Source organism: Mus musculus, chromosome X (assembly GCF_000001635.26).
Source record: "Mus musculus strain C57BL/6J chromosome X, GRCm38.p6 C57BL/6J".
In the NCBI taxonomy this organism is placed as follows: domain Eukaryota; kingdom Metazoa; phylum Chordata; class Mammalia; order Rodentia; family Muridae; genus Mus; species Mus musculus.
This window is the reverse complement of record NC_000086.7, coordinates 91754580-91826668: the sequence shown is the minus strand read 5'-3', so window position 1 is coordinate 91826668 and position 72089 is coordinate 91754580. Positions and strand designations below refer to the sequence as shown.

The window sequence follows — 72089 nt, the reverse complement described above, 5'->3', positions numbered from 1 at the left end:
TACGTGTAGCCATATAAAATCTTATTGTTGAGAAAGTTTGTATCTATCATAATAGTTTTGTAAATGATTTAAAAAGTAAAGTGGTGCTTTCCTGGGGATAAGGTAATATTAGTGACCCCATCTCAAGGAATGGTTTCTTTCCCATTATTCTTGCTTAAAATCTTGGTCTAGGCTACCAGGAACATGTAAAATAAGAAAAGGATTAAGAGAAAACAAAGCTGATAGATTGCCATGAGAACTACGGCTCATTATTTTTTCTCAGGCAAAGAATTCCATAACTGGTTCCAGGAGGCCTCCTCACTTTGAGGTCAATCACCTCAGTCTGTAGAACTTGTCACACATATCCCTACTGTAGGTGGTGTGGAATATTTTCCATATTCTAGATCCTATATCCAAAAGACCTAGAGAATGAGGGAACATATATGTTTTCAGTCTTTGGATGCCTATTCCAGTTTACCCCAAATAATTTAAGAAAGTCAAAGGTGAGGTTTGAGGAAACAGGCAATGGTATTCATAATTCTGCTCTTGTCTGTAGTTCTCATCAAAGTTCATATGTGTTATACCAGAGCATGTGCCTCAGCAGCTCAAGGCAACACAAGAAAGTAAACTAGTCCTTAGAGTCTTTTGCCATTCTGATTTTTTAACAGGTCCCTGGGACCTCAAGTTTCTTAAGGACTAAGTGTATCTTTTCCCACTAAGGCTGGACCAGGTAGAACTCTGCTATATATTTGTGCCCAGGGGCTTTGGACTGGCCCATGTACATTCCTGGCTGGTGATTCTGTCTCTGGTAGCTCCCTGGGGTCTGGGTTAGCCAAGACTGCTGGTCTTCCTATGGGGTGACTCTCACCTTCAGTTTCTTCTAGCCTTTCCCTAATTCAACCATAGTGGTCTCCAACTTCAGTTCAATTGTTGGGTGTAAGTATCTGCTTCTGTCTCACTCAGCAGCTGGTAGGGCCTTCCAGGGGACAGCCATGACAGACTCCCATCTGTAACCACATCATACATAGCATAGTAGAATCAGGCCTTGGTGCCATTTCCCATGAGATGGATCCCAAGCTGAGCCAGTCATTGAACTACTTTTCCTTCAGTTTCTTCTCCATTTTTGTCCCCGCAGTTCTTTGTCCCTGCGGATCTTTTAGACAAGAACAGTTCTAGGGCAGAAATTTTGACTGTGGATTAGTAACACTATCCCTCTGCTTAAGGCACTGTCTATCTCATGGATATGGAATCTTTACGTTCATTCTCCCTAATGTTTGGCATTTTGGTTAGGGCACCCCCAATGAGTCTTAGAGTCTCTACCTCCTGGGTCTCTGGTACTTTCTAGAGGGTCCCTGTCCCACCATGCTGCTTATCTCCATTTATTCTCTTGGCCCTCTGAGTTTCTCTCCTATCTGTCCCCCCATACCTGATCTTGCTCTCCCTTCCATGCCCCCCTCTGCTCTCCCACCCAGGTCTCTCCCTCCCTCTGCTTCCCAAGATGATTTCCTTCCCTCTTCTAAGTGGAACTATAGCATCCACACTTGGGCCTTTCTGCTTGTTACACTTCTCACAGACTGTAGGTTGTGTCCTAGGTATTCTGTACTTTTTGGCTAATATACTTTAATCCGTGAGTAAGTACCATACATGTCTTTTTGAGTCTGAGTTACGACACTCAGAATGATATTTTCTAGTTCCATCCAATTCCCTGCAAAATTCACGATGTCCTCCTTTTTAATAGATGGAGAGTATTCCATTGTGTAAATACAGTACATTTTCTGTATACATCCTTTGATTGAGGGGTTATTTGAAGTCCGGGCTATTATAAATAAGTCTGCTACGAACATGGTGGAGCACATATCCCTGTGGTATAATGGGACATCTTTTGGATATATGCCGAAGAGTGGTATAGCTGGGTCTTCAGGAAGATTTGTTTTCAATTTTCTGATGAACCACCAGACTGATTTCCAGAGTGCTTGTACCAGCTTGCAATCCCACCAGCAATGGAGGAGTATTTCTCTTTCTCCACATCCTCACCAGCATCTGCTGTCATTTGAGTTTTTGATCTTAGCCATTCTGATTGGTATAAGGTAGAATCCCAGGGTCTTTTTTATTTGTATTTCTCTGATGACCAAGGACTTTGAACATTTCTTTAAATGCTTCTTGGCCATTCAAGTATCTTCTGTTGTGTGTTCTCTGTTTAACTCTGTACCCCATTTTTAGTTGCATTATTTCGTGTCTTGGAGATTAACTTCTTGAGATTTTTATACATTTTGGATATTAGCCTTCTGTCAGATTTAGGGTTAGTGAAGTTTTTTTTTTTCTCCCAATCAGTAGGCTGCTGATTTGTCCTATTTGTGGTGTCTTTTGTCTTACAAATGCTGGTCAACTTCATGAGGTCCCATTTATCAATTGTTGATGAGCCTGATCCATTGGTGTTCTATTCAGGAAACCTTTCCCTGTGCCAAAGAGTTTGAGGTTTTTTCCCACTTTCTCTTCTACTGGATTTGGTGTATCTTGTTTTATGTTGATGTCTTGATCAACTTGGACTTGAGTTTTGTACAGATGATAAATATGGATTTGTTATTCGACGCGTTCTCACGACCGGCCAGGAAGAACACAACAACCAGAATCTTCTACGGCAAAGCTTTATTGCTTACATCTTTTTGGGGCCAGAGTGTAAGAAGCAAGAGAGAGCGAAGCAAGAGAGAGAGAAAACGAAACCCCTTCTATTTTAAAGAGAACAACCATTGCCTAGGGCGCATCACTCCCTGATTGGCTGCAGCCCATGGCCGAGCTGACGTTCACGGGAAAAACAGAGTACAAGTAGTCGTAAATACCCTTGGCTCATGCGCAGATTATTTGTTTACCAACTTAGAACACAGGATGTCAGCGCCATCTTGTGACGGCGAATGTGGGGGCGGCTTCCCACAGTTCCCCCTTTTTCTTTTAATAAGAGCAAATAGGCCACCCATATTAATGAGAGTGGAGATAGAGGTCAAATCCCCAGTGTGTAGGTAAAGGAGCCATGTACAGGATTAGCTCTTAGGCTTACAGGCTTTTACCCAGAGCAACCCTGACCTGCTCCCGTGTCGTTTTGCCTGGGGGAAGGGAACTAGGACACTGAACCTTCATGAAAGATGACATGTCTCCCTAGAATAGGCTCATATATGCCGCAGAGCCTTTCCATTGCAGTGCTTAGCCTTGCAACTCTCTCGGGCTGCTGAAGCACACTCACTCTATCTCGTGCAATGAGACTAGCCTCGTGAGATATAAGAGCTGAGTGGCCAGCGACCTATTGCCTAAGCATAGATATATCAGGGGAAGCTCCATGTTCTAGTCCTGCAAGCGCCTGGGCAATAACCACCTTGTCTCTCTTAGTTTGGGCCTTAAGCTTACAGACCAATCAAAGAAGCAACACTAATCCACAGCAAAGTGTATCTCCAAATAATATTAATCCCACCCAATTTTTTAAAGCAAGAAAATGCTGAGGAGATCCAATTGGGTAATCCTTTGGTCAGCGACAGGTCCAAGCGCGTGGAGTTGACCTGAAGTCTCAATTCTCGAAGGAATCTGTTCAAATTCAGCCATCCAATTCTGTAACATATACTGAAAAAGACTTTTTGACAAATTAGCTGTCCTAGTAAATTTAACATACTGAATGGAAATAACACACAATCCCGGAAACTTTTGTTCACATCCCTGCTGAGTTATTTGTCATAATACATCCAGTTGTTTCTGGACAAGATCTATGAGTTGATTAACCAGCATGAGACCTCTCTGTATCTTGACATTAGCTGAGGCCTGTTCATCTATGACTGTAGTCACTGAGGCTGACAAAGTGTTAATGGTGTCAGTCATCTGGACCTGTCCAGACAGAACCAAGGCTGTCTGAATTAAGGCCAAACCCAGTTCCCAGTTAGTGGTAAAAAAGCAAGAGAATACTTGAGCATTATACATCACCGTCATTGGGAGTGGAAATGTCGACATTATCCCCCAACGCTGCTCTCTCTTTATTATTGACGCCCTGGACATCACCAAGACGAGGGACATTAGTATTCCCTTGGTCAGTCTGGATTTTTCGGGTGAGTCTTTCTGGTACCCAAAATGGGTTGTCTTCATTCTGTGGGAAAACACAGATAGCTCCCCTGGATCTTATCAAGATAGGATCCGGGCCATACCATTTATTATCAAGGACATTTTTCCATTTAACCATCTCATTGGGCCTATCTGGCTCTGAACAATGACGTTCAGCCGCAGTATGGCCATGAGCATCAATATTTAAAAAATTGAGTGTAAAGAGTGCCAAAGACACCGACACTCTTGGTGCTCGGGGTACAGTCTCCTCAAAAGTTCCCCTCTTCTGTTTTATAAGATAGGCTTTGAGGGTGCGATGCGCACGCTCAACAATACCCTGTCCTTGAGGGTTGTACGGAAGTCCAGTCAGGTGGGTTACGTCCATCTGACGGCAGAACTGCTGAAATTTTTGGGACGTATAAGCTGGTCCATTATCAGTCTTAAGGAGTCTGGGTTTCCCCCAAGCACTCCATGCCTCAAGACAATGTTGAATCACATGTGAGGCTTTTTCTCCGGTTAACGGAGAAGCAAACATGATGCCAGAACATGTGTCAATGGACACATGGAGATATTGAAGTTTTCCAAAGGAAGAAACATGTGTAACATCCATTTGCCAGACCTGTAGAGGTCGAATACCGCGTGGGTTAATTCCCACATGAGGAACTGGCAAGAACTCACAGCAGCTTTGACATTGAGTAACAATGTCACGGGCTTCTTTTCTTGTCAAGGAGAAACGACTGCGTAATGTTTCAGCCGTCACATGAAAATTGTTATGAAAATTTCTTGCAGCCTCTACCGGGGATGATAGGGCAGCAGCCACCACTTTAGTGGCCTTATCTGCCAAATCATTTCCCAGAGCCATGGGGCCAGGTAGGCCTGAATGGGCTCTAACATGAGTAATATAAACAGGAGATCTTCTAGATAACAAAACTAATTGTATCTGCTGAAAAATATTGGCAACTCTACTGGAAGGCTTAATCACTCCAGCCACTTCTAAAAGATTTACTGCATTTACCACATAACAGGAATCTGACACAATATTAAGGGGTTCTAAAAAGGTTTTTAAAACTTCTAAGACCACTAAACATTCTACCACTTGAGGTGAATTTTCATTATATTGTTTGGATACCACTTTACCATTAGCCACATAGGCACCTATGCCAGTTTTTGATCCATCAGTATATACCACAATCCCATTTTTAAGTGGGTTTCTTACTGTTATTTGTGGAAACACAACAGATTGATTTTGGGCAAACTGTAAGATTGGATGTTTTGGATAATGGTTATCTATTTTTCCTGAAAAGGAGGTAACTAAAACTGCCCAATCATTAGATGCGGCTGCCAAGGTTTGAACCTGTGCAGCGGTATAAGGTACAATTAAAAGATATGGACTTTGCCCAAAGTGGGTGATTGCTGCTTTTAGGCCTTTAAGGGCAAGCTGTGCAATTGCATCAGGATACCAATCTATTATTTTAGCTGGGGATACGTTTGGATGGATCCACAACAATGGCCCATTCTGCCACAAAACTGCAGTTGGCAATTGTGCTGTCTTAAAGACACACAAACTGAAAGGCTGCGAATCCTCAATACGTTGTAATTGTGCATTCTGTAAGGCCTTTTCTACCTTTTGTAAGGCCTGGTTAGCAGCTAGAGTAAGAGTCCTAGGGGAGGAGATATGAGGATCTCCTTCTAAAATACTAAACAAAGGCCTTAACTCAGCGGAAGGAATCTTTAAAAAAGGTCTGAGCCAATTAATATCTCCCAACAGCTTTTGAAAATCATTTAAGGTATGGAGGTGATCTCTTCTTATCTCTACCTTTTGGGGCACAATCTTATCTGGGGACACCACAGAGCCCAAGAATTGTCCTGTATCAGAAATTTGGACCTTTTCTGTGGCTATCTGTAAACCCCACTGACTTAAAGTTTTAAGTAGAAAAGGATATGCCTTTTGTAGCATGGTAAGGTCTTTATGGCACAGGAGGATGTCATCCATGTAAAGGAGCAAAATTAAAGAGGGGAATTGTTTCCTCACTGGCAAAAGAGCTTCTTGTACATAAAGTTGACACATAGTAGGACTATTGGACATTCCCTGTGGTAAGACCTTCCATTGATACCTCTTATCAGGTTCCATGTGATTAATAGAGGGGATGGTAAAGGCAAATCTGGGCCTATCCCTTGGACACAAAGGTATAGAAAAGAAACAATCTTTAATATCTATAATGATTAAATTCCAGCCACGTGGTAAGGCGGAAAGTACAGGGAGACCCCTCTGTACTGGGCCAAATAAGTTCATTTGCTCATTAATGGCTCTGAGGTCATGGAGCAGTCTCCACTTTCCTGACTTTTTCTTAATTACAAAAATTGGAGTATTCCAAGGTGAGGTAGAGGGTTCAATATGGCCTAGTTTTAATTGTTCCTCTACCAGTTGAATCACAGCTTCTAGTTTTTCAGAGGATAGGTGCCATTGAGGAACCCACACTGGGTCCCCTGTTTTCCATGGTATGGGTCGTGCTGCCCCAATGGCCGCTAAGGAAAACCCAGACCCTGTCTGTCTTGGTTTCCATTAGGTGAGATGGGCTCTATCCTTCCCTGTTCTTGATGTCCTAACCCTTTTCCTTCTTTATAACCCATCTTTGCCATGATATTTTTTGCTTTAGCTGAATACCCTCCTGATGGGGTGTTTTCATTGGACAAAATAAGGCCCAAATGCTGCATAATATCCCTTCCCCAGAGGTTAACCGGGAGTGGGAGCACATAAGGTATGAATTTCCCTTGCTGCCCTTCAGAGGATTCCCACGTCAAGGCAACGGAGCTTATAGTGGGACATGATTGATATCCTAGGCCCTGTAATGAATGAGATGACTCTGTGGTGGGCCATGCTTTGGGCCACCAATGTGTAGAAATTATACTTTTATCTGCTCCGGTATCAAGGATGCCTTCAAACTCTTTTCCATTAATCTTAAGGCGGAGCTTAGGTCTATCATTTAAAGATACAACCAAATAGGCAGAATCATTTCCTGAGGAGCCCATTTTCTTTATCTCAGGTCCTGCAGATTTCTCCCTGGTATTATCAGGGAGGAGCAGCAGCTGAGCTATCCTATCTCCTTTACTAATAGAAAAAACGCCTTTAGGGCTTGAGCACAGGACCTGTATTTCAGGGGAATGTTGACAATCCATAATTCCAGGGTGGACTACTAAGCCCTGCAAGGTGAGTGAACCTCGGCCGAGAATAAGGCCCATGGTTCCCGGGGGCAAGGATGGTATAGGCTCCACCGGCACCGGCTGAATACTCATTTGAGGCATTAATAGGAAGTCGGAGGCGGCACGCAGGTCCACCCTTGTGGGTCTTCCTGGGTCGCCTCTCTGACTGCTTCCTGGGTCCTGACAAACCGGTTCCCATATCTTTGAGGGCCCTGGGACCGAGGGCCCGATGACCCGTTTTTTGGCACATCAGTTGATTGACTATCAGGTGGGGGAAGAATTCTGCCCTTTATATCCCTCACAGAGCGACACTGGTCAGCTCTATGATAACCCTTGCCACACTTAGAGCAAAGAGTGAGAGTCCCTCCCTGTTTATCTGGAGCTCTGCAATCTTTCTTAAAATGCCCAGGCTTTCCGCAATTAAAACATGTCCTCTGATTATTTCTGCTCATGGAGCGGTTCTGAGATTGAAGGATGGCAGCCGCTAAACCTGCATTGCTGAGAGGTCCCCCAAGCTCTCGACAGACCCTGAGCCAGTCTTGTAAGCCTTTGTTCTTTCTTGGGGCTATGGCCGCTCGGCACTCCTTTGTGGCTTGCTCGTAGATTAGCTGTTCTATGAGAGGCGCAGCTTGCTCTGACTCTCCAAAAATACGCTCTGCTGCCTCTGTCATTCTGGCCACAAAATCTGAGAAAGATTCCTGAGGTCCCTGGATTATCTTTGTTAACTGACCAGTGGTTTCACCTGCTCGAGAGAGCGCCTTCCAGGCCCTAATAGCCGTGGAAGAAATCTGGGCATAAGCTCCCCAATGGTAGTTTGTCTGATCAGCAGAATAAGCTCCCTGACCCGTTAACAAGTCAAAAGTCCAATCTCTCTGCTCTGGAGTCAAAGCAGCTGCGTTTGCTCGGGCCTGCGCCTGTGCAGCTTCGTGCCAAAGCGCTTTCCATTCCATATATTTGCCCATACTAGGGAGAGCGGCTTTTACAACCGTCTGCCAATCAGCAGGCGTTAGTGCCATACCAGCGAGCCTGTCTAACTGCGCCAAGGTAAAATTAGCATTGGTTCCGTATTTACGAACCGACTCGGCAATTTCCTTAATCTGTACGTATTCTACCGGAGCGTGGACACGCCCACCCTCGGCTCCTTCAAAGACTGGAAATGCCTGTTGTATTTTCTTTTGTTCCTCTCGGGGAATGAATGAGTCTGCGCACTGCCTCTCTGCGCACTGCCTCTCTGCGCACCTCTCTGCGCACTGCCCCTCTGCGCACCTCTCTGCGCATTGCCCCTCTGCGCATTGCTGACGCACTACGCAGGGCGGGGGCTCCGCATAGGGCGGACCTTGAAACCGACTGCCGGGAGGTTGAACAGTACGCTGACTTTCGCCAGCCGCTTTTGGCTTTTTTCTTGACCAATTAGCTGGCTGGTAATGGGCTGCTTCTTCCTCCCAGTCTGTTTCCTCAGAGGAGGATTCTTCACTTGCTTCAGAGCTACTAAGAGCTGGCTTCCTGAGCTCATCTAGTGACGAGTATCTCCTAGAGACCTCCGCTAATCGATCTTTTTTCTCCTCCCTTTTTCCTCTTTTTCTTCTAATCTCTCTCCAGGTATTCCTACCTAACCTTAACTTTTCCTCGGGTTCAAGACCCTTGGAAAGGCCTGTATACTTATTTTGTGTACCATACTTCCTCTTTGTTCCTACTCTCTCTCCCCGCTTTACTTCTGATAGATTGTCCTGAATTTCCTCTAGAATTTTCAGCCCTATCTTAATCACTTGATAGCATGTGAAAAAGAACAAAAGGGCTCCTAACACCAGAAAAAATTCAAGGCCAAACATACTCACTGGTACTCTCGTTCCCCAGCTGAAAAGTTCTGAATTCATACAGTTGAATCCTTCTTAACAGTCTGCTTTACGGGAACCTTTATCACCGTCGTTCCCCAGCTGATGAGTTCTGAATTCGGCAGTTGAATCCTTCTCAACAGTCTGTGTTACGGGAACCTTTATAAACGTGATCCGCAGTTCTGGTTCTGAAATGAAGTATCCCTCCTGCGCCAGTCCGGAGTTTTTTCTCGTCCCGGAATTCGGCACCAATTGTTATTCGACGCGTTCTCACGACCGGCCAGGAAGAACACAACAACCAGAATCTTCTACGGCAAAGCTTTATTGCTTACATCTTTTTGGGGCCAGAGTGTAAGAAGCAAGAGAGAGCGAAGCAAGAGAGAGAGAAAACGAAACCCCTTCTATTTTAAAGAGAACAACCATTGCCTAGGGCGCATCACTCCCTGATTGGCTGCAGCCCATGGCCGAGCTGACGTTCACGGGAAAAACAGAGTACAAGTAGTCGTAAATACCCTTGGCTCATGCGCAGATTATTTGTTTACCAACTTAGAACACAGGATGTCAGCGCCATCTTGTGACGGCGAATGTGGGGGCGGCTTCCCACATGGATTTATTTTCATTTTTCTACATATTAACTGACAGCACTATCTATGAAAGATGCTTTCTTTCTTTTTTTTTTCCACTGTATGTTTTTGTCTTCTTTGTCAAAGATCAAGTGTCCATAGGTGTGTGGGTTTACTTCTGGGTTTTGATTCTATTCCATCAATTGACCTGTCTGTCTCTGTACCAATAGCATTCAGTTGTTATCCCTATTGCTTTGTATTACAGCTTGAGGTCAAATATGGTGATTTCCCCCAAAGTTGTTTTATTGTTGAGAATTGTTTTGGCTGTCCTGGATTTTTTTTTTCCATGTGAAGTTGAGAATTTCTCTTTCCATGTCTGTGGAGAATTAAGTTGGAATTTTGATGGGAATTGTATTGAATCTGTAGATTTCTTTTGGTAAGATGGCCATTTTCACTATGCTAACCCTGCCAATGCATGGGATATCTTTCTGTCTTCTGGAGTATTCTTTGATTTCTTTTTTCAGGGATTTGAAGTTCTTGTAGTACAGATCTTTCACTTGCTTGGTAAGAGTTACTCCAAGATATTTTATGCTACTTGTAACTATTGTGAAGGGTGTTGTTTCCTTTACTTCTCTGTCAGCCTGTTTATCATTTGTGTAAAGGAAGGCTACTGATTTGTTTGAGTTAAGTTTATATCCTGCCACGATGTTGAAATTGTTTATTAGCTTTAGGAGTTCTCTGATTGAATTTTTGTGGTTGCTTATGCATATACTATCATATCATCTGCAAAGAGTGATACTTTGCCTTTTTGCTTTCCAATTTATATCCTCTTGATCCCCTTTTATTTTCTAATTTCTCTGATAGAATTTCAAGTACTATATTGAATAGATGGAGGAGAGTAGGCAACTAATCTTTTCCTGGATTTTATGGGGATTGCTTCTAGTTTCTCTTCATTTAATTTATGTTGGATGTTGGTTTGCTGTATATTGCTTTTATTATGTTTAGGTATTTGCCATGAACTCTTCTTCTCTCCAAGATTTTTAAAATGACGGGGCGATGTATTATTTTGCAAAAGGTTTTATTTGTTTATTTTTTGTTTGTTTTAGCATCTAAGGGTATGGGCATGTGGCATTTTTCCTTAAATTTGTTTATATAGTATAGTATGCTGATGGATTTATGTATATTGAACCATGTCTCCATCACTGAAATGAAGCTTACTTGATCATGTTGAATGATGTTTTTGATGTGTTCTTGGATTTGGTTTGCTAGAATTTTATTGAGTATAATTGCATCAATATTCTTAATAGAGAGAGCAATCTGGAGTTCTCTTATTTTGTTGGGTCCTTGTGTGGTTTAGGTATAAGAGTAACTATGAGTTCATAGAATGAATTAGGTAGCATTCATTCTGTTTCTATTTTGTGGAATAGTTTGAGGAGTACTGGTATTAGCTCTTCTTTGAAGTTCTAGTAGATTTCTGCGATAAACCTGTCTGTCTCTGGGCTTTTTTTGGTTGGGAGGTTTTTTGTTGTTGTTGTTTTTTGTTTGTTTGTTTTTGTTTTTTTTTGGGGGGGGGCTATTTCTATTTCCTTAGGAGTTATGGGATTGCTTAGTTTACCTGATTTTGCTTTAAATTTGTATGAGGTATCTGATTAGAAAATCATCCATTTCATCTATGTTTTCCAGTTTTCTAGAGTAGTAGTATTATCCTAGTAGTAGTATCCAGTTTTCAGTTTTGTAGTAGGTTCTGATTTCTTGAATTTCCTCAGTTTCTTTTTTTTTTTCTATCTCTCCCTCTTCATTTCTGATTTTGTTAATTTTGTTATCGTCTCTATGCACTTTAGTTAGTTTGGCTAGAGGATTATCTATTTTGTTGATTTTCTCAGAGAACCAGCTCTTGGTTTTCCTGATTCTTTGTATTGTTCTCTTTGTTTCTACCTTGGTGATTTTACCTCTGAGTTTGATTAATTCCTGCAGTCTACTCATCTTGCATGTGTTTATTTCTGATTTGGAGCTTTCTGGTGTTCAGTTAAGTTGTTTATATGAGATCCCTTCAATTTCTTTATGAAGGTACTTTTTGCTATGACTTTTCCTTTTAACACTGTTTTCATTGTGTCCCATACATTTTGATATGATGTATATTCATTTTCATTGAATTCTATAAGGTGCTTGATTTTTTTTCTTTATTTCTTCCTTGACCAAGTTATCATTGAGCAGAAAGTTGTTTAGTTTCCATGAGTATGTGGGGTTTCTGTTGCTTTCCTTGTTATTGAAGTTTAGCCTTAGTCCATGGTGATATGAATGAATACGTGAGATAATTTAAATCTTCTTTTGTCTGATAAGGTGTGTTTTATGTCCAATTATATGGTCAGTTTTGGAGAAGGTCCTATGACATGCTGAGAAGATGTATTCCCTTGTTTTGTGGTGAAATGTTCTGTAGATATCTGTTAAATTCTTTTGGTTAATAACATCTATTAATTTCTCTGTGTTGACTTTGTTTCAACATGACCTGTCAAAATGGTGACAATGAAGTGTTGGAATCTTTCACTATTATTTTGTAAGATTCAGTGTGCATTTTAATTTTTAGGAAAGTTTCTTTTAGGAATGTGGGTGCTCTTGACTTTGTGGCATGGATGTTTAGAAATGAGAATTCCTCTTGGCGGAATTTTCTTTGGATGAATATGAAGGGTCCTTCCCCATCTTATTTGATAACCTATTGTTGAAAGTCTCTTTTTGTTTTGTTTTGTTTTGATTTGTTTTGTTTTGTTTGTTTCATTTTTGATATTAGCATGGCAACTCCAACATGTTTCTTGGGACCCTTTGCTTGGGAAAATGTTTCCAGTCTTTTACTCTGACGTAGTGTTTGTATTTTTAACTGAGGTTTGTTTGTTGTATGCAGAAAAATGCTGGATCCTGTTTGTGTATCCAGTATCTTAGCCTCTGTCTTTTTATTGGGCAATTGAGTCTATTGATGTTGAGAGATATTAAAGCAAATGATTGTTAGTTCCAATTATTTTTGTTGCTGGAGGTAGTATTACGTGTACACGATTCTTTTCTTTTGGGTTGTTGTGAAATGTTTAATTTCTTGTGTTTTCTTGGATGTAGCTACCCTCCTCATGTTGAAGATTTCATTCTAGTATTCTATAAAGGGCTGCTTTAGTAGAAAGATATTGTTTAAATTTGGTTTTGTCATCGAATAATTTGGGTTTTCCATCTAGGATGATTGAGATTTTTTTTTCTTTTTTTTTTTTTTTTTTGCTGGGTATAGTATCTTTGATGGCATTTGTCTTCTCTGTTGATCTGGATGGCATCTGTCCCAGATCTTCTGGCTTTTAGAGTCTCTGTTGAGAAGTCTGGTGTAATTCTGATCGGTCTTCTTTATATGTTACTTGGCCCTTTTCTTTTACAGCTTTTGATATTCTTTCTTTGTTCTGTGTTTTTAGTGTTTTGTATAATATGCGACATGAGGATTTTCTTTTCGGGTCCATCTTATTTGGTGTTCTGTATGCTTCTAGCATATTTGTGGCCATCTCTTTCTTTGGGTTAAAGAAGTTTTCTTCTTTGATTTTGTTGAAGTTGTTTTCTTCCCCTTCAGCTGGGATTCTTTACCCTCTTCTATTCCTATTATTCTTAGGTTTGATTTTTCATAGTGTCTTGAATTTCCTAGATATTTTGGGTTAGGAGATTTTTATACTTTGCATTTTCCTTGACCAATATTTCAATATTTTCTATAGTATCTTCTATGCCTGAAATTCTCTTTCCTATCTCTTGCATTCTTTTGGTGATGCTTGCATTTGTAGCTCCTGATCTACTACTCAGGGCAGCCCCCCTTTGTATTTTCTTTATTGTTTCTATTTCCATTTTTAGTTCTTTTACGGTTTTGTTCAATTCCTTCACCTGCTTGACTACATTTTCCTGTATTATCGTTAATGGATTTATTTGTCTCCTCTTTAAGGGCTTCTACCTGTTTGCCTGTGCTTTCCTGTAATTTTTAAGGAATTTCTTTATATCCTCCTTAAGGGCCTATATCATCTTTATGACATGGGATTTTATGTAATTATCTTTCTTGTCAGGTGTGTTGGTGTATCCAGGACTTGCTGTGGTGGAAGAACTGGTTTCTCCTGATACCAGATTTCATTGAGTTCTGTAGATTATGACCCTGTGGTTGCCTCTGGCTATATGGTTATCTCTGGTGTTAACTATCCTGGATGTTTTTGACTAGAGCAGGCTTCCTTAGTGGTAGGAAAAGCCAGTTTCCTTGAAGGGGGGCAGTGCTATCTCTGTTTAGGGTGGGCCTCTTGTGTCTCTGGTTAGAGCAGACCTCCAATGTCCCTTGTTCCTGTAGAACTCCCTGGAGGCATATAGGATGTGGGGTGTAGTAGGGTATCAGGCCTTCTGATATGGCCTGGTGTAGAAGTGGAGGAGTAAGGAGGTGGAGCTAGGCAGGGCAGGTGTGTTCCATGTCAGCTGGGCTCTTTGTCTTTGGTTACTTTGAACTTTGTAGGAGGCAAGCAGGCTGTAACATGTTGGTGGTTATCTGGGAACTGAGTTGGCCTGAGTAGGAAGCAGATAGGAAGAAGGATAGGACTCAGAACATCTGGGAGGTGGGTCCCTGGTCAGCTGGGTCCTGCTGTTGTCCCAGCTGGTGAGGGTATTTGGGTGAGATTCTCACCTGTGTCTTTAATTTTTGTAGACCCTCTGGGAGGTAAGCAGGCAGAAGGTATGGGTGGGTATCTGGCAGATGATCTGTCCTGGGTAGGAAGCTGGCGGGAAGAAGAGCCATTTCTATATCTTAAATCATTTTTATTTTTATAATTTGCATTTATACATCTTCAAAATTTTTCTTAAGCCCCTCAGCATTTATAACTTGCATTTACCAGCTTTAAACATTTTTATCTGAAGCATTTTTATTTCCATATTATTGTATTTATCATCATCCAAGTACATTTATATCCTTTAACTTTCATCATTTGCATTTATCAATCTCAAATATTTTCCATAAACATTTTTTCTTAGACCTTAAATGAAGTTCAAATTTTACCTTTTTTATTTCAATTTTTACTGTGAACTACAGGCAGTTGATTATTGAGAGCAGTCATTTAATATGAAACCTGTGAGCAAGGCAAAATTGTTTGGCCTTTTAAATAACATAATAACAAGCTCCTGAGCTTGCTGCCTGTTGTTAATTTTGTTTTTCTTTTAGCTGTTGAGCTTCAAGTAATTTAGCCATCAATGTGATTAGAGATCTGAAGAAGGATAAATGATGTGTGTATCAATTAAAATGGCAGATACTAGCACATATCATATTACCACAACAGTTATTCCAGACTCCTGTGTCTTTATGGCAGAGGAAATCTTTGGTCATTAGGCCCAGAAGATGAATTGGTTTTGTCCTGTGGAGAAGGAACGTGTGAGAGATTGAGCTCACCTTCAACTGAAACAACTTGTGGCAATCAGTTCTCCAGTTGTCTTCTGTTTTTTCACAGTTCAGGCCAGGCCCTGTAGTGGGCAAGTCTTTGGGGCAGTAATGTTCAGTGGTTACCATACCAATATCCCAATGGTACCCTTTGTCATTATGCCCATATCTTCTAGGAGACCATGGTACGTCATTGCTAGAATTCAAGAGTTTCTGTCTGTCATGGTAAGTGAAAACATATTAAATACCATATTTAACCGATCTCTGACTGGTTTGATGGCTAGTTCCTCCCTTGAATATCTGACCTAAACAAACTTTGTCTGATTCTAGTTATCTGCTCTAAACTGTACCTTGCAAAAATAAAACATAAACAAACAAACAAACAAAAAACAGGAGGGTAAATAAACCTTATTCTTGAAATTAACTCCGTCAGTACTTAGCATGACTTTAAATATATCTCTGAATATTAAATGATTATCTTCAAGGTTACTGATTAAAAATTTCTGTTAGTTTCAAATTCTTCTAGTATTAAAATAATAATTTTAGCCCATAAAATATTCCATAAAGTGACTATAAACATTTTTGACATTTGTTTGGTGTATATAGAACATACCCAAGATACAATTCACAAACCACATGAAATCCAAGAATAAGGGAGACCAAAGTGTGGATACTTTGGTCTTTCTTAGAAGAGAGAACAAAATACTCATGGAAGGAGTTACAGAGACAAAATGTGGAACAGAAACTGTAGGAAAGACCATCCAGAGACTACCCCACTTGGTGATCGATCCCACACATTATCATCAAACCTAGACACTATTGTGGATCCAACAAGTGCTTGCTAGAAGAAGCATGTTATAGATGTCTCCTGAGAGGCTCTACCAGTGCCTGACAAATACAAAGGTAGATATGCTCACAGCCTGGACTGAGCGCAGGGTCCCCAATGAAGGAGCTAGAGAAAGTACCCAAGGAACTGAAGGGGTTTGCAGTCTAATAGGAGGAACAACAATATGAACTAACCAGAATCCCCCCAGAGCTCCCAGGGCCTAATCCACCAACCAAAGAGGACACATGGAGGGACTCATGTCTCCAGCTGTATATGTAGCTGGGGATTGCCTTGTTGGTCATCAACAGGAGGAGAGGCCCTTGGTCTTATGAAGGCTCTATGCCCCATTGTAGGAGAACGCTAGGGCCAGGAATTGGGAGTGTATGAGTTGGTGAGCAGGGAGAGGGGGAAAGGGAGAGGGGACAGTGGGTTCCAGGAGGGGAAACCAGGAGAGGGCATAACATTTGAAATTTAAATAAAGGAAATGTCTAATAAAAGAAAAGAAAGGAAAATAAAAGGAAAAAAAACCCAACAACATGACAGATTACTATATGATTTAGTTTAGGTGAAGCCAATGTCATGACAGAGAAGGATTAACAAGTTGGGAAAAATGGCAGCTGCCTTGGCTGAGAGAGCTCTTATCTTTTTTTTATCTTGGACTGATAGGAGGTAGGACTGTTGGAGCTTTGCTGGAGCTCAAGCAAGCTGAAAGGTTGGGGATATGGGTGGATTTCAAGAGCCAGTGATTCTTTAACATTTTAATGCTGTAAACCTCTAAAAATTTTTTAACATAATAAATTTCTTAATTTTTATTCCTGGCATCATTACCATAATTTACAGAGTAATGTATACCTGACATAATGAGATGAAAAAGACAAAACTACAACAGATAAAATACCTCAAGAATGTACTCTCTCTCTCTCTCTATATATATATATATATATATATATTTGACATCTAATTGCATTAATCAATAGATTTTTTTTTCCAATTGAGGCTATGACAGTCCTGAACAAGAAGTAGTTTTCAGTTTAAGCTGCAGTAACTTTTCTGATTATGGATCATCTTTCCTTCTGTGGCTGTTTTTTACAGTTTCTCTAATGCATTTAGGAAGACTGTTTCAAAGTAACCTGCAGTTTTCCTCACAACTCCTTGTCCTCTTGCCTGCTAAGAACTATAGTCCATTTCTATTTTATTTTCAAACCATCTGCTACCATATCCAACATTTCTATCCTCAGATCCATAAACATCACCATAGGGATGCCTAAGCTCCTTCCACCAAAATTGCCCCCCTTTGTGGGTCATACTTTGATTGCTGTTGTCCACTATAATTTTCTAAAGTCATTATAGTTTCCATCACCATTACAATTATTTTCATTAAAATTTTCTCCTTCATTGTAAGCATCGTATACCAACAAAGACATTCCCAAATGTCCCATGGTATTACATATATTTAACTAATTTTTAAATGTTCATTTTGCAATATCAAAATAAAGTTTCTTTAAGAATTAAGTCATATAGCATAAACATAATTTTGGAAGGTAAGGCCAATTTTTGCAAGTGTTACCATAATTCTCAGAAGACAAAACCATTTTGTTAACAGTTTAAACACACCAGTGTCTCTAAAATCAATACCAAGTTCATTAATTTCATGTTACAACGTTTGGCTGCCAGAATTTTTTGTTTTTGTATACAAACACATGAAGGTGCTGTTTTAACACTTCATTAAAGAAAAATTGTTTTAAATCCTATCTTTGGTAAGTCTGGTTTTTATGAAAGGAATTTCATTAAAACTTACCCAAATGTAAAGGTATCTTTAGAGACCTGTTACTCTGAGTTAGCCCCTGCTGAGTGTTGTTGCCCAGAATGATGCCAACCCTGAGTTACTGTTTTTTTTTAAAGACTTTATTTATTTATTTATTTATTTATTTATTTATTTATTTATTTATTTATTATATGTAAGTACACTGTCGCTGTCTTCAGACACTCCAGAAGACGGAGTCAGATTTCATTACGGATGGCTGTGAGCCACCATATGGTTGCTGGGATTTGACCTCCCGACCTTCAGAAGACCAGTCAGGTGCTCTTATCCACTGAGCCATCTCACCAGCCCGAGTTACTGGTTTTAAGACAACTTTCTGAGCCAGGCGTGGTGGCACATGCCTTTGAGCCCAACACCTGGGAGGCAGAGGCAGGCGGATTTCTGAGTTCGAGGCCAGCCTGGCCTACAAAGTGAGTTCCAGGACAGCCAGGGCTACATAGAGAAACCCTGTCTCAAAAAAAACAAAAACAAAAAAACAAAAAACAACACCAAAAAAGACAACTTTCTGTTACCAACGTTACAGAGTTTTAACCATACCCAATAAGTTATAAGTCAATAATCTATAAAGAACACATGCAGAACATATTTATACATTCAAAATCAGTCAGAAAACTACAGTGGCCACAAACATTCATATATTTAGAATAGACATACACATTTTTTTCTTAATTTTTTTCTAGATGTAATTTCAAGGGAGGAGCACCTTGCTACCTGCTGAATCCAATTCTTATGCCCATCAACTTCCTTACCAGAGAAGCCTAGAAGCTGCTGGATCCTTTAAGAGCAGCTTGTACAGACATGCAGTCCCCTAGCGGGGATTCTCCAGCTGTGATAGACTCCTAGCTACAGGTGCAGAGCTCCATTAGCAGTTTATCAGTTTTTGTTGTGTCAGTTCAGAATGTTTTGTTTTGTTTTGTTTTGTTTTCCCTTGAAATGAGTTAAAACTAAATCAAGGGGTCAATAACCAGCAGATGAAGTTTTAACTGTTTTTTATTTTCCTTTGAATATGAAACACACAGCAACAATCAAGCAATAAAATGAAACTATAGACATAAACTTATAGACATGGACAACCAGGCATTTCAAGGACAAACGATAGAGTTGGGGGAATACCAGAGAGGGAAGCCAGGTATCCCACCAAAGGGACCTAGAACCAGAATCAAGCATTCCCCCAGGGGGAAACAGAGAGAAAGGAGGATGTCTCCTGACTTCCTCTTGACCCTAGGAGAATTTGCTGCTTCCAGCTCTCCTTATTTGGGTCTCCAAAAGTCTAAACCAAACCAGAAACAAAACCAAAAGAAGAAAAAGAACTACTCAGGTAAGAAAAAAAAATTAACTCCTCACAAAGGGAGCCTGCTTGGGGATGTTCATTGGTAGTAACTGAAGTGAGTTCAAGGATATGAGGCATTCTCATCCAATGTACCAAATGTAAAGGTGGAGAAAACCACCATGTGTACCATGTGTACACCCTCTCAGTTAAAATACTGGGTATCCAGGACTACAAAAAGGAATTTGGGAGCCTAATTGCCCTGATACGAACAAATAAATGAAATAAAAGCAAACAAGAAAGCAAACAAGAAATAACACCAAAAAACTGAAACAAGAGTAATTTCTAACTACATTGCATTGATCAAAAGGGAGACTCAGAGACCACAGGGAGCATGCATTGAAACACTTGGAAACTTTAGGTAAAATAGATTAGGGCAATGGTTCTCAACCTTCATAATGTTATGACCCCTCCTCATATTGTAGTGATCCTCAACCAAAAATTATTTTTGTTGCTACTTTATAACTATAATTTTGCTAATGTTATGAATCATACCATAAATACCTGTGTTTTCCAGTGGTCTTAGCTGACCCCTCTAAATGGGGTCATGTGTCCCACACAATGAGAACTACCAGAGTAGAGGATGATTGTATGTTGAGTCTAAAAATGAGGACAATCAGAGGTGATTAATATCAAGAACCAAGACAGAGCAAACAGGATTCAGCAACCATGGAGAAGCAATAAGTCAGGCCTGGGAAAAGCAGAAAGTGATTTATAAATAATAACTAGATTCCTGCAAGAAGGGGAATATAATGCCCCCAAGGCGATATCAAACTTTCCAAAAGTATAAACATCCCTGGTGACAACAGACTGGTGGTTCTGTGCACATAAGAAGCCTTTGAGATATTTGGGTTTAAATTAATCACCTAGAATTGATGTGACAGTCACTCCTCCAAGGAAAGCTTGAGTGGGAAAATCCCATTCCTTTATTCCCCAAATCTGGGAAAGTGAAAGTAATGGACATCTTGAGAAGAGACTAGTATTTACACTGTGCTGATAGTCCTGGGTTCTATAAGATAGCAAGTTGGGCAAGCCAGAAGAAGCAAGCCAGTAAGTAACATCCCTCCATGCCTTCTACATCAGCTCCTGATTCATGACCTGCTTGAGTTCCAATCCTGACTTCCTTTGGTGGTGAACAGTAATTGGGAAATGTAAGCTAAATAAAGCCTTTCCTCCACAACTTGCTTCTTGGTCATGATGTTTGTGCAGGAATAGAAAGCCTGACTAAGACAAATTGGTATCAGAATAGTGGGGTATTCCTCTGACAATGTGTCCATGTTTTGGGGAGGACTATGGAAGGACTTTGGAACTTTGGACTAGAAGAGCCATTGGGTGTTAAGAGCTCTGTGGGATGTTCTGTAAGAGCTTGGAAGATAATGTAGAGAACAGCACAGAAAATGGAGGACGGGCTTGTGAAATTTCAGAGGGAAGATTCAAGACTCATCAGTGCTGTTGGTGTTTTGATTGTGAAGGTTCTGTGGTTTTGGTTAGCTGGGGCTGAAGAATCAGCTGTGGTTAACAAGATACCAGAACTACTAAAGTGAAAACTTTGCATTACTGGGACTATTGATGCTGGTTAGCTGGAGCTAAGAAATTAGTTGTGATTAAGAAGATATCAGCATCATTGAGGTGACATTTTCTGAGAACTGTGTCCTGAAAGCACAAAGAAGCTGTGTTCCAGAAATAACTAAGATTATACGTCATGCTGCAGAGGACTTGGTAATGTGTAAGAGTCACCAGGTGGTACTGGTTTTGAAGGCATGAAGGGGTCATGAAGAGCAGCTGATGCTGCTCACTGTGAGAGGCCATGGAAGGCCATTGGTGAAGGTGCAGTCTCAGTTGTAGTTGATTACCCAGGACTGAAGGGGTCAGGCAAAGGGAAAGAGGCTTTGCATCATTAACAGAGTATATGAGAGGCTATTGGTAAAGCCAAGTTGCAGCAGAAGACAGCGGTGTTTTGAATATGCTACCATAAGTGACCACCAAGAACAGCAGCAGCAGTGGAGTACAGGTATCTGGAGCCTTGAAGACACAGTGTGTTCTACAAAGGGCAGAGCTGGAAAAGTGACCCAAGCTCTTGGAGGAATCCAGAGCATTGCAAGTGGTTCCTAGACATTGAATGGTAGAAGTTTGATTTTGCATTTGATTATGACTGTGCCCTGACATTTTACCTCTTAAAGGAAGAAAATATTTTAGTGGAGTCCACGTCTAAGAGACTTTTAATTGTAAAAGTACTTTGAATTTTAAAAGAGATTGGATAGTTTAAAGGAATTGAAATTTTAAGAATTTGCAAAGATTGTGGGACTTTTAAAGATCTTTAGATCTTGGGGATGAATATGAAAGTAAGCATTGAGGCTTAATAGTACTGTGTTTGTGTGTCAAGTTGACAAATGGTCAGTTGTATCGGCTGGTTTTGTGTCAATTTGACACAAGCTGTAGTTATCACAGAAAAATGACCTTTAGGTGAGGAAATGCCTCCATGAGAGCCAACTATAAGGCATTTTCTCAATTAGTGATCAAGGTGGGAGGGCCCCTTTTGGGTGGTGCCATTCCTGGGCTGGTAGTCTTGGGTTCTATAAGAACCAAACAAACTGAGAAGATCAGGGGAAGCAAGCCAGTAAGTCTCATCCCTCCATGGCCTCTGTATCAGCTCCTGCTTCCTGACCTGCTTGAGTCCAGTCCTGACATCATTTGGTGATCAACACTAATGTGGAAAGTATAATCTGAATAAACCATTTCTTCCCCAACTTGCTTCTTGGTCATGATGTTTGTGCAGAAATAGAAACCCTGACAAAGACACTTGGCTATCAGAATGTGTAAGCTAGTGGCTGACTGAGATAGGTAATGGCACTAAGGGGTAGGGACCAACTTTTCAACATAGGCATGGAGAATTTCAGAAATCTGTAGGGAAGTGAAAAGATTCTTGGTCACATCTGGCAAAATTTGTTCAAGGTTTTCTCCAATGAATCCCAATTCTTAAGAGATAAAGGATGGATTAGAGAGGACAGGGGATCCAGGAATATGTATGTAGTTTCCCAGTGAATATGGCAGATTTCTGGAGTTGACAGAATTCTGAAAGCATAGTCTTGATGAATGGTAGGTAATGTTTGATATCTTCTTTTAATCAAAAATTCTACAATGCTCTGGGTGGTAAAGACTTGTATAATCTTTTGAAGAAACTTAGTGAGAAGTATAGTTTTCTATTTATTGAAAATATATCTTTTCTTCACATAATATATCTTGATTATGGTTTCCCCTCCAAGTTCCTGACATCTTCTTATCCTATCCAGATCTACATTTTTTCTTTCATTTATTAGAAAAAGACAAGTTTCTTTTAAAAAACTAAAATAAAATATAATAAAAGAGAAACTAACACATTGGAATTAGACAAAATGAACAGAATGAAAAGAGCTTAAAAGAAGGCACAAGAAACAGAGACCTACTTTTTTTTGCATACTCAGAAATCCTGTAAGAACACTAGCCTTCAAGCCATAATATACATGGAAGTGACCTGGTATAGACCCTTGCAGGCCTTGAGGCTGCTGGTGATGTGGCACTTTAAATAGGACCAAGAAAGCTCCCACACATTGAGAAAGAAAATATGTGGTCTTCGGGAACCCTTCTGTAGGCCCAAATGCCCTTGGCAGGACTAAGAAAGAGGTGCAGGGTTTGGTTCATGCTGATGGGGTCCCTACTCAGCATAATGATATTTATGGCAAAGGTTAGTTTTTTCCTCCCTTGCACTCCACACCATCTGAAAAAAAGAGGTGTTAGGCTGAGGAGAGGAGTGGATGTACAGGAATAAAGCACACATAGAACATGTCAGCCTCCATTGTTGTAGTGAGATTGGAGTGACAGTGAATGGCAAGAGGAAGCTGAAGCATGTACAAAATTAAAGGATCAAGATTTTTTCTTAAATTTTTTTTTCCATTTTTTATTAGGTATTTAGCTCATTTACATTTCCAATGCTATACCAAAAGTCCCCCATACCCACCCACCCCCAATCCCCTACCCACCCACTCCCCCTTTTTGGCCCTGGCGTTCCCCTGTACTGGGGCATATAAAGTTTGCGTGTCCAGTGGGCCTCTCTTTCCAGTGATGGCCGACTAGGCCATCTTTTGATACATATGCAGCTAGAGTCAAGAGCTCCGGGGTACTGGTTAGTTCATAATGTTGTTCCACCTATAGGGTTGCAGATCCCTTTAGCTCCTTGGATACTTTCTCTAGCTCCTCCATTGGGAGCCCTGTGATCCATCCATTAGCTGACTGTGAGCATCCACTTCTGTGTTTGCTAGGCCCTGGCATAGTCTCACAAGAGACAGCTACATCTGGGTCCTTTCGATAAAATCTTGCTAGTGTATGCAATGGTGTCAGCGTTTGGATGCTGATTATGGGGTGGATCCCTGGATATGGAAGTCTCTACATGGACCATCCTTTCATCTCAGCTCCAAACTTTGTCTCTGTAACTCCTTCCAAGGGTGTTTTGTTCCCACTTCTAAGGAGGGGCATAGTGTCCACACTTCAGTCTTCATTTTTCTTGAGTTTCATGTGTTTAGGAAATTGTATCTTATATCTTGGGTATCCTAGGTTTTGGGCTAATATCCACTTATCAGTGAGTACATATTGTGTGAGTTCCTTTGTGAATGTTTTACCTCACTCAGGATGATGCCCTCCAGGTCCATCCATTTGGCTAGGAATTTCATAAATTCATTCTTTTTAATAGCTGAGTAGTACTCCATTGTGTAGATGTACCACATTTTCTGTATCCATTCCTCTGTTGAGGGGCATCTGGGTTCTTTACAGCTTCTGGCTATTATAAATAAGGCTGCTATGAACATAGTGGAGCATGTGTCCTTCTTACCAGTTGGGGCATCTTCTGGATATATGCCCAGGAGAGGTATTGCTGGATCCTCCGGTAGTACTATGTCCAATTTCCTGAGGAACCGCCAGACTGATTTCCAGAGTGGTTGTAAAAGCCTGCAATCCCACCAACAATGGAGGAGTGTTCCTCTTTCTCCACATCCACGCCAGCATCTGCTGTCACCTGAATTTTTGATCTTAGCCATTCTGACTGGTGTGAGGTGGAATCTCAGGGTTGTTTTGATTTGCATTTCCCTGATGATTAAGGATGTTGAACATTTTTTCAGGTGCTTCTCTGCCATTCGGTATTCCTCAGGTGAGAATTCTTTGTTCAGTTCTGAGCCCCATTTTTTAATGGGGTTATTTGATTTTCTGAAGTCCACCTTCTTGAGTTCTTTATATATGTTGGATATTAGTCCCCTATCTGATTTAGGATAGATAAAGATCCTTTCCCAATCTGTTGTTGGTCTTTTTGTCTTATTGTCGGTGTCTTTTGCCTTGCAGAAACTTTGGAGTTTCATTAGGTCCCATTTGTCAATTCTTGATCTTACAGAGCAAGCCATTGCTGTTCTGTTCAGGAATTTTTCCCCTGTGCCCATATCTTCAAGGCTTTTCCCCACTTTCTCCTCTATAAGTTTCAGTGTCTCTGGTTTTATGTGAAGTTCCTTGATCCACTTAGATTTGACCTTAGTACAAGGAGATAAGTATGGATCGATGTGCATTCTTCTACATGATAACAACCAGTTGTGCCAGCACCAATTGTTGAAAATGCTGTCTTTCTTCCACTGGATGGTTTTAGCTCCCTTGTCAAAGATCAAGTGACCATAGGTGTGTGGGTTCATTTCTGGGTCTTCAATTCTATTCCATTGGTCTACTGGTCTGTCTCTATACCAGTACCATGCAGTTTTTATCACAATTGCTCTGTAGTAAAGCTTTAGGTCAGGCATGGTGATTCCACCAGAGGTTCTTTTATCCTTGAGAAGACTTTTTGCTATCCTAGGTTTTTTGTTATTCCAGATGAATTTGCAAATTGCTCCTTCTAATTCGTTGAAGAATTGAGTTGGAATTTTGATGGGGATTGCATTGAATCTGTAGATTGCTTTTGGCAAGATAGCCATTTTTACAATGTTGAAGGATCAAGATTTGAGTACACATAATTGAGGGGGGGGTTGTCTGTCTAGCTGGAAGTTGCCTCAAGGTAGGGATGGTAGTGGATAACTGCTAGTAATATGACAATAATAAGATCCATGAGAGCTAGAAAGAGCTGCTTCTTCTAATTCCAGGTATGGGAGTGGATCATCTGTGTATAGCAGACCCTATAGGAAGAGAAGAGCAACTCTGTGTCCAGTTAGGCAACTACAGAAGTTAGAGAACATCCCTCAGGAGAAAGAGGAAGAAATACAGGCAGAGGGAGAAAAACTAGATTTGGTATGGTGTGTACTTTAGGGAAGACCACTGGAGCCAAAACTGTTTGAGGCCATCTATGAGGGAGTCCCAGTTGATGACAGGCTACACCATAAAAAAGAAATTTATTTGGCCTGGAGCACAAGCCATGACTGCTTTGCAGGCAGAGTTTCTTCAGAGCATTTGAATCTTAGATTATAAGTGGTATTTTGCAGTTGTGTCATGAGCACATGGAGCTGTGGTAGGGTGAGTGTCATTGGATCCTTAGTGGAACATTTTGTTAGTTTATAGATGGATGTCTGGCTATTGTAAGTAAAGAGGGTTCAGTAAGTAAAGCATTTAAAAAGAGGATAAAGCAAAGTATAGATTACAAAACAGAGGAAAGAATTGGGCAAGTGAAGGAGTGGGAGGAAATTTAAAAATCCAAATGTAGGAAGAGGATTGTGGTTGAAGATTTATTTTGGGATCCATCTCAACCCAGTTAAAATTTGATGGAGTGGAAACAGCATCCTTCACCTTTCAGTTAGCAGTAGCAAGATTTACTTGTACAGGCTATAGGAGTCCAAGAATTGAGTTGGTCCTGTAGGATATCAAGCTGAGCTGAAAATTTCAAAGGCTTTCTGAGAGCAGGTAATTCAGAGAGGTTAAGTGATGTAGAAAAGGCTTTGGTGCATATGTTTTAGTTCTGAGTCCTGAAAACATATGGAGAACAGCAAGGAGGAGGAGATGGAGGAGGAGGAGGAGAAGAAGAAGAAGAAGAGAATGATTAGGACTTGGATAGCCCCTTCAGAGATTATCTAAATTAATTTTAGGGGTTTGGGCACCAATGTCTCTTAACTGTTTTAAAGTGACAAAAGGGGTGATGAAGAAAGGACAGCAGTTACGGTGCCTCAGGGGATTATCCATCCAAGGGTCACAATAATATTTAACAGATGGCAAAGATCCAGAATTTAAGTCAGGAAGTAATAACTGTACAACCTTGTATAGCAATATATTTAATTCCAGATCTCATCTGTTGAGATGCTGCCCAAGAATGACTGAGTTTCTTTAAAATTAAGGGCATCCATAAAATGGAACTTGTATAGTCTCACACGCGCTATTGTCTGGCCACTAAGAATACACGCGTGAGAAACCGGATCCTTCTGCAGCAACTTTATTACACCAGTTTCAACATGAAGAGGAAGACCCCAAGCACCAAAAAGGTGCTGCTTATATACACCTTAGGGTGGCGTGTCCACACCTGATTGGCTGCTTTCCCAGAGCCTCATCACCACGCCCCGGGATGGGCAGTGACTTGGCACGAATTTACTCTTGCACCTGTGCACATTACTTGTTTACCAGTTAGGCACAGCGGAGGCTCATGATGGCAATTGCTCACGGCTCTCTGCAGTATAGCATAATTTCCCTTTTCATATTTTTCCCTTTTTAAGACAAGTTATCACAGAGTCTAATTTTTTTTCCATTTTTTATTAGGTATTTCGCTCATTTACATTTGCAATGCTATACCAAAAGTCCCCCATAGCCACCCACCCCCTCTCCCCTACCCACCCACTCCCCTTTTATGGCCCTGGCGTTCCCCTGTACTGGGGCATATAAAGTTTGCATGTCCAATGGGCCTCTCTTTCGAGTGATGGCCGACTAGGCCATCTTTTGATGCATATGCAGCTAGAGTCAAGAGCTCCGGGGTACTGGTTAGTTCATAATGTTGTTCCACCTATAGGGTTGCAGATCCCTTTAGCTTCTTTGGTACTTTCTCTAGCTCCTTCATTGGGGGCCATGTGATCCATCCAATAGCCGACTGTGAGCATCCACTTCTATGTTTGCTAGGCCCAGGCATACTCTGACAAGAGACAGCTATATCAGGGTCCTTTCAGCATAATCTTGCTAGTGTATGCAATGGTGTCAGCATTTGGAAGCTGATTATGGGATGGATCCCCGGATATGCTAGTGTCTACATGGTCCATCCTTTTATCTCAGCTCCAAACTTTGTCTCTGTAACTCCTTCCAAGGGTGTTTTGTTCCCACTTCTAAGGAGGGGCATAGTGTTCACACTTCAGTCTTCATTTTTCTTGAGTTTCATGTGTTTAGGAAATTGTATCTTATATCTTGGGTATCTTAGGTTTTGGGCTAATATCCACTTATCAGTGAGTACATATTGTGTGAGTTCCTTTGTGAATGTGTTACCTCACTCAGGATGATGCCCTCCAGGTCCATCCATTTGGCTAGGAATTTCATAAATTCATTCTTTTTAATAGCTGAGTAGTACTCCATTGTGTAGATGTACCACATTTTCTGTATCCATTCCTCTGTTGAGGGGCATCTGGGTTCCTTCCAGCTTCTGGCTATTATAAATAAGGCTGCTATGAACATAGTGGAGCATGTGTCCTTCTTACCAGTTGGGGCATCTTCTGGATATATGCCCAGGAGAGGTATTGCTGGATCCTCTGGTAGTACTATATCCAGTTTTCTGAGGAACCGCCAGACTGATTTCCATAGTGGTTGTACAAGCCTGCAATCCCACCAACAATGGAGGAGTGTTCCTCTTTCTCCACATCCAGGCCAGCATCTGCTGTCACCTGAATTTTTGATCTTAGCCATTCTGACTGGTGTGAGGTGGAATCTCAGGGTTGTTTTGATTTGCATTTCCCTGATGATTAAGGATGTTGAGCATTTTTTCAGGTGCTTCTCTGCCATTCGGTATTCCTCAAGTGAGAATTCTTTGTTCAGTTCTGAGCCCCATTTTTTAATGGGGTTATTTGATTTTCTGAAGTCCACCTTCTTGAGTTCTTTATATATGTTGGATATTAGTCCCCTATCTGATTTAGGATAGGTAAAGATCCTTTCCCAATCTGTTGGTGGTCTTTTTGTCTTATTGACGGTGTCTTTTGCCTTGCAGAAACTTTGGAGTTTCATTAGGTCCCATTTGTCAATTCTCGATCTTACAGAGCAAGCCATTGCTGTTCTGTTCAGGAATTTTTCCCCTGTACCCATATCTTCAAGGCTTTTCCCCACTTTCTCCTCTATAAGTTTCAGTGTCTCTGGTTTTATGTGAAGTTCCTTGTTCCACTTAGATTTGATCTTAGTACAAGGAGATAAGTATGGATCGATTCGCATTCTTCTACATGATAACAACCAGTTGTGCCAGCACCAATTGTTGAAAATGCTGTCTTTCTTCCACTGGATGGTTTTAGCTCCCTTGTCGAAGATCAAGTGACCATAGGTGTGTGGGTTCATTTCTGGGTCTTCAGTTCTATTCCATTGGTCTACTTGTCTGTCTCTATACCAGTACCATGCAGTTTTTATCACAATTGCCCTGTAGTAAAGCTTTAGGTCAGGCATGGTGATTCCACCAGAGGTTCTTTTATCCTTGAGAAGAGTTTTTGCTATCCTAGGTTTTTTGTTATTCCAGATGAATTTGCAAATTGCTCCTTCTAATTCGTTGAAGAATTGAGTTGGAATTTTGATGGGGATTGCATTGAATCTGTAGATTGCTTTTGGCAAGATAGCCATTTTTACAATGTTGATCCTGCCAATCCATGAGCATGGGAGATCTTTCCATCTTCTGAGATCTTCTTTAATTTCTTTCTTCAGAGACTTGAAGTTTTTATCATACAGATCTTTTACTTCCTTAGTTAGAGTCACGCTGAGATATTTTATATTATTTGTGACTATTGAGAAGGGTGTTGTTTCCCTAATTTCTTTCTCAGCCTGTTTATTCTTTGTGTAGAGAAAGGCCATTGACTTCTTTGAGTTAATTTTATATCCAGCTACTTCACCGAAGCTGTTTATCAGGTTTAGGAGTTCTCTGGTGGAATTTTTAGGGTCACTTATATATACTATCATATCATCTGCAAAAAGTGATATTTTGACTTCCTCTTTTCCAATTTGTATCCCCTTGATCTCCTTTTGTTGTCGAATTGCTCTGGCTAATACTTCAAGTACTATGTTGAAAAGGTAGGGAGAAAGTGGGCAACCTTGTCTAGTCCCTGATTTTAGTGGGATTGCTTCCAGCTTCTCTCCATTTACTTTGATGTTGGCTACTGGTTTGCTGTAGATTGCTTTTATTATGTTTAGGTATGGGCCTTGAATTCCTGATCTTTCCAAAACTTTTATCATGAATGGGTGTTGGATCTTGTCAAATGCTTTTTCTGCATCTAACGAGATGATCATGTGGTTTTTGTCTTTGAGTTTGTTTATATAATGGATTACATTGATGGATTTTCGTATATTAAACCATCCCTGCATCCCTGCAATAAAACCTACTTGGTCAGGATGGATGATTTCTTTAATGTGTTCTTGGATTTGGTTAGCGAGAATTTTATTAAGGATTTTTGCATCGATATTCATAAGAGAAATTGGTCTGAAGTTCTCTATCTTTGTTGGATCTTTCTGTGGTTTAGGTATCAGAGTAATAGTGGCTTCATAAAATGAGTTGGGTAGAGTACCTTCTACTTCTATCTTGTGAAATAGTTTGTGCAGAACTGGAATTAGATCTTCTTTGAAGGTCTGATAGAACTCTGCACTAAACCCATCTGGTCCTGGGCTTTTTTTGGCTGGGAGACTATTAATAACTGCTTCTATTTCTTTAGGGGATATGGGACTGTTTAGAAGGTCAACTTGATCCTGATTCAACTTTGGTACCTGGTATCTGTCCAGAAATTTGTCCATTTCGTCCAGGTTTTCCAGTTTTGTTGAGTATAAGCTTTTGTAGAAGGATCTGATGGTGTTTTGGATTTCTTCAGGATCTGTTGTTATGTCTCCCTTTTCATTTCTGATTTTGTTGATTAGGATTTTTTCCCTTTGCCCTCTAGTGAGTCTAGCTAAGGGCTTATCTATCTTGTTGATTTTCTCAAAGAACCAACTCCTCGTTTGGTTAATTCTTTGAATAGTTCTTCTTGTTTCCACTTGGTTAATTTCACCCCTGAGTTTGATTATTTCCTGCCGTCTACTCCTCTTGGGTGAATTTGCTTCCTTTTTTTCTAGAGCTTTTAGATGTGTTGTCAAGCTGCTAGTATGTGCTCTCTCCCATTTCTTCTTGGAGGTACTCAGAGCTATGAGTTTCCCTCTTAGAAATGCTTTCATTGTGTCCCAAAGGTTTGGGTACGTTGTGGCTTCATTCTCATTAAACTCTAAAAAGTCTTTAATTTCTTTCTTTATTCCTTCCTTGACCAAGGTATCATTGAGAAGAGTGTTGTTCAGTTTCCACGTGAATGTTGGCTTTCCATTCTTAATGTTGTTATTGAAGATCAGTCTTAGGCCATGGTGGTCTGATAGGATACATGGGACAATTTCAATATTTTTGTATCTGTTGAGGCCTATTTTGTGACCAATTATATGGTCAATTTTGGAGAAGGTCCCATGAGGTGCTGAGAAGAAGGTATATCCTTTTGTTTTAGGATTAAATATTCTGTAGATATCTGTCAGGTCCATTTGTTTCATAACTTCTGTTAGTTTCACTGTGTCCCTGTTTAGTTTCTGTTTCCACGATCTGTCCATTGATGAAAGTGGTGTGTTGAGGTCTCCCAATATTATTGTGTGAGGTGCAATGTGTGCTTTGAGCTACATAGTCTAAATTTAATTCAAACTTGGTGTAAGCAAGTCTGGCCTTGAAATTCTGATCATCTTGTTTCCATCTCCCAAGTGTTGAGACTACAGATGTGAGCATCATCCCTTTCTTTTTTAGTGAAAAGTTTCAAGTACATCTAAAGGTAGAGACACCAGCATCATATACTTTTCTGAACCTATCCATTATCAATTCCTGTTTTTTCCTTATCCTCATTCACCCTGCCACCCTAAATATTTTGAAACAAACCTTAACACACTATTCACACATTTCTAAAACAAAAACAAAAACAACAACAAAAAAACACTGATATATTTAACTAGCATGAAATATAAACTTGTCCATTATTTTATTTATTTTTTTATATTTCTCCCTTTCTTTTTCTGCTTCCAGACCCTCTCTTATATCTCATGTACTCCTTCTTGCTCTCTTTCAGATTTATGGTCTATTTTTCATTAATTATCACTATATAAATACATAAACACAATTTGGTCCATCTGCATAATGTTGCTCATATGTCTATGTTAGAAGCTACACTCATAAAGTCTCACATGGCTGCGTAAATTGAGCTGAACAAGCACAACAACAAACATGTCAGAGTGTACAGGAAAACCTATGAGTCCTCCATAGTACACAAGGGGCTATAGGCAACTAAGGCCTGCTGAAGGCAAGAGAAATAGTTTTCCCCGGGGAAGAGCACACCAATTGGTAATTCAATACCACTTTCACTACTTTTAAATTCAGCAGTGTAAGTACATTCCTAGATTGTGTTGTTATCAACATCATCTAACTCCACAATGTTTGCATAATCCTCCCAAAGACTCTGTACCTCTTAAATATTAATACTGCCTCCCCATTCTCTAGCCTCTGTTATGCATCATTTTCTGTCTCTATGTATTTGACTGTTCTAGGCACCTCATATAAGTTGACATACACAATATTTACACTTTTAGTATCTGACCAACCTCTGAGAGGTACTCCCAGTTCAAATACAGTTTTACATACCATAGTGTGTTCAAGGTTCATCCACATTGTAGCATGGATCATAATTGTATTCATTTGTAAGGCTGGGATTACCAGAGCCTTGTGTATACTACACAAGTACTGTCCTGATGCAGCTACAGCCCTAGCCCCTCCACTATCATTCTTATTGATATACAACCTCTTCTTTGGTCAATGGGAGGGAGCCTCTGTAACTTGGCTTCCTAGTTCTTTGGGCACAACAATACCATGATAGTAGTGCCCTTGCTCCCAAGTATAATCGAAAAATCCAGACACATCTTGTATATTTCTTGCCCTTGCTATTTCCCCCCAAACATCCTGGTTCTTATTAATGGGAAGTAGTATTTGGAGGTCACGGGGTCATGGGTTACTCATTACTTTGAATTAGTTCTTATTTAATAGTACATAATTTGAACTGGGAGTATTCCTAAGTGATAGGACATTTTGCTAACTAACATGTTCAAGGGCTTGGCTTCCATATTCAGTATTGTATATGACTCTAAACCCAAACTGAATATTCTTCTTCTTGATAATAATAATGATAGTATTCATCACATAATATTTGGAAAGATCAGTTTGGATATTAAAATGTGACAAATATCAGTGAGTTTCTCTTCTGAAATTATTTGTCAGCTAGGAAGTTATCAGCTTATGTGTGAGTTCTTATAACATCCCTTTCATTGTAAGATGGTCTCTTTTGGAGGAACATATCAGTTTGAAATTACCTTAACCTCTAAGAGTTTTGAGTGCTTCTAGAAGTCATTGGATAGAATTGATAGGGCAAATTTTATCTGTTGATCATGAACTTTTTAAAGAGTATTATTACTTTGTATATAGCATATAATATATTTACACATTAAACAAAAGGTTCAACATCTTTGTATTGTGAAGATGGATAATTTAGTTAGATAAAATTTCCACTGATAATGTCATAGAAAATATCAGATGATTGAGTCCCAGTTAGAATGGATTTGATGGAGATGTGAGGCCTCACACTCTGGTCTTCAAATTTACTTACCTGCCAAACCTATAAACAGAAAATAGAAAACAATACTTTCTCAAATTGTAACACTGGCATTTAAAGTTTTAATTACAAGCTCTATCAGTTATGAAAGCTATACTTGGAAATATTGTCACTTTAGAGTAAACTTTCTGTGTCAATTTAAAACGGTGTGGAATGAAATATAACTTCCATAGTTACTTGGTAACATATCCTCTACTAAGAACAACTGCACATTATTTTAAAAAGTACTTCCATCATTACATGTTCTCTACAATATAATAATTCATTTTTTGAAGAGAATATTTTCCTACTGCATGAATATTGATCTCAGATATATTGTTTGACAACAAATTGTGTGTCTATTTCAAGTATTCAAAATATTTTTCCAGTGGAGGAGGGGCTCACAAGGCTCCACCCTTCCTGAAGATTAAATGAGCTGTTAACTGTTGGTAAGGGCAAGAGCTTCATGGCCCCACCCATCTCTAAAGATTTATAGACAGTTAACTGTTGTTAGTCAGAGGGTCTCATGAGACTCCACCCCTCCCTGAGGACTTCTCTGCAGTTAATAATCACGGGGGATGGGGAGAAATTTCGATTAGTGGTGTAAATAATAGTTAGCTTAGGCCAGGCTTTCATGGATAACCTTAAATTTCATGATTAACAACAACAAAAAGGCTATATGTCAAGCACTCGGGAGGCAGGGGCAGGCAGATTTCTGAGTTCAAGACCAGTGTGGTCTACAAAGTGAGTTCCAGAACAGCCAGGGCTATACAGAGAAACCCTGTCTCGAAAAACAAAACAAAACAACAACAACAAAAAAAAAACAACAAAACAAAAAATGTCATATGTAGATGATAAATGAATGCTAGGGAACCATGAAAGGGTATTAGGTGGTGAATACTACCAAAGTATATTATATACATGTATGCAAAGGTCACAATGAAACCTATTTTTATGTATGACTAATATATACTAATAGTTTTTCCCTGTAATCATGAGAAATGTTAGTAAGTTGATTTCAGACAGTTACATAGTTGGTCAAATTAGATAATTAAAAACAAATAATTTGAAAAATTTGATAAAATTAAAAAACAGTATTATACTGTGAGAGCTGGAGAGATGGCTCACTGTTTAAGAGCACTTGTTGCTTTTACAGAGGACCCAGGTTCAGTTTCTAGCACTCACATGATGCCTAGTTATCTGTAACTCTAGTTAAAGTAGAACTGATGCCCTCTTCTGACCTATACAGGCACTAGGCATGCACGTGATACATACATGCAGGAAAATACTCACACATGTAAAAACTAAATCTTTTAAAATATCATATTGGGAAAGCATTTCAATAAGATCATGCCTTTTCTCTTCATTTTTTGTCTTAAAAACAAACTTTATTCATTGCAAGAATGAGACAGATATGGAAAGAGATAAGTAGGGATAAATATCATCAAAATACAATAAATAAAATTATCAAATAATTAACAAAAATATTTTAAAAGCAAGACAGAATTAGTCATCTATCATATGACTAGTTTTCATTTCTTACATAATTGAGCTCTTAGTAGACTGTTGCATACTAACAAAAAATGGAGGTTGGAGGGTGGCTAGAGAGATGTCTCGGTGCTAACAGCATATATTTTCTTGCTGAGGACCTGAGTTTAATTCTGAGCACTCACATCAGGCAGCTCACAACTACTATGAACCAGGTTTAGTGGCTAGCACCTTTTTAACATGGGGCACATGCACGCACACACACTTGCGAAAATATGAAAATTTTAAGAACAATTATAGATGGAACATTTTTCTTGAGCTGAGCATGATGATATAAATGTATAATCTCAACATTGATGACGTAGAGGCAAGAGCATTGTGAGTTCTAGGACAAAGATCCTGTCTTACAAAACAAACCTAACCATACACACAAAAAACTGGATTTTTTTGTTTATATTACTTAATTCTCTGCCTTATCCTCTTGTTAGATGTACAAATGCATGGTAATTTATCATAAAACTATAACTGTTAATTAGGTTTGGTGACCCAGGCCTATACCTCCAGGTACTCGGGCAGCTGAGCTAGAAAAATTATCAATTCAGAGATTTCCTAGTTCAAAACCAGCACTGGCAAGTTACTGAAATGGAATTTCAAGTAAAAAGTAAGGACCTGTGTGGTGGGAAAGAGTTTACATGGCTCCATTCATCTAAAGATTTATAGACAGTTAACTGTTATTAGGGGAGAGGCTCATGGTGCATAATTCTCCCTGAGAATCTCTATGCAATTAATGATTGATGAGGGAGAGAGAGAAAATACCTTTAGTGGTGTACCAAATAGTACTGGCAAACCTTTAATCCCAGTGCTCCCAGAGGCACGAGCAGAAGGAACTCTGTGGGTCTCTGGTCAGCTTGCTCTATATATCAAGTTCCAGGACAGTCAAGGCTACATAGTGAGACCCTGTCTTTCAAAACAGTGAAAAACAGTTAGGACACAGTTTGGTGATAAAGTGCTTGCCTGACATCCACAAGGATAATGGATACCCAGTACTGCAAATAAAGGAACTAAGAAATATCGAACAGCTGACAACTCCATTTCTGATCCTCATTTAATTTTGCTGAAAGCAAAGACTTGAAGTAACTTTCCTTGAAAAGCAATGTGTTACTGTGCTTTGAAGATCTGTTATTTTCCATTCACTAATGCCAGTGTGCACTGTATTTGAAAATATCCCTTTTTGGTATCCTGTACCTTTTACATTGGGGATAACTTCTCCTAGTAAATTTAGGAAGGCCAATTGTGAAAGGGTAAGAAGACATGGAAACCTGTTCCTTCATGTGGATGTGCTTTGGAAAGGTTAATATTAGAAAAGCATGTGTTTCTTTAAGTGCTTCCCAACCACTAGAGATTCCTCTGTTGAGAACTCTCTGTTTTCCTCTGTACCCTACTTTTAAATTGGCTTGTTTGCTTTTTGGAGTCTAGCACTTTATAATTCTTTATATATTTTGAATATTAACTGTCTATTAGTTATAGGGTTATTGAAGATCTTTCCCCAATCTGTAGGTAGCCATTTTGTCTTATTGACAGTATTCTTTGCCTTACAGTAGTGTTTCCATTTCATGAGGTCCCATTTATTAATTGTTAAGCTTAGAGCCTGAGCCATTGGTGTTCTGTTTGGGAATATTTCCCCTGTGCTAATGACTTTGAGGCTATTTCCTACTTTCTCCTCCATTAGATTCAGTGTCTCTGGTTTATGTTGAGGTCCCTGATCCACTTGGATTAGAGCTTTGTGCAAGGTAATAAATATGGATCAAATTGCATTCTTCTACATGGAGACTGCCAGTTAGACCAGCGCCATTTGTTGAAGATGCTTTCTTTTTTTCACTGTTTGGTTTTGGCAACTTTGTCCAAGATCAAGTGTGCATAGATGTTTGGGTTTATTTCTGGGAATTTGATTCTATTTTATTGATCAAAACAAAATAAAAACAAAAACAAAACAAGAAAAAACAAAAGAACAAAGCAACATAAAAACGTTTCGAATTTCCATTTGCTTCCATGTACTGCTTTGAAGGTCCTTACCTTATTCTGCATATATATGTCACTTTTCTTGGGATTTTATGGTCTTGAATGTAGATTCCAAATCTCACTGTGAGAAGAAACAAACATAATTCTTGTGGCCACAAGCATAAGAATAAGCATAAGGATAAAGGGAATAAAATTGTCATATACAAAATTAAGAGGAGAGAAACTGTTTGCTAATTATTATTTGGCTTATAATTTGTTTGATACTTGTACTGGCTAGTTTTGTGTCAACTTGACACAGCTGGAGTTATGACAGAGAAAGGAGCTTCAGTTGAGGAAATGCCTCCATGAGATACAACTGTAAGGCATTTTCTCATTTAGTGATCAAGGGGAAAAGGCCCCTTGTGGACAGGGCCATCTCTGGGCTGGCAGTCTTGGTTCTATAAGAAAGCAGGCTGAGCAAGACAAGGGAAGCAAGCCAGTAAAGAACATCCTTCTATGACCTCTGCATCAGCTCCTGCTTCCTGACCTGTTTGAGTTCCAGTCCTGACTTCCTTGGTGATGAACAGCAGTATGGAAGTATAAGCCAAATAAATGCTTTCCTCCCCAACTTGTTTCTTGGTCATGATGTTTGTGCAGGAATAGAAACCCTGACTAAGATAATACTTAACCCAAATATATAACTAATTGATACTGTAAGTTGATATTTTGTTCCATTATCAACAGCTCTAATGGATGCTGTGACAAAACACCATGATTAGAAGCAACTTGGAGAGAGAAAACGTTTACTTCCCTTGCACTCCCAGTCCACCATCAGAGGAAGTCAGCACAGGATCTCAAAACAGGAAATGATGCAGAGGAAATCTCAATTGCAAAAATGGACACACCAAGTTTACCTGTAAGTCAGCCTGTAGTGGGTATATTTTCTTGATTGATGATTACAGTGTTTGTGCCTGCGTGAGGGGTAGGGCTACCTCATGGTTAGTACCACCTTGGCTGGTGGTCGTGGAAGGCATAAGAAAGCAGTCTGTGCAAGACATGAGGAACAAGAAGACGTGTACTAAGCAGCATTCCTCAACAGCCTCTGCTGCATTTCTGGCTGCCAGGTACTTGGTCTGCTTGAGCTCCTGCCCTGATTCCCCTTTATGAGTAACTTAAGCTGTAAGCTGAAATCAACATTTTCCTCCTCAAGTTACTTCTGGTCATGGTGCTCTAGCACAGCAAGAGAAATGCTAAGATAGTAGAGAAGATGGGGGAGGAAAAGCAACAAAATCAACTTTTGATTGAAAATTTCATAATCTAAAATGAATCTAATGCTGTGCATTCTTATTTAAATAAAACAAAATGAGTGATGTTACAAGTTATCTCTGGTAATCAAATATAATGAGTGAATTGTTCTTATAGATCTTATCTCCTCCCACCACTGGAGAACCATGATTCAGTGTCCTTGAATGAATAATGGGCTTGGGTGTGATGATACATGCTTACACTTCCAATCTTAGGAGGCTGAGGCAGGAGGACTGTGAGTTATGGCTATCCTGGTCCACATGACATGACCCTATCTCAAACAAACAAAACAAGTGATCAATACCTTGTAGTACTACTACTCAAAAACAAAGCACAAACCCTCTTCCTACAACTGTGTCTTAAGTGAGTCTCAGAGGACTTGGACTGAGTGAAAAGACTGATGTTGGGTTACAAAGTCAAGTGTTCCCCTGTGTAACAGTTTTGGAACCCCACAGGTACAGTAACAGGAGATTTTCCTAAATCCCAGCACTGTAGAATGGAATAACCATGCTTGCAATAGATAGTAAAAGGGACTCTGATGGATTATTTTCTTTAATAAGTGAGCAATTCATTTTTTTTTACATTTTCTCATTTTGTTACTTTATAAGAAACTAATTTATACTTTAGCCCAAATCAGTTAGTGGGTAGAAAGAATACGTAAATATTTGAGAAGTTCAATGATTTATTTAAGTATTTTGCCAAAATTCAACCCTTATATTTTGAAAGAAAGTGTTTACTCTTATTCTTTTGGTAATGTTTTCCTTAGTACCTACATGTGACAAAATGTATCAAACACTACACATTTTGTAATCATGCACATTTAGTTATTTTCTTTTCTAAGATGACACTACCTCCAGAGATGAAAAATAAAAAAAAATAAATAGGGCAAAGTCATTGGAAAAGGCAAGTATAATATTTTAAAGTTCCCCATAGAGTGTAGATCATGCTCCTTGCTTTATTGAAAGGATTGCAGGCAGACCAATCCATAACCTAACTTCACCTCTAAAGTCCAAAGTTTTGAAGGGATTAGGCTATCAGCTCCACCTGTTATGTTTTGGTTTGTTTTTTGGTTATAAACACTATTATTTTCCTTGGACTTTATTTTTTTAGACAGGTTCTATTGTTTACAGGCTGCCCTGGAACTTGCTTTGGTCCAGCTGACTCTACATTCCAAGTGTGATTCTGGGATACTAGACATGCAACCAGTTTATGCAATGCTGGGGTTCAAATCTAAGGTTTCATGCATGGTAGACAAGCCAAATCCTGAGCTTCTACTGATATGCTATATTAGGGTATTTTTATTTTCTGAAGGTCTTTTAATTGCTTAATATAGGATAGGGTATAAGAATCCAGTACCCCGCAGAGCTGTGTCTCTAGTAGCATATGTAGCAGAGGATGGCCTAGTTGCATATGTAGCAGAGGATGGCCTACTCAGCCATCAATGGGAGGAGAGGCCCTCAGTCTTGGGAAGATCATAGGCCCCAGTACAGGTGAATGCCAAGGCCTGGAAGCAGTAGTGAGTGAGTTGAGGAGCAGGGCAGGGGGAGTGTATGGGGTTTTGGGGATAATATTTGAAATGTAAATGAAGGAAATATCTAATAAAAATGCCTAAAATTAAATAATAATAACAGAAACACCACTAGTCGGTAGGTGTCCTATAAGTGATGTGCTATTTGTTGGGATGATACTGATGACCCAATATCTTTCATTCTGTAGGTTCTACAGTCCATTTCCTGAAGCAATATCCCTGCACCTTGCAAGAACACCCTGTGGGCTTGGAAAATGGCTTCTACATTTGCTCTACATAAGGACCTGAATTTAAATCCTAAGCATCCACAAGCAGATCCCAGTAATCTAGCATTGTGTTTTGGGGTCAGGCGAATCTCAGAGATTGCCTGGCTGAATTGGCTCTGACCACATCATGAATGAACATGAGCATATGTACCTGCATATTCTCATAGATGCAACCTCCCCACCCATGAAATGTCCCTTTTCATCCTTGGCCTGTGAGATAAAGCATCAGGAGAAGGCCTGTCTCCTCATTTTTTTTGGAGTAGGAAATGAAGTCACTATGGAAATCAGTATGGAAATTCCATAAAACAAAAACAAAAACAAAAACAAGACCAACTATATCACACTTGTACATATATATTACAGGAACCCTACATTTTACTACAGAGAACATTTTCTCATTCATGATCATTGTTGATCTATTATTTATAACCAGACATTTGTAAGGCTAGATGTCCAAAACCTGATAAATAGAAAATAAAAATTATGAGGTCTCAGGGAGTGAGGAGGTCTGTTGGGATGGTGTGGGGGTGGGGACATCCTTTTGGAGACAGGGATGAGAGACAGGGTGAAATGGGATAAGGAACTGTCAGAGGTTGGACCAGGAGGGGGATAATGACTGGATTATCAAAAAAAGATGAAAGATTAAAGAATAATAATATTTTTTTTAAATTAAAAAAAGAAAAAACTTAAAGAGAACAACAAAAAAGAATATATATACACATATATATGTATATATTTACACACATAAAATGATATTTTATTCAGCTATAAAAAAAGAAAAAATTATTTTCAGATAAATGTGAGCTAAGAAATAAGCATTCTGAATGAGGTAGGCCAAACCAGAATGACAAATACAACCTGTTCTCTCTCAGATTTGAAGGCTAGTTTTGAATCTGAAATATCTTTGTTTAAATTGGAATGCCCATAGAAGTCAGGAAACTGGGACTATGGAGGGCATATCAATAGAGGTGGATAGAACACAAATGATATAAGGGGAAATGGAATACTGTAACAGTAAAGATAAAGTGGGATGGAATTGGGAGATCAGGGCAAAGGGGGGATGTGGAAAGGTATAACTAACTCTAAGGACCCTTGAAAAAGCCATATGGAAGTTTACTACCATAGAAACTTCCTAAATATAGTTATATATTTAGGAATATATAGTTATATATGTAGGAATATATAGTTATATATTTAGGAATATATATATATATATACTATATACTAATATATATATATATATATTTACTAATATATATATATATATATATATATATATATATATATATATATATATACACACTCACAGTTTACCCACAGTTGTCATCAACAGAGGCACAATGCTTTTCCCAGATAGCAAATAAAATGCCTATTCCCATGTCTGGGGTACCATGCCATTGGCCAGTGGGTTTATAGAGACCTCCCTAAATATAACAAACCTCTGACATTATTATTTTTGGTTACTCTCCAGAACTTCATGGTAAGACTGTGAAGATGCCACATCCTTAAGTTGTAGCACATGAAGCAATCAAACTGGTACTGACCTGGAAGCTTCATTTCTACTCAATAGCTTTCAGAGAGCTGAATGGTGCTTCACACGCTACTAAGGGACAAAATATTAATGGTCCTGTGTGTATGCCCTGAGTGGTAAAATAATTATTGGCTTTGCAATATATGCCCACTGGTTCAATAGTGTCATTAATTTTCTGGGACTAATCCACCACATTCTATTCATATTTAAGACTCAATCCACAACACTGAACTCTGCTACCAGTAAGTGGACCATGAAATCTTGTCTGGGTAGGTGATAAGCCCCAGGAAAGAATTTATTACTATTATTTTCCTAAATGAGTATAGCATTACACTGCCTCTCAAGGATTTATATTTATTACACATGAAAGAGTGTGCCTTTCAACACTCACCAGACAATCTCTTTGTAGGCAATGGCATTTAACATGGAGACCTCAATTGGCCAATATGCAGAGACTATGAATAAAAGAATAAGAGTGCTTGGTTTTAAATGCTACATCTATCACACAACCTTTCCCCTTACTAGTTAGGGATCATCATGAAAGAAGAAGATAGAAAGATTGTAAGACCCAGAGAAAGTAGACACCTGCAGCAAAATAATACTTGCAGGACATGAAAGGGATAGTGCATACATGAGCTCATAATAACTGGCTCTTTGAGATGTGATTATAATAATGATATACTGTATATAAGTTAAAAATTTTCAAAGAAAAAAATTAAAGTATCAATAGAGGCAGATTCTGTACTAAAAGGAATTATTTGCACCAGGTTAATTAGAGTTTATAAAATGACAAGGGAGGATTTGTTATTGGAGCAATGATGAAAGGAATGAGAAAGAGTAATTTGAACTCAAAGCACCAATGAGAGAGGATTCCTGTTTTTGTCTTAAAAGAGGAATATTGATTTGATTACAGCCAAAGAAGAGCAAAGGAAATATCACTCCTAAATCATGAACACTACTTTTATTGGTTGAGCAGCATTTTGCCTGCTCTATGTCCTCTGATTTATTTAATTTTTAAAACATATTTGCAATTGCATTCTGTAAAGGAAGGTAGTTAAAATGTTGGGTACAAATCATCTCGGTACTAATTACTGTTACTTAGTGATTCAAGTCTTGTGTGATAGTGTATCAGGTGATTTACGTCCATTTTGTACTGAAATCTAACATGTTGCTGTTTATAAGATTCCCTTTACACATAAAGAACTTGAAATGTTCTCAAGTTCACAAGATTGTTATATGACCTACACAGGCTCGGGAATTTCTCTCATCAAAACTTTCACATTTCTCCAAGCAAACCCTATGCCATTCATTTCCTGCACATTACATCAAAAATGTATTTCTGCTGATAAATGTATAACTTCAAACTCAGAATAATGATTTGAAGTACAGAGACCAAGGAATAAGCAAATAAATAAATAATAATAAATAAAAAAAGATTAAGTGTGAATAAGGAGATAGACTGAGGTAGGAGGATTGTTAGAGGTTCGCATCAGTCTAAGCTGCTCAACAAGTTTCACCTTGAAAGACATAGAAACTGCTTGATGTTACATTGCCTATAGAGACAAATTCAGTATCCATAAACCTTCAACAAACTAGGGGCTAAAATATTAGAAGTTTCAGCCTGTTACTATACGTCTATGTCTATGTCTATGTCTATGTCTATGTCTATGTCTATGTCTATGTCTATGTCTATGTCTATGTCTATCTATATCTATATCTATATCTATATCTACCATCTGTATCTATCTCCATCTCTATCATCTATATCATCTATATCTATATATCTATATATCTATATATCTGCATAACAGTTACATGATGGGCCACATCTGGGTAGATGTGAAAGGAAAATATAGATTAACACAATTTGTATGTGACAACATAAATCCTATTTTGGGATATCTGCTTAGCACTTTTCTGTTTCTCCATCACATTCCCTGCAAGGGGTACAGGGAGACATTGGCCAAGGGTTGAAAGTAATGTGACATTTTCCTAGGAACTTCACACTGAAGTTATAGTATAGGACTGTTACAAATGAGACACATCACAACAACCACTTCTTAATAAAATTATCCACATTGATCCTAGGGAATGTCTGTTTCCTCCTCTGAAAGAATGAGGTTAGGGTGAGAGAAAAGAATCAGTTTTTATTGGAGATGAAGCCCATAAGCAGCTATTAAGTTGATATCCCATTACTCGTTATCCAGGGTTCTGAATGGCATAAGAACTGTCTTCTATATGAGCAATCTGTAATTGGGGAACTATCTTTCTGTGACTGCCTTGTTTAATTATTTTACTTATTTACAAAATCTTAAAGTATTAGGAGTTGTTAATAAAATGATAGTATCTAGATATCATATGTGTATATTGGTGAACAGACCAGGCAATACTGATTACTGGGAATTAAGTTGCAGTTATGGAAGAACAAGAAGTTCTGATGTGCAGAATGATTAGTGACAATGATTTACTGCAAATTGAAAAGGTTGTAAGAAATAATTTTGAATTATTTCTGAGGAAAGCCTTAGGTAATTCCCTGCTCTTAGAGCTGAGAGGACCACATGAAGTCTCAGTCCTAACAGCAGTCTCAAAATTCTGAACATTATGATGTGACATGATGTGACATACTTTCTCCTATTGTGACAAAAAGGGAGTTAGAATTTGGCCTGAGTTTTACTTAGTGGCCTACTCATTCAGTTTAGGAACACTACGTTTGTCCAGAGGACACTGAATCTATCCAGATGATAGGGAGAATCATCCACTTCTGAAGAGTGAGTATGTCAAAGAATCTATCCCTTATTCTCAGTACCTGGAGAGATGGGGTAGGAATAGTCAATAAAGGACCTCTTATCACTCCAGCCTTGGGGAGATAAAGGTAGTGTTGTCTTCACCATGAGAACATAGACCACAGAGAGTGTTAAGAAATGTGCTTGAACCTGTACCAGACATGAAAGGAATGACTGAAGGGAATGTCTACAGTAGCTAAATAAATGGCATAACAAATAATCTAACCTTACTCTTGGTTCTATCCTTGAAGATTCATAGCAGGGTTGTGAAGGTCTGAGTCCCGCTACTTATTAAATTAACTGAGGTGAGGTGATATCATTGAACTGAATGTGTAGCCACAATTAAAATGAAATTGTAGGTGTCCTCTAGATCTATGTGCTCATGTAGTGATCCTGAGAAAATTCTAGTTGCCCCCGAGTCCATCCAAAACAGGAAATATCTCCTGAGATTTGTAAGATTTCTTAATGGGAGTGACAAACTGAAGTGTGTCAGGAGCCAACTAGGAGAGGTTAAGGCTAGCAGTTGGCCTTCCTGAAGGCGGCCCAATATTTTTGCAGGGTCTGCAATGGGTGAGTTCTATGCAGCAAGGTACTAAAGAGAATTCATCCCATAACTACTTCTTAAAGCTGAGATGTCTTTCCTATCATTATTAAATCATATAATAATAACCTGGGCACTAGCCCATGCTATTGATCAGATTTCCTATAGCTCAACATAAAGATGCACTTTAATAGATTAATGTGTGTAGATGAATTAATGATTCTATAGAATTTCTGATGTGATTCAAATAATTTTAGGAAGACTGTTTTAAGAGATGGTCTTAGATTCTTTGCTAGAAAGTTGTAATAAAGTTAGAATCAAGAATAGAATGTTTCCACTCCTCATGATAGGAAGGAACGGCTGCATAATAACAAACACAATGGGCTTTGTTACAAAAGGGATTATTACATTAAAAAGAAAAATGGTCTTGGGACCATTTGTGTTCAAGGAAAAGCTTTCAGGTTCAAGGATGAAGCCACGGGTGTGCATTATGGTAAGATAAATTCATGTAAAAACCTGTTGCTTTGAATTTATAACAAGCTTGCATTATGAAACATTGCTTTGTACTTGTTATCGTTATCCTTCTGTCACTCCCATTATATGTACCATTTTATCTATGAGGTAATTTTCTAAAATAAAATAAATAAACTTGTCTAAGAAGGTATAAAAAAGCCAGAGAAAAAAGTTGATGGACGGTATGATTTGGGAGGCTCTACCCCATCCATCCATCTTTCCATATGAATATGTCTGTTTGTCTGTATGCACTTTCTTAGGTGTATGTGTGTGCATGTATATAATCATGCATGAATACTTGTGGAGTGTATGCAATAGGTGGTTGGGCCAAAGAAAAATGTGAATGTAAATGTGTGTATGAATGTATAGGTTTTTGTGCACATTTGCTTGTGTAAAAGATTTTCTTTTCCTTTCCGTTGACTCTTGGTCACAACAAGTTAACTAGCATAGCCAGAGAGATTTCTGGCAGCCTGGCCAGAGAAGGGAGATCTAGCAATAATTTTTTTTTTTTTACTTAATACCCCACTGCTAGGCAACAGATGTTAATCTCCCAAGCTAGTGGTTTTATACATAAAATATGCAAGAAAGGTTTTAGGACTTTTTAGAAGCTATCAGCAGGGTTGTTAGAGAGCTAGATGGCCAGAGATCATCAGTCTTTAAAGCTACCTCTATGCCCAACACTGTGCCCCCACTTTAGCCCATTCCAAGACTTGCTGTCTCCCAGTAGAAGGGCCCCTTTCTTTTCCTTGTCTTGGTATACAAGGAGATTTGTCATGTCAGGAACAAAATAGTGAATGGTTCCCATGTCCTACCACCAGCTGATGAGTGAGGCAGTGCCTACAGGTAGCAGGCTCATTTGTATTCCTTTGCAGGTGTCTGAACACATCTTGGGGGTTGGGAGAATCAGAATATGGTGCATCCCTTAATATCTATCACAGAAAACACCAAATGTCATATTCCTTAAAGCTACAGTAGAATTTACAGGCTGAAGGTCTGTTTGCCCTCTCATTATCTCCTACATATCAGATACTCATCTCTTGTTCTCTTAGGTATACTTCTACTTATTGTAGTCACCATGCCCAGGGGTCAGAAGAATAAGCACCACCGCAACCGCTTGAAGAATAAGAAACACAACCAAGAGAAAGTCCATCCTCAAAAAGATGAGTCTCAGGAGAAAGGCCATCATAAAAGAGATGATTTTCAAGATCATAAGGAAGCAAGGGATAATGCAGCAGTAGAAGAAAAGTCTTCTTGCTCTTCCCCTTCTGTGCCTGGGGAGACTCTTGAGAAGCCACCAGCTTCCAAAACAAGTAGTGACGCTGGATGGCTTTCCTGTGTATCATCGCCTGCCACTGTTTGTGGAGATGAATTAGAATTTGATGATGGTACTTACTTTCACTGTGGGGGGAACTCATTATACTCAGAGTATCGAACCTGCCAAGAAAATCCATGCAAACATTGCCTAGATATGTATGTGAATCTTGTGGAGCAGTATGTACTCTACAAATTTAAAATGAAAAAACTCATTGACAGAAATGAATTAATAGATCTTATTGAACCAAAGTACCGGTATAATTTTAGTGATATATTTAAAAGAGCTTTTGAGAACATTGAAATTGTGTTTGCAGCTAGTGTGATTGAAATTGACTCAACTAATCACGTTTATGATCTAGTCAGCAAGCTAAAACTCCCCAACAAAGGAAGGGTTTGCCCTGGCAGGGGTTTACCAAAAACTGGTCTTCTTATGACTATCCTGGCTATGATTTTTATGAACGGTAACTCTGCTTCTGAGGAAGACATTTGGAAATTCCTGAATTATATGCAAGTGTACCCAGGGAGGAAGCATTTTATTTATAGAGAGCCACGGAAGCTCATCACTCAAGATTTCGTAAAACTGAAGTACCTGGAATACAAGCAGATATCCCTTAGTGATCCTCCATGCTATCGGTTCCAATGGGGTCCAAAAGCTTATACTGAAACTACCAAGATGAAAGTCCTAGAATTTATGGCTAAAGGCAGTGGCGTTGAACCTAGTACTTTTTCTGTACAATATACAGAAGCTTTGAGAGAAGAAAATCAAAAGACCAAGATAAGAAAATGGTATCCCATCCTGGCACAAAAACATTGTCCAGGACATAGCCATCAACATGTCCAGAAGGTTATGAAACCTCAATAAATTATGAGACATTACCTTCGGAAAAGAAATTATAACATCACGTTTGAGATTTTCTTTGAAGCAAGAAATAAAATCACAAAGAACAAGAGAATGAAATATCAAGTAATAAAGAATAACCAATAAGGATTTTTGCTTATTAGTTTAAGTCTTTTAAAGGTTTTATATATTAATAGATTTAAATTATTAATTATGTAAGAAACACTAAGTTTTAAGAAATTGGCCTTCTTAATCAGTATATTTCTTTTTTTATATTTATTTATTTATTTCTCCTTTTAATTATTAGATATTTTCTTCATTTACATTTCAAATGCTATCCCAAAAGTCCCCTATACCCTCCCCCATGCCCTGCTCCACAACCTACCCACTCACACTTCCTGGCCCTCGCATTCTCCTGTACTGGGGCATACAATCTTTGCAAGACCAAGGGCCTCTCCTCCCAATGATATATGGCAAATTAGGCTGTCTTCTGCTACATATGCAGCTAGAGAAATGAGCTCTGGGGGTACTGGTTAGTTCATTTTGTTATTCCTCCTATAGGGTTGCAGACTCCTTCAGCTCCTTGGGTACTTTCTCTAGCTCCTCGATTGGGGGCCCTGTGTTCCATCCAATAGATGACTGTGAGCATCCACTTCTATATTTGTCAGGCACTGGCATAGCCTCACAAAAGACAGCTATATCAGGATCCTGTCAGCAAAATCTTGCTGGCATATGCAATAGTGTCTGGTTTTAGTGTCTTATGGGATGGATCCCCGGGTAGGGCATTCTCTGGCTGGTCCTTCCTTCTGTCTCAGCTCCAAACATTGTCTCTATAACTCCCTCCATGGGCATTTTGTTCCCCATTCTAAGGAGGAATGAAGTATCTACACTTTGGTCTTCCTACTTCTTGAGTTTCATGTGTTTTGCAAATTGTATCTTGGGTATTCTAAGTTTCTGGGTTAATATCCACTTATCAGTGAGTACATAACATGTGAGCTCTTTTGTGATTGTGTTACCTCATTCAGGATGATATCCTCCAGATTCATCCATTTGCCTAAGAATTTCATAAATTTATTTTCTGTAATAGCTGAGGAATACTCCATTGTGTAAAGGTACCCCTTTTTCTGTATCCATTCCTATGTTGAGGGACATCTGGGTCCTTTCCAGCTTCTGGCTATTATAAAAAACATCAGTATATTTCTTAAGATCAAATATCTATTTACTGGGGTTCAGGAATTGCTACACCAATCATACAAACATTGATCTCAGTTAAGAAAGTTTATTAAAGACACACCCTAATAGTGGTCAGATGAGGAGAACTGTGTTTGAAATGTATTTGATTTGAATTGGGTTCACAATTGTGTTTGAAATTATGACATCAACCAATTCTCAGAGTAGGATTTTTATAGGGATTATAAACAGGTTCCATAGTTTAAAAGGGAACAAGGGGAGCAATATTACCTTTTGGCTTACTAGAGAAAGTATTATCATCTAACCTTTAAGCTAAATGGTTCTGAGTGAGATAAGAGGGGTGTTGCATGGGTGGTGAAGTGGGCAATTTTATAACATTGAGATAAAGGAGTATGGGTGATTCAACCACAACTGTTTGGCTTATTAGTAATGTTCTTCCGTGTCAGGTATGGATAGTTACTTCTGGGAAGTAGAGTCTGAGAACTTGAATGTAATTTCACCTTATGAGTAAGATGGAGACTAAATACAAAATGGATACAGTTATATTAAAATGAGCAAGCCTCAACATTCCCCCTTTGAGTTTTTCCTGTGAATCAAATGATTGACAGTTAACTTTTCTCTGAGCTTAGGGGGATCTGTTAAACCAACTTTTATCCCAGCTTATATTGGTGTTTATAATTCTGAAAGTTCTTGATCAATTAATCTGTTGACTTAAAAATCTGAAATTTTGGCTTCCCTTAATAAGCGCTGCTGCTTCCACGTTGGCAGATGCTGCTATGTCCATTCCTTCTAGGAGGGGCACTAGTATTGTAGATGCTCTGGCCATCCCGGATCAGTGTAGAAATCCTAGGTGCCCCAGCATCCTTCTCTGGAATAATAGAATTCCTGAGGCAATTGATCTACTTGTAAGCAAAAGTCAGAAGTTTCAGTGAAGATAAAAGGACTAATACAGGGAGTCCAAAAGCAAACCAAGTGCTTTAAACTATTTCAGTGATCACCTGTAAGTGAATTTCAGTACTAAAGGTACAGAGGTTCTGCTATTTTATGAGTCTGAGTACAAGCAGAGGCCTTGTCCTTCAGTCCTTCTCAGCATCGAAGTGTTTTCATGCCCCCAAGAGCAGTTGTTCTCAGTGAGAGGATTTAACACTTTATTTAGAACAATGATATGTAAGACCTATGTAAGTGGGCTGGAGTCTCTGGACAGCGAACTTCATTCCATGTTCCATACCAGATACATAAAGGCAGAATCCTCAAGTCTTCTCTATATCCCATACATTATCTATATCATTTTTAAATCTTAATTTGAATGGTGAGGGGATTTCCAAATTTTTAAGAGTGGTTCTCATCTCTCTATAACTGAATATAATAATCCTTATCTGTCACTGAGGGAGCTAATGTTTCATAGCAGCCACATAGCACAAACACAAATACTTTGCACAGTCAGGGCCTCTATTTGAAGATGAGGAATATATCTGAATGGTGGTTAAAGTGTTTTCCATATTCTGGATCCCATATCCAAAAGACCCAGAGAATGAGAGATCATATGTTTGCAGTCTTTGGGCACCTATTCCATTTTGGCTCAAATCCTTTATATAAATCAAAGGTGAGGGTGAGAGGAATGCTAGGCATTGATACTAGTAATTAGGCTCCTGTCTGTAGTTCTAATCAAATTCCATATGTGTTTTATGGCAGCATATGCCTCAACAGGTCTAGGCAATGTAAAATCAAAAACTAGTCTCCAGATTCTTTTACCAGTCTGCCTTTTAACAGGTTTTGTGTGTGTTTTCTGATGACCTATTGCTGGTCTGGGTCCTGATGTTTCCAGGGAGCAAACTTCAGATCTAGGATTGGATCCCATCTATATTCGTGGCCATCAGAGTATTCACTATCATGAAGTGGGGTCCTTTTTTTTTTTTGGCATGTGCCCAGGGAGGTACTGTTTTGACTTAGCATTTTAGCCTGTAAAGTGGGAAAATGGACATCTTATCTTTCTTCTGTAACTGATTCCTGCTGAAATTAGGACATTATTTAGAGGCCAACAGAGGCCAAAATGGTAGGCAAAGGCTGGGCAGTGGAGTATTTATGAGAATCATCTGATTAGGTGATCAAGATGAAAGACAGGAACAATCACATTAACTATACTGGTTAACCTCCGCTTTCAGCAAGTCAGAGTTCAGCAGCTCCATCAGTGATCCCTGGATGGAGTTTGTCAGCCAGATGAAAAGCTGTTGACATAATTATAGACTAGGAACAGAAGTTCAAATTGTCTATTAATTGGGGAAGATAAGGAATTCCAAAACCACCGGAAAAAAAAATTTTCAAGAAAAGGCAGGTATACTTACTTGGAGTCCAATTGATCTGTAGCAAGTGGATCCATATTTTATGACTTTTTTGATTCCATTAAGCTAATATGGATTTTAGTTTATAAAAGTATGTACATTAGTTTTACCATTATTTTGAAATTCATATTTCAGAAAAAATACACAGGTGTAAGTAAAACAATGAGACTAGAGTCATACCTTTGAGACATAGTAAAATCTATACATTTGTGTTAAAAGACATAGAACAGATTGAACAGAGAAGTTTTTAGTGTGATGAGAAGTACCTTAAGTCTACAGTCAGAACACAACCAAAGAAATTTAACATCTTGAGCTTATACTTCATCACATTATCAAAACTCCACTGATCAATTTTAAAATTCTGATCTTTGAAATCATAGAATAACAATAGTATGGGAGAGATGGGAAATATGTGTGTGTGTATATGTATGTGTGTGTGTGTGTGTGTGTGTATATATATATATATATATATATATATATATATATATATATATAATTTTAGATGACTTTTCAAAAACGTCTTTCTACACTATCCAATATTTATAATTTATATTTCCCAAACTTAAACATCTTGTTAAATAATTTTATTATCCTCTTCCAAGATTTTTTTATCTTCTAACCTTTATCATGTGCATTATCGATCTCAATCATTTTCAGACCTATAGACAATTTTCAGTCCTTAAGAAACTTTTACATTTTATAATTTTTCTATCCAATAATTTATTGTAAGACACAGACAGTTGATTATTGAGAACAATCATTTAACGAAGCTTGGGAGCAAGGCAAAAAGGCAAACCTGTTTGCCCTTTTCAATAATGTAGTGGTGAGTGGTGGATTATCTTGAGGTGAGGAGTGGGTTGTCTGGGTTTTTGTTGTTGTTGTTTTGTTTGTTTGTTTGTTTTGCTTTGGGTTGTTAAGCTACAAGTAATTTAGGCAACAATGTCATTAAGAGTGCTGAAGAAGGATCAATTTAAAATCTAAATGTCCTCTGTATGAATTAAAATGAGAGAGACTAGGTGATCTTTTATTCACTAGACAGTTATCACATGCTCCTGTGTCTCTTTGACATCAAAGATAAATGCAGTCTTTGGTGCTATCAGCCCCAGAAGATGAGAGGCTTTTTACAGTGGCGAAGGAATGTAGGAGAGACTAACCTCATCTCGAACTTATTTGAACTTACACAATCTTTGGCAGTCAATTCTCCAGTTGTCCTTTGTCCACAGTTCAGGCCAGGCCCTGGTATTATGCAAGGCATTGGGGCAGTAATGCCCAGTGATTAACATACCAATATCCCAGTGGTACCCTTTGTCATTGTGCCCATATCTTCTTGGAGACCATGGGAGGTCACTGCTAGAATTCAGGAGTTTCTGTCTGTCATGGTAAATTTAAACATATTAAATGCCATAGTCAGCAGATCTTTGACTGGTTTGAGGGCTAGTTCCTCCCAGGCATATCTGAGCTAAACAATCTTTGTCTGTTTTTAGTTATCTGTTCTAAACTATGACTTGTAAATATTAAAAAGGAGGCTAAATAAACATTAATATTGGAATTAACGGCATCACATCTTAGTATGAATTCACATATGTTTCTGAACATATTAAAGGATTTGATCATTTACAAGGTTACCAACTATCAAACCCAGTTATGTTTGTTCCTCACAAATGTAGTTTTGTGTTGAAGATATTCATTATACTATCAAAATAAACACTTTTTCGTTTTATGGGATTTCTTTTTACTTATAGTTGCAAAACACATAAAACTCAAGAAGAAAAAGACCGAAGTGTGGATACTTTGAGTCTTCTTAGAAGGGGGAACAAAATACCCCTGGAAGGAGTTACAGAGAAAAAGTTCAGAACAAAATAACCCTAGAAAGAGTTAGAGAGACAAAGTTCAGAGCAGAGACTGAAAGAATGACCATCCAGAGACAGTCCTACCTAGGGATCCATCCCATAAACAACCACCAAACCCAGACACTATTGCAGATGCCAGCAAGATTTTGCTGAAAGGAGACTGATAGAGCTGTCTCCTGAGAGGCTCTGCCAGTGCCTGGCAAATACATTAGTGGTTGCTCACAGTCATCCATTGGATGGAACTCAGGGTCCCCAGTGAAGGAACTAAAGAAAGTGCTCAAGGAACTGAAAGGGTTTGCAGCCCCATAGGAGGAACAACAGTATGAACTAACCAGTACACCCAGAGCTCCCAGGGACTAAACCACCAACCAAAGAAAACACATAGTGGAACTCATGTCTTTAGCTGCATATGTAGATGAGGATGGCCTAGTCAGCTATCAATGGGAGGAGAGGCCCTTGGACTTATGTAGGTTCTATGCCTCAGTATAGGAGAATGCCAGGGCCAGGAAGCAAGAGTGGGTGGGTTGGGGAACAGAGGGAAGGGGGAGGGGATAGGGGATTTTCAGAGAGGAAACCAGGATAGAGGATAACAGTTGAAATGTAAATAAAGAAAATATCTAATAAAAAAAGAAAAAAATTAGAAACAAAACAAAACAACAACAAAAAGTAACAAACATCATCCCCTTTCCTGGTATCCCATCCGGAAACCCCCAATCACATCCTCCCTCCCCCTGCTTTTATGAGGGTGCTTCCACATCATCACACTCCTGCCTCCTCACCCTGGCATTCACCTACACTGGGGCATCTCAGAGAAAGCTGAATCAGACTCCTGTCAGCAAGCACTTCTTGCCATCCACAATACTGTCTGCATTTGGTGTCTGTATATGGGATGGATCCCCAGGTGAGGCAGTCTCAGCATGACCTTTCCTTCAGTCTCTACCCCACAATTTGTCTCTGTATTTCCTCCCTTGAATATTTTGTTCCCCCTTCTAAGAAGGACTGAAGTATCCACATTTTGGTCTTCCATGTTCCTGAGCTTAATGTGGTCTGTGAATTGTATCCTGGGTATTCTGAGCTTTTGGGATAATATCCAGTTATCAATGAGATTTAACCATGTGTATTCTTTTGTGACTGAGATATACTCAGGATGTGATTTTCTAGTTCCATCCATTTGCCTAAGACTTTCATGAATTCATTGTTTTTAATAGCTTAGTAGTATTCCATTGTCTAAATGTACAACATTTTCTGTAGCCATCCCTCTGTTTAAGGATATCTGTGTTGTTTCGAACTTATGGCTATTATAAATGAGGCTGCTATGAACATAGTGGAGTATGTGTCCTTGTTATATTTTGTAGCATCTTTTGTTTATATGCCCAGGAATGGTATAGCGGGGTTCTCAGGTAGTACTGTGTCCAATTTTCTGAGGAACTTCGAGACTTCTTTAAACCCATAAACAAACTCCATAAAGAGACTAGGAACTTTTCTGAGCTTAGCTGAGAGAGCTCTTATCTATTCAGATCCTTGGCCTGAAAGGAGGGAGAGCCTTTGCAGCTTTGCTGGAACTCAAGCAAACAAAAAGGTAGATGGTTGGGTTTAACAGCCAGTGATTCTGGATCTTTTTAGTGCTGCAAACCTCTAATTTTTTAATCCTTATTTTTTTTTATTCCTGGTATCATTAGTATAAATTACAGAGCAAAGTATACCTGATGTAATGAAAACAAAAGGAAAAGCTATACCAGATTTTAAAACCCCAGGAATGTATATGTTATTGATAGTTTATTGCATTAATGAATAACTGTATTTTTTTTTTTGCAAATTGAGGCTATACAGGTCCTGAACAAGAAGGTTTTCCTGTTTAAGCTGCAGTAATCTTTTTTGATAATGGATCTTTTTTTTTGTAAAAATGTAAAAATTATTCCAGATTTTTACAGTTTCCCTCATATATTTAGGACGACTGTCTTAAAGTAAACTGCAGCTTTCTCTCTCTCTCTCACTCTCTCTCTCTCCTGCTAAAAACTATAGCATGCTTCTGTTTTATTTTGAAACCTTCTGTTATTATATCCACCATCAGATCCATCTGCCATCATAAGTACTTCTCCAGCTTTTCTTTTTTCATCATATTTGTCTCCAACGCCCTCATGGGTTCATATGTGGGGAGCCGCACTCACATTTGCCATTACAAGATGGCGCTGACAGCTGTGTTCTAAGTAGTAAATAATCTGCACATGTGCAGGGGCAGTTTTCCCGCCATGTGCTCTGCCTTTCTCGTGATGACAACTGGGCCAATGGGCTGCAGCCAATCAGGGAGTGACACGTCCTAGGCGGAGGATAATTCTCCTTTTTTTTTAATTTTTTTAAATTTTATTATTATTTTTTTTAATGATAAAAACCAGAACATTTTGTTTTCTTACATTGCTAAGGGAATACAGGGACGGGGTTCTGGCACTCCTTCTCTTCGTCTCTTTCTCTTCGTCTTTTCCTCTGCTCTCTTCCTCTGCTCTCTTCCTCTGCTCTCTGCCCCTCTCTCTGCGTCTCTCTGCGTCTCTCTGCGTCTCTCTCTGTCTTCCTCTCTGCGGCGCTCTTCCTCTCTTGCTCCTGAGTAAGCAATAAAGCTTTGCCGCAGAAGATTCTGGCTTGTTGTGTCTTTCCTGGCTGGTTGCGAACGCGCGTAAGATTCATACTTTTATTGCTGTTGCCCATTATAATTTCTAAAGTGTATAAAGTACCCATTAAAAATAACTCCATTATTGTAACCACCATATTACCAACAAATACCTTACAATAAAATATTCAACAAATTAAAATTATCTCATAGGTTTATATATTTAACTATAATTTTAAAAGTTCTTTTGCAATATAAAAAAGTATCCTTCTAAGGATGAAAACATAGAGTATAATCATAATTTTTGAGACAAAACCATATTTCTAGCAGTTTTAAATAATCTAGTGTCTCTAAATTCAATACCAAGTACATTATTTTCATGTTACATAGTTTGGCTGCCAGCAATAAAGTTCTTGTATATGAATGCATGAAGGCTCAGCTTTCATACCTCTTTCAAGAAATATTTTTAAATCCTATCCTTTATAATTCTGATTTCTAGGACAGGATTTACATAAAAAATATTATCCTAATTTGAAAGTATCTTTAGAGACCTGTTTCCCTGGGTTGGCTCATGCCAAGTCTTGTTGCACAGAATGGCTTTAATCCTGAGTTACTTGTTTTAGAGCCAACTTACTGATACAGATGTTACAGGTTTTTAACCATACATTATAAACAAATACTATATTTTATTTTTATTAAATTGTTTAAACTATTTACATTCCAAATGTTATCTCCTTCCATGCCCCCCCATCCTAGAGTTCTTCATACTATTCCCCTCCCCTTTGTGTCCATGACGCTGCTCCCACATCCCCACATCCACCACCCTTACCCACCCACCCTCCCCTATCTCACTCATCCCAGCATTTCCCTTCCCCGAAGCATCAAGTCTCTAAAAGATTAGGCACATGCTATCTCACTGAGGTCAGAAAAGGCAACCCTCTACTTTTTTTCTTCTATATTTGCTTTATGTAGTCCATATATGCTGGGTGCCACAGACCAGCCCATGTATGTTCTAAGGATGGTACCTTAGTCTCTGGGAGCTCTGAGGAGTCTGAGTTAGTTGATACTGTTTCAATTTCTATGGGGATGCCATCCCCTTCAGCTGCTTTAATTCTTCCCCTAACTCTTCCATAATGGTTGGCTGACTATATGTATCTGCATCTGTCTCAGTAATTTGCTGATAGAGCCTCTCAGAGAACAACTATGCTAGACTCCTGTCTGGAAGTACTACATGGCATCAGTAATATTGCCAGGGTTTTGGTGCCAGCACATGGGTTGGATTCCAATTGGGGCCAGTCATTAGTTGATCTTTCCTTCAGTCTCTGCTCCGTTTTGTCCCTGTATTCCCCTTAGACATGAAAAATTCTGCGTCAGAAATTCTGAAGATGGGTGGGTAGCCCATCTCTTCACTGGGATCCCTGTATGTCTACTGGAGGTGGTCTCTTCAGGTTCCATCTCCCCACTGGTAGACATTTCGACTAAGGCCATCTCCTTTGAGTCCTGGGAGCATCTCTCATCACAGCTCTCTGAGACTTTCTAGAGAGTCTCATACTCTCTACCCCAAACAGCTGCATGTTTCCATTCATTCTCTTGGCCCTCTGAGCTGCTTTCCTGTCTCCACATAATAGAACCTGCTCTACTTCCCCATCTCCCACCCAGCTTCCTCACTCCACCTGCCTTCCATGATTATTTTGTTATCCCTTTCTAAGTGGGATTGAACCATCCTCACTTGGGTCTTCCTTCTTGTTAAACTTCATACAGTCTATGAGTTGTATCATTGGTATTCTCTACTTTTACCTAATATTCATTTATCACTGAGTACATACCATGTATGTCTTTTTGGGCCTGGGTTACCTTGCTTGGGATCGTTTCTAGTTCAATTCATTTGCCCGCAAAATCCATATTTGTGGGACTGTGATAGGCAGCCTATTTTGGTTGAATGGGGCTTGTTCTGGAGACCCAGTAGAGAAATCTACAAGGCACAGAAGGGCTAGACATGTTCCCCAAATCAGGTAGGTGCCTGTCCATAATTCTGTGACTCAGTCCTGCAGACAATGTCCCATGCTTCTGACATTCTGACATTCTAGAATCTATGCCCACAGTTACCTGACTATAGCCAAGCTTGGTCCTCCCCAGTTACCTGGCAACAGCAAGATACATCAGCCCACTATAAGGGGGGCTGCTTGGACCCTCCTCACTCTTATGAGCCCTCACCTTTCTTACTCTTTAGTCCCCCTTCTCTCTCTTTCCCTTCCCCTTCTCTCCATATGGCCATGGCTGGTCTCTCTCTGTCTGTCTCTGTCTCTGTCTCTATCTCTGTCTCTGTCTCTGTCTCTGTCTCTGTCTGTCTGTCTCTCTCTCTCTCTCTCTCTCTCTCTATCTCTCTCTCTCTGTCTCTCTCTTTCTACCTTCTCCCCTTTATCCTTGCCTTTCTACAATAAAGATCTAAAACCATAGACTGTCTCTGATCATGAAGGCCTGCCTTGCTGGAACGATGGGATAGGCTTTTTCCTAATGAGCCATGTCTAACCTCCCACCAGAAGGCCATCCTGTGCTCCAGCCACAGACCTAACCAAGGACTCTAGCCTGCTTAGGAACCATCCATCCTCTCCTTTCCCCTGCCCTCTCCTCCCTTCAGCTCTGGGGCCCAGTGCCACCCTGGGGACCCTATTCTGATTTCAGCTCCTCTGCCTTATCCAGTGTGGGATGTTGGAGGCTGGGAACCTGGTACCTGGGGCTGCCCCTTGTCCTCCACCCAACATGTGGGATCAGTGGCTTAAAACAGCTAGAACTCCACCCATGGCCACTTGAAAAGCATGCGCAGTCCTCCTGAGTCTATCCACCCAGAGCACTGGAACCCTGGTGGGATGCGGGTTTTCTCCCAACTCCCTCTTTCCCCAACACCCGTGGCCCAGCACATAATGTCATTTTTAATAGCTGAATAATATTCCATTATGTAAAGAAGCACATTTATTGTATCTGTTCTTCTGTTGAGTGACATCTGAGCTGTTTCCAGCTCCTGGCTATTAAAAATAAGGCTGCTATGAACATAATGGAGCATGTGTCCTTGTTATATGTTGGAGCATCTTTTGGATATATGCCCAGGAATGGTAAAGCTGGGTCCTCAGACAGTACTATGTCCAATTTTCTGAGGAACCACCCAATTGATTTCCAGAGTGGTTGTACCAGCTTGCAATCCCACCAGCGGTGGAGTAGTGTTCCTCTTTCTCCACATCCTTGTCAGCATCTGTTGTCACATGAGTATTTGATCTTACCCTTTCTGACTGGTGTGAGGTGGAATCTCGTGGTTGATTTGCATTTTCCTGATGACTAAGGATGTTGAACATTTCTTTAGGTGCTTCTCAGTCATTCTTTATTCCTCAGTTGAGAATTCTTTGTTTGGCTATGTACACCATTTTTAATAGAGTTATTTGATTCTCTGGAATCTAACACATCTTGAGTTCTTTGTATATATTGGATATCAGCCCTCTATTGGATGTAGGATTGGTAAGATCTTTTCCCAATCTGTTGGATGTCATTTTGTCCTATTGACAGTGTTATTTGCCTTATAGAAGCTTTTCATTTTCATGAGGTCTCATTTGTAAATTGTTGATCATAGAACCTGAGCCATTAGTGTTTTGTTTTGTTTTGGTTTTTTCCCCAAGGATGTTTTCACATGTGTCAATGATTTTGAGGATGTTGCCCATTTTCTCTTCTAAATGATTCAGGGTATCTGGATTAATTTTGAGGCCTTTAATCCATTTGAACTTGAGCTTTGTGCAAGGTGATAAATATGGATGAAGATAGCTGAAACAATTCTGAACAATAAAAGAATTTCTGTAGGAACCACCATCTCCTCTCTCAAGCTGTACTATAGACCAATAGTGATAAAAACCACATGTTATTGGTACAGAGACATGGTGATTAATGCAGTAGAATCACAGATCCAGAAATAAACCTATATATTTAAAGACAATTATTTTTATTGACAAATAGCCCAAAACCAAACATTGAAAAAGAAAAAGAATGCATCTTCAACAAATATATTCTGTTTGGATGTCTGCATTTAAAAGAATGCAAATAGATCCATATCTGTTACACTGCACAAAACGCAAGCCCAAATGGATCAACAACCTCAACATCAAAGTGGATACACTGATTCTAATAGGAGAGAAACTGGAAATAGCTTTGTATGCATTGGCACAGGGGTAGTATCCTGAAGAGAACATCAATGGCTCAGGTTCTAAGATTAACAATTGATAAATGCAAAATCTTGAAAATAAAATGTTTCTGTTAGGCATAGCATACTGTCAATAGGACAAAACAGAAGCCTACTGTTTGAGAAAAGATCTTCACTAACCCTACTTTTGACAAAGGGCTAATATCCAAAATAGATAAAGAAATCAAGAATTTAGACTCTAAAAACAAAGCAAACAAAAATAAAAACAAAAACAAACAGAAAAAACAAATAGCCCAATTAAATAATAGGGTATGTTTAGGTTTGCTATTGTAATGCTAAGTGTGGGACCCCAAGACCTGATTGTCCCAGAGATGAGAGAATCCACATGTAAGATATTAAATGACTTTCTCTATCAAGATACCAACAGCCAACAACTGGTTAGAAGAAACTTAGATGGTGTTTAGGTTTTGCTGTTCATAGCAGCAATGCTCTCCCCTATGTTCAGGGAGTGTGGGACGTTATGAAGGATTTACAGAGGAAAGTGGAAAACATTTGAAATGTAAATAAAAAAAATCTAATAAAAAGATTAAAAACACTATACATATACATATACATACACATACACATACACATACACATACACATACACATACACATACACATACACATACACATACACATATACATACATACATATATATACATACATACATACATATATATGGCCTAAATAGTTCTTAACTTGCTGCTGTATAATTTGAAAAATCAAAAGATGTTAAATACTGTTAATCCCCTGTTTAAAATAAGTCTGTTTTCAGCATTCTAAATCAATTCAATAAATGCTTGGATACCTGGCAAATAAATGCATTAATATCAGGACATTGAATTATATTATCATAATTATATTAAATATTATATTATATTATATTATATTATATTATATTATATTATATTATTTGGTGTTATTGTGTTGAACCATTCTCTTCGATTTGGTTACACATGGAGATTTGTGTTAATACTTTTAACCAGTAGATAAATATATTAGCATATATCTTTCCTAGCCACATAACTGAAAAAAATGTTAAATAAAACAAAAATGTTAAATCCCATAATAAAAATATACAGAATGAAGGAAATAACCAAGGATCCTAAAAATATTTTTAACAGATGTATTAACTTCAAAATTCATCATTGCTCAATTTTGCTCAGTGTAATAAAGAAGTATGGGTAATAGCAAAACATTCAGGAAAAGGTAAGGAAATGATTGAGAAATTGTAATTCTTACCTATGGGTCAGTATTCAGAGATTTAAAATACTTATGCTAAGAAATCTATCATTTATCAATTTTGGGAACAAAATTATGAAACTGTGAAATAAATCTACTTTGGTATAAATTACATTGCAATGTCAAAAATTCTTTTAATGGATGTTAGCTTTCCTTGTTCTTTAAATTGCATTTGTTAAAACACAACTTTAATCCAAACAATTTTGTCTTACTGCTTTTAGAGCTTTTATTATTATAATAGGAAGTTTTATTTAACTGCTAATTATTTTTCAAGTTGCCTGGATAAATTAACATGTGTGACAGATTAAACACTAATTACTAAGTTAAGATAACAAAATCCTCCAAAATTTAAGAAATAGACATATAAACTCCATTTTCAAAACTTCAGCAGTGAAAAACAATACATAAGCATGCTAAAGTCATCAAAACTGCTGAGATGTTTTTTTTTTCTAAAAAATTAAAATAACAAGTAAGACTCACTAAAATTTATAAATTGTCATGTAGTTTCAAAAATCAAGGTAATAGTGTTAATCAGGGACTTCCTTTTTAAAATTTTCCAAATACATTTGGAGTTAATATTTATCTTAGAGTTTGATTTTAAATAACGATTTTTATTTTCATTAACATTCTCAGTGATGAGTTTAAATCAGCATACCTGTATACATTTTCTCAGGTGACTTAAAATTCTATTACAATTTAGAATGTCTTGAGTTCTTTAATCAATGGATCACAATTAACATCATTATGGTCCTGGGCATTTTTTCCTTCTATTGGTGATGCTTCTGGGAATGGAAACCAGGGACTATTCATAAACTAAGCCAGAACTTTGCTAGATGACTAATATACCATAATCTGAAGCCTAAATGTTTCTGTGTAAGTAATCATACTTATCATTGTATAAAGGTGATGTATTTTTGGCACTCTCTATATTATGATTGTACGACAGTATATACACATACCTACACCTTGCTTTTTTCCTCATTAATTTCACACAGATTAAGTGATTTAAAAGTGGCCTGTAGACACAAGCTTTGTGCCTTAATCTAGCACTTAATCCCAGCAGAGTAAAGCAGATGCCTGTGAGTTTGATGCCAGCTTCCTGGTCTACATAGTCATTTTCAGGACAGCCAGTATTACATAGCAAGAAATATAACACACACACACACACACACACACACACACACACACACACACACACACAGACACAGACACAAAAGAAACAAAAAAGACTACTACCAATTATGAGATTACTTCTTTTTTAGGCACTTTCAATATTTCCTTTTAGGGAAGGCAATGTGACAGTCGATTGCTACTATGACTTTTGAGTATCTTTTCACATGCATAATGGGTTTTAAAACTCCTTCTCAATGAAGGGAACTTCAACCCTATAGGTATAACAACAATATGAACCAACCAGTACCCCCAGAGCTCATGTCTCTAGCTGCATATGTAGCCTAGTTGGCCATCACTGGGAAGAGAGGCCCCTTGGTCTTGCAAACTTAATATGCCCTAGTACAGAGGAATGCCAGTGTCAAGAAGTGGGAGTGGGTGGGTAGGAGAGCAGGTGGGGGGAGGGTTTGGGGGACTTTCAGGATAGCATTTGAAATGTAAATGAGAAAATACCTAATAAAAATAACTTAAAAAAGGAAATATCAATTTACATTTCTCCTATTGTATCATATGCATTTTTCATGTCAGTTTGTTAGAACATTTCCTATTTTATAGAAATTAAGCAGATGTTGTGTTTCTTTTCAATTATAGTCCAAACTGTGGATTGTTTTGTTATATATTTTGGTGTATTTGATATTTGAAAATAACTTTCTCTTTCTCTTTATATTCTTTGGGCTTCTAGACATTATAAGAATTTTTTCATGTTTTAACTGCCATTGTTTTCATTATTATTATTGTTATTATTGTTGTTGTTGTTACTATTACTCCATTATATTAAAAATTTCAACATATTTTGATGAGTTTCATTTTAATACTTATATTTATTATCTATCTAGAATCAATGCTAAATTATTGCTTAGGAGGGATACCATGTTATTTTTCTTAGTGTACTACAGATCATGTATCCTTTATTTGATAATAGCCATATTCTCTCTACTAGCCATGTTGTGTGTCCTGTTTTTGAATAAGATTAGACATGTCTATGTTTCCTTATCTATTAAATTCCTTGTATTTGTATACATTGTAAGATACATGATCTAATGAATGACCATTATCTAACCCATTCCATTAGAAAGATGTAAATTTTTAGAAAAACCTAGAGGGTATTATTCTCAAGTTCTGTTTGAAATACAGTAGATTGTCTAAATAAAGAAAAAAAAAACTTGTTATATAAATGTTGTAGTGGTGGCCATATAACCTGAATCTGTTGAAATAGCATTAATAGAGTTCCTTTTCATCAGACAGAATAAATCAACAAGGAACTTGATCTTTTTGGTTCAATTTTTATTAGCAATAGACATTCCTTTAATAGGAAGTTTAATTTTTCCAATGAGCTTTAATGATTTCCTTAGTTAATATTTTCTTGTTTCAGCTATTGTTGAATTTCAAGTTGTGGCTTTGGCAATAGCAATACTATTCATGGGCAGATTTTTTTCTAATATAGAGCATTACTTCATTTGTTTCTCGTGCTGATAAGTTTTCCATGACATTGTTTTGGCAAGTTTCTAGAAAGTTTGAATATATGTATGCATAACACTACCTCCTTGCAGCTTGCTCATATGATCTGACTACAATCTATTTTCTGATGATAATAATGAGTATATGTGTCATTGTTTGCATGTCATCAAGCTCCCTGTTTAATTTGGTTCTTTGTGACTATTGTTCCCTATAGCTGCCTGGATGAAGCTAAGTCCCTGGGTTTAGTTGAACATAGGAGTGCTTGGAGTCTGTATAGGTTCTACACTGGAGTCTATGAGGTATTGGGCAGTGTTAAGACTCAAATGCTTTAAAATTACTATGAATGCTTAATATTTTGACGAATGTTAGAAAAGATACTCTGCATGTATTTTCTGTTAACCCTTAATTGAAAAAAATCATGCATTATATTGGGATCATAGTTTCCCCTCCCTGAACTCCTCTAAGTTACTCCTAACCTTCTCACCTGCCCAACTCCACATCCTTTCTTTCTCTCTTTAGAAAAAAAACAGGCAAACAACAATAACAACAAACTAAACAAACCAATATAATAAAAAGCGTAAGAACTAATTATATGTTTCATGAAACAATGTCCCTTTTGTTTTTAACTTGATTTTACCTGAATTAATAGACTAATTTGTGGGGAACTATCACCCTGTAAGCATTGAGTGCCCATTCTTGAGCACACTGTCACAATCCATTCACCTGTAATTTTTTTGTCTTTTAATAATATAGTTTTCTATTTTTTCATGAAGTCGCCACATAACATTGTTCTGAATCATTTTCCTAAATGCTTACTAATTTCATGAATCATACCAGTCACCTAGTTGATTTCAAAGTTAATATATATAAAAATGGAAAAAAATGTTTCAAAAAAGAAGCTGTAGTTTTTTTATTAAGTCATGTAACTATGTTCTAAAATGTTAGATTTTCTATACAATTTTTATATTTGTCATATTTGCCCACCTTCTGTATTATCATTTATTGATTTCTAAAACTTTTGCATTTTTTAAAAAAAATTGTTCAAAGGTAACTTGATATCACTGCTACCAACTAAAGACAATGTTAAGTAAAATAAATGATTAATATAGGGGAAAAACAAACTATTTTCTTAAAGTCACATCTTTGTTGAGTTCATTGATTTATGTAAATCCTAATGTTTCATTTGACATTAATACAGCAGCAACTTTTGATTTCGTTAAAATATATTTAATACTAATATGTTATATTATATATGGATGAATATATATATATATATACCATGAACTGGTATTACAGTGTTTATCTGCCAAATACTATCCTAGACATTTTGCTAATTTAATCATGTATCATTTCTATAAGGCCAAATATTATACATTTTAGACAATAAAATAGACTTTCTGAGCCCTACTATATTGGCCATCCACCTTTAGTTGACTACATTAAGATCAAAGAAAAGTAAACAAAATCATTTTCAACAACGTTACTTTGTTTCATGAGTATACTTGTTAAGATTCATAGGCAAAGTATTTGTGAAAAATATCATTATCATTATTAATTTTTAGTTAACTTATTACTTTATGCTGAATCAATTATATTGTTTCTTGCACATCTACAGTGCAGACACTGCCATTGCCACTCCAGCTGATAACTGGAAAATACTTCATTATCTCTTATTTCCTTTTCTTTGTGAAGATAGAAAGCATTATGTCAATTGTTACTGCTTTCCAATGAAACTTTCTTCTTAAACCAGAAATCTTGTGGAAAAAAATATTTAAAGGTCAGTTGGATTCTACTCTTTCCTTTGCCTTCAGAGAAAGCCTAATGCACAAACGCACATGAATGTGTGCATGTACACAGACACACAGACATAAGCACACATGTAATTTTGATTACATTTAGCTTCTAAACAAACTAATTGTATGTATGAGTTTTATGTAAATGGTTGCTTGATATATTACATACAAAATTATAAGCCTGGAAATGACTTACCAAATCAAATTGCCTCTGGGTAGGGTATGTGTCCATACAGAAAAATTGTCAGTACCTGGTCTTTTGATTCATGTTGTTGCTCTTTTTAGTTTCTTTAAAGATAATCCATGCTGAATTAAATCATGTACTATCCAAAAAGAATAAATTACTCTTATTTGAATATTCAATGTAGGAAAATATTAGGAACATTTTATCATTTTTTGTTTTGTTTTTTTATGTACACATTTAAATTTTCATTTTTTTAATTATTTCTATTTTCGCATATAAGATTACTTTTATTAAAATGTTTATATTATCTTATAACATTCAAGCCCATACAGAAAATTATAATTCAGTGTAACAGATACCATTTAAAATGTGATTTGAAATATTTATCATGTACATTTTCATATGTTCAATAATAAAAACCCTGATTATGTCATTCAAGCTTTTAACAGGAGGTATTATTTATCACTGATTTGTTTCCTGTTAATATTGATGTGGAAAGACAAATAATAACGTTTTAGTGTTTGTATTTTCATCCCCTCCCTCCCCCTTCTCTGTCTATCTGTCCTTTCTACTCTCACTCATTACCTCCTTCCTCCCTCCTTTCATTCCTCTTTCATTAAAAAAAAAATGTGCATTTCATTTGAAATCCAAAGCCTGTGCAACAAATGCATTCACAAAAAGTACTATGCAGTCTTGCTCTTTTCCTAAGCATTCTTTTTCCCAATTCTGGTACCTCCTTCACTGACATACTGAGCAAGCTGTGGACTCTGTAGATTAGGCTTTCTTTAGCACAGTTCAACTATTATTTTAGGTTGCTTCATAAATCTGAAATGGGAGTAGTGCCTTCTGTTCTTTTATTTTATCTCTCAAACAAATGTTAAAATTGTATTTAGGAAAGAGCAAGACCCACACTTACCAGTAACGTAGGAGCCATCTCACCTGCACATTGCCACAAAAGGGCTCAGAAAATATTTAATGTTCATTCTATACTTGATGTCCCAATGTATTATATCACATTAATTCACAAAACAGCCCAGCTTCATAGTTCATAGACCTTGAAATAGTTCCTTAAAATGTCCAATGTTAATGAGCAATAGATTATATTTTATACAATATTTTTCTCTAATTGAACATAAGTAACCTGTATTTTATTTTTCTCTGCTAACTTCCAACTTAAATGAACGATATATTTATTAAAATATAAAGTGTGTGTGTGTGTGTGTGTGTGTGTGTGTGTGTTTTAATTATATATGATTAAGGAGAGTATATGAAATATTTGTTTTTCTAAGTTTGGCTATTTTGATTAATATTAATGAGAAGAAAGCATTAGTTTTATCTGTATTCCTGCATATGACCAAATTTCATTATGCTTTAATAAAGCTTCAATATATAATATACATATATAATTTTATGTATATATTTGTATTATAAAATATTTATGTATTGATTATATAATATTTATATATTATGACATATTTATATATAATTGATTATATATATGTGTTTGTGTGTGTGTGTAATTTTTTTTCTTTCTTGAATGTGTGTTTGGGGTAGGCTAGAGGTGTGCCTTCTTCTGTGAACATGTATATGTATGGAGACCAAATGTTGTTTTTCTCTATCATTCTTTGTGTGTCTTTGCACCACATGTGCAGTTCACTTGGAGGCAGAAGATGGAATAAAATCCTCTGGAGTTGGAGTTACAAATGCTGTAAGCCTCCATTTGGACCCTGAGAATTAAACTGCAGTCAACTGGAAGATCAGCCAGTGACCTTAACAAATTAGCAGTTTCTCCAGCCTTTCACCTTATTGTTTTGAGACAAGATCTCTCACTGATCAGGATCACACCATTTAAGTAAATTATGAGCTAGGCCCCAGAAGCCATCTGTCTCTGCCTCACACCACAGGAGTTATAGATGAATGATGCTAAACTCAGCTTTTTATATTGATGCTGGAAATTAAAGTTTGGAATACCCCATTCTAACCTAGTACTCATTAATTTTTCTTATAAGTATTGTTTAAATTTCAAGAAGGAAGAAGAAAAGCATATAACCGATGAATATTTCACTCTGGCTCTTTTCCATCAAAGAAGAGAGAGAAAGGAAATCTCCTGGAAAAAAGAAAAATAGAAATTTAAAATGAGTAATCTTGTTCAAAATAAATAATCCTATTTTAATGTGTAAATTAATTTTTGTTTATCCTATCTTCTTATTTGTAATGGAGCTTTGATTCTGGAGCTATGAATCAACGCCAAATCATTAGTTTTAAAAACAAATTTGGGCATTTAGAAGACTAGATTCAGATCCAAGTATCTCCTTTGGTCAAGTTTCTGATCTGAAAATCTCCTAGGATCATGTACCTAAAAACCAGAAAAAAATTATTAGTTTAGTCGTAAAATAATGGGTACTTACTTAAAAACTCTTTTCCCCCAAATTATTTTTTTTAAACTAAAAATTTAATCACATCATTTCAACATTTTCTTTCTTCCATCCAATATGTCTCATTTACCCTACTGACTTGTGTTCTTTTAAATTCATGGTCTCTTATTACAAAAACGAGAACAAAGAAGACAACAATAAAATAGAAAAGATAAATCTTATGTGGTAACGGTTGGGGACTCAGCTCTAGACAAAGAAATACTAAAGAATGTTGATGGTGTAATCTTTTTATATGGAAATGTGTGTATAATATTCTAAGATTCTATAATGGAGCTACACTTATTCCTTTAGTCAGATAATACATAAATAGCAAATTTAGTATTTTGAAGTAAGCTTAAAATAAATCAATGGTGTGTCAAGCAGTAGATTCATATAGTCAGGTATTGCTTTGTGTAAAGGTTATCTGTTGAGTTGGAACTCACAGATAGAACTCACAGAAGAAGAGTATGGCTGGTAGCCTGTTTTACTTAATTTAGTCTAGGATCCTAGAAGCAGCTTTAGTTTTTCTATTCAGTACATTAAAGTCTTAATTTGCATAGCTGGATTTTGAACTGAGGCAGATTCTTAGAACACTTTCTAATTTCCATTTCTTTAGTAAAGTTTTGGAAAATGTAGAGAAAAGAAAGGGCCTAGGATGAGTGTTGAATGGTAAGTAGACATCTTTGAATAGAGTTTAACTGTGTTGCAGTGCAAAACAGAATAGAATCATAAAAATCATAAAAAGTGTCCTTATTTAGAATCATGAGGCATGGAACATGAAAGACATGGTGCTAGTTCAGGCTCCGTCACTCCTGTGTATGGCTAATTATTACTGGGAAGAGTGAGGATGGTTTCTACATTCGGACACATGATATGAGCTTACAGTAAGCCAATGAAGGACTTTGGAGGGACATTTGTCATTTTGATCAGTATTTATTTGCTAACTAACTTTCATCAAACATTTTCTATTCACCCCTGGGGATTGAGAAATCTGTTTCTTGATTGGTGCATTTTAAATGGATAAGTCCAAGGTCCATGAGAAAGACCTTCAAGGGTTAGAATATAGACAAGAACCTCAAAAAGTATATCTCAAGGGAAATGTTTTTTCTATTGCAAATATTCCAATTGAATTTTCTGTGTGATTTATATACAGGTCTAGCATCGGTCCATATCCAGGAAGAAATAAATAGGCCATGGCATTCCAAGGAGACCATTAATGCAGTTTTGGTCATTCTATATTATTTTATATTTAGATTAAAAGAAAACATATTAAAATTTCATAGAAGAAGAGGAACTATTCAGCATCTTTTCAGTTTTAGCTTAGGTATCCATTTGATTATTTAAAGGTATTCTGTTAGTCCAGATCCTTCCTACCTTCATTTTTCTCTGATATCTTGATAGTCATATGAATATTTTTTTATTCTAAAACTGCTTTTGTAGTTTCTGGTTTTAAAACCATTCAGATTTGACAATTATGTAGCGCCAAAAAGGGGGGGGGGAGAAGGAAGATGAGGAGGAGGGTAATAAAGGTAGAAGTCCAAAGAAAGTCAGACAACTTTTATCATTATATTTCAGAATTTTAATAACTCATTCTACTAACTGCAATTTTCATATCATAGTATTGTCATCTGTAAAATTGAGGACAAAATGCTTAATTATTATGGTTTTGCGATATGGATTGAAAAATGTGCATGCCGTTGATTTCAATCTTACCTAAATGCCCAGCATAGACCAAGTTCTCTAAAATTGTTTATCAGTGTCCTCTTAGGTTTCAAAAAGATATGGTAGAATTTCATTGTGATATAATGTGAACATTAGTAGCCCTTTGTTTTAATAACTAAAAAGACTGATCCAGATAATAGCTACTTTTTCTCTACCATATGCTAGATTATAATGACTTAGAAAGCAATATTGTGAACACAGTTGAGCTAGAAGATATTTAGCCTAAGTTCAAGAGTCACCACACAAAAAAAGGACTAGCTGCATATATAGCAGAAGATGGCCTAGTTAGCCATCATTGGGAAGTGAGGTCCCTTGGTCTTGCGAACTTTATATGCCTCAGTTCAGGGGAACACCAGGGCCAAGAAGTGGGAGTGGGTCGTTAAGGGAGTTGGGGGAGAGTATGGGGGCTTTTTGGGATAGCATTTGAAATGTAAATGAGGAAAATACGTAATAAATATATTTTTTAAAAAAGCTGACTTAGTTTAAGTGCCAATAACTAGTAGGTAAAAAATTAATACACATTAAATGAAAAGCTCAGTAAGACTTCTCAGTTTTGCAATAAAATTAAGTTATGCTGCATACCCCCTGATTTTTTCAGAGAGAGAGAGGGACAGAGACACAGAGACAGAGACAGAGAGAGATAGAGACAGATGATTCAAGTTAGCATCCATTAATGCATTAAGTTGATAAATAGATACAAACTCACAGCTGTGCTCTCAAAAATTTAATACCTTGATCTCAGGAAATACATATATATTAAGCCATGGTTTATAGTATTTTCAAAGGTATGTGGTATATCAACTCTAGCCACAGTTAATCCCAAGATACCAACATAATGTCAACAGACTCCTTAATTCTAGAAAATTATCAATTAGTTCTCAGAAGCCACAGTGCATAATTATTACACATGACAGGTATATACCCAATATATACATAATATTCTGTTTGTCATGATAACAATTTCAATATACTTAAAGACAATGGAATCACATAGAAAATAATAATTTTAATTTTGTAGAGAGTAATAGTTACATAAACAATGATACTTGGTCTCCTGAATATGTCCAAAAGAAACAACAATCATTTTTTTTTTAAGCTTCATGGTAGCAAAAACCAAAGCAAACCAACCAGGCAAACAAACAAAACATTGACAATCCTTAAATCATTTTCCTTGTAGAGAACACAGCATTAATTGAACCTTTACAATGCAAAGGTAGAAAATGTATCTACTAAAAATATTAAGGACATTTTATTCAACAAAACAAAAAATCTGTAAACAAGGAGTTATTCTAACTACTGAGACGTAGAGACACACATAACCCTTCTTTTCATGGTTACCTTATTGGTATGTGTGAGTACAGCTGAGCCACTTCATTATTTTAATGCTCTAAGTAGACAGAGTTTTCTGGGTATTCTGTTCTAGCACCATCATTGCATGTTGAGTATTTTTGGGTGGAAAGAATCACATTAATTTTCTATTGATATCATAAGAACCCTATCAAATTAACTATTCATGACAAAATAAAACTAGCATTAAACCATAGTATCAGTCCACAACTCTGCAAACCAATAAATAAATAAATAAATAAATAAATAAATAAATAAATACCACTATCTTAACATTTTCAAGGATAAATGATCAATATGGGCATTAAAAGTAAAGAACAAGTATTAGACAGGGCTAAGTTGATTTCTGGAGACTTTATGTGGGAATATAATTTTTTTTTCCATTCCACTATAAAGAAGCTGCCCAATTTTCCCAGCTTATTCTCCATTCCTCGATTTCAAAAATTGCAATGATGTGTTTAGCCATCTCATTGCAACACATGGCTTTGTTTCATTTATATTTCTTTTCTGATTTGGATTATTCTAACTCCTAGCTGTTTCTACTCATAATCACCTTTAAGATTAAATTGGGCTTTCAGATAATCTATCATATTGTCTTGAAAAATCAGTTGACTAGAATACTTATATCATCTTCCACCTTTATTATCATTACTACATAACTGTATTACTGTATTGCTTACATTTCTACTGCTGTGATAAAATACCATGACCAAAGCTACTTATTGAAGAAATAATGTATTTGGGCTTATGGCTTCATGATGCTGGGGCAAAGATGTGGCAGAAGTAAAGGGAAACAAGGGGCTTGCATTTTGACCTGCAAGAGCCATCAAGACCATATCTCCTAAGCCTTCTTAAATAGTGCCACCAACTTTGGCCAAAGCATTCGAATACTACAGACTACAGGCACTATTTCTCATTCAAACCACTACTAATGACCTAACATATTCCTTGTTTATATGCCTTAGGACTAAATATCTCTGAAGAAAGAAATGCAGAGGTGGGTTGGGTTATGTTTCTCCATCATAGAGGAATAAATTTGCTATCCTGGTTAACAGATCTCCAGATAAGAAAGAACTACATGCATAGGTAGTACACTTCTCCAGGAGATGTCAGATCTGGATTTAGTTAGAATCACTGAATGAAATTTTGGGCTTCTCTTTTGAACCATGCTTTGCATAGGATATTTCCTATGCATTCATGCAATCATTCTGCCTCCTCTTCTATAATGATCCCAGAGCCTTATGTTTTAGAGTTATATTGTAGGCATCCTTTGGAACTGAGTTCACCATCCCTATGTTTTGATTGGTTGCGGTTTTCTGAAATGGTATCCATCTCTCATAAGAAAAGCTCTCCTTGATATGGGCTGAGTCATGTCTAGGAACAGAGGAAAAAGAAGGGAAGAAATAATGTAATTATATTATAATCTTAAAAATTAAAAAAGTCTACTCAGAGCTAGCAATACGACTCATTTGGTAAACTTCACCCAGCCTAATCACCTAAGTTTTATACCAGAGAGGTCCAATAGTAGAAAAATAAAACAAACTCCAAGTTGTCTTCTGATTTCCACACATATGATATAC

General features: G+C 37.8%; 1 protein-coding gene across 1 annotated transcript; it reads left to right on the top strand.

Moving 5' to 3' along the window:
• The first annotated feature begins 43692 nt into the window (after nt 1-43692).
• Nucleotides 43693-47061, top strand: Mageb5 (melanoma antigen, family B, 5). Its single transcript, NM_028847.1, has 2 exons — nt 43693-43753; nt 45872-47061. Exon 2 carries the CDS (start codon nt 45898-45900, stop codon nt 46996-46998), a length of 1101 nt encoding a protein of 366 aa, NP_083123.1. The 5' UTR covers nt 43693-43753; nt 45872-45897; the 3' UTR covers nt 46999-47061.
• The last annotated feature ends 25028 nt before the right edge of the window (nt 47062-72089 follow it).

What these genes read in the sequence shown, in the direction of transcription:
- Mageb5 (NM_028847.1), top strand. Translation starts at nt 45,898, where the DNA reads ATGCCCAGGGGTCAGAAGAATAAGCACCACCGCAACCGCTTGAAGAAT.